Consider the following 60,948-nt stretch of genomic DNA (forward strand, 5'->3'; position numbering starts at 1 on the left):
GAAGGCTGAATAAGCAAAAAGGCAAAAAACGTCAACAAACCAAAAAAAAGGCATAACGAAGTTTGTCGGGTAAGGCTTGTTATTTATCAGAAACTTTACAACAACTGTTCAGGAAACTTGTCGATTAATGTTTTATGTGTTATTTTCTCATCAAAATGTGCAAAATAAGACAAAAAAATACAAATTTGTATAAGGTGGCAAATCGCTGAACCTTTTTCAAATTTAGTTTTTGAATATGTGGGATTTGTTTAGAAATGAAAATCATAAACAAAAATATCAAAACATTAATCCGTTAATAATAAATAGATTATTACATTATTTTGTGAACAAATATCACCTTTCTGATCTGATTTAGCTGATACAACCGAAATTTTCACAGTTGCAAGCTACAAAAGTCATATTGAAAAAACTGCACTTAAAAGTTGCAAAAAAATGTATATGTTTTCAATTGAGAATGTTCAAAACATCTTCACAAACTTTTTTTATGTTTAAACAAAAGTAAATTATTATTATTCATATTTTAACAAACAGAAAAATTAACAAACTGTTTGGACGAAAATATAATATGCTAATTCTTCGTATTCAATTCTCTTGGAGTATGCAATGCGAAGGTTTGTATGGGACAATCGACAGAATTATCGTCGATAATCGATATTTCAATGATTCTATCGACGATAACGAAAGATCACTCATTTTTAAAATCTTTTTTTATTTGATGCTTCAATATCATGTTAAATTTTCAATGCATTCACTTAAAATATATTTTTTGATAATGTAGTAAATTGCAAAGCATAAATACTAAAATTTTCACAAACTCAAAAAGAAAGTACTCAATTTTTTATAATTTGCACCCATGTACCAAACAAATCGAAATTTGCCTGCATTTTCACTGTTTTAGTGTTTTTTGAAGTAAATACTAAAATGTTCACAAAATACCGTAATTTTTTTCAAGTACTCAAATTTTCATGTTTTGCAATATGTGTCAAACGAAGCGACATTTTACCTTTTTTTTCATTCAAAAAACTCTAAAACAGTTAAAATACATGCAAAATTTCGAATCGTTTGATAATCATATTGCGAAACATAATTTTTTTTTGTTTTTTTTTTTTCGAGAAAATACGGTATTTTGTGAAATTTTAGCATTTCATTTGAAAATGTTTGAAACAGTTAAAATGCACGCAAAATTTCTTATCGATTGAAATCCATATTGCGAATTATATTTTTTTTTAGTATTTTCGAGAAAATACTGTCTTTGTGAAAATATGACTATTTCATTCCAAAAAACTATAAATCAATGAAAATGCATGAAAAATTTCGAATCGTTTGATACCCAAATTGCAAATTATAAAAGTTTGAGTATTTTCAAAAAATACGGCATTTTATGCTTTTTTTAGTATTTATACTTTGAAACTTACCATTTTTTCAAAAAAAATGTACTAGAGGAAGCTTGAAAATTCAACATAATTTTGTTGGTTTTAGTCAATTTTAGAAATGTTTTAAATATAATTTTTTTAACTTTTAGCATCGAATTTGAGTTCTTCGACCCAATTTTAGTCAAATTTGAATGGTTGTTTGCGTATTAAATTGATTTTAGTTTTTTTTTAATTTTTTTAAATATTTCTTCACCGCCATTTTGGTCGCCATCTTGAATTTAAGAAATCTGAATAAACTTAGAGTACCGTAATCTGGGGCTAATCGGGACTTCAGTCGGAATAGGGACAGCAGTTTTTAGAGCACTTAAAGCTTTTAAATTTGGAAATGGATGTACACATTTTGTTGGTCTGAGTCTGTTCTAACCGAAACCAACCAGAAAAATCAAAATATTGTGTTCCAACATTGTTAAAACTGCTGTCCCAATTAGCCCCATGTGTCCCGATTGACCCCAGTTTACGGAATTTAAAAAAAATTGTAAGATTTTCTGCTCCAAAAAAATAAATTAAAAAAAACAGCTAAACACTTGAAAATGTCCAAAAAGCGTTGAAATTATTTCATGAAAAAGTGTATAGACCGATTCTTAGCACTTGTTTACCAAGCAGTAATTTTTTCAAGTTAAACTTTGGATGGTTCTGATAATTTTCCATGTTTTCCCACTATTTGAACCACACAAAAAACATATTTCCACACCAAAGTTCCTATTCTAAACATATATGTGAGCAGATGTTGTAAAATGTATAAACGCTGGGAATTTTTAATTTTCCCAACTGTTTTAAATAATAGCTCAAATTAATGGAAGGAATGCAAATATTTAATCAATCTAAACGGTATTTTATAGTAAAATGACTCTTTTATAAGCCCTCTTATTGACAGAAGCAGATTCTGTAGGCATAAAATTATACAGGGCATTTGAAAAGGGGGTATATGGAAGCGTTGTCCCGTCACGAAAAATGAAAATAGTTTAATTTGCAATAGTTCGTGAAATCGGTTTTGCATCATATTTTGGATTCTCTTCGTACTCAAAAACCCTTAAAAATGCTTATTAGAAATCGAAAATTGGCCAAAAGGATCCAGAGTTACGGCTGACGCAAGTTTGCGTTGTCCCGTCACGCCAATTTTTTGGTCAAGGCACGAATTCAAAAAAAGATGCTCATTTCTCGTGTCTAGAAGCAAATCGTGTAACAGGCCAGTTTTTGATCGATCTAGACTAAATCAACCCTCCAGAATCCAAATTTGCCTGTTGATTTTCCTGAGTCTCAAAGGGAAGCGAGATATTCAAGATGGCGTCTAATATGGCGGCAGAATGGAAAAAAAACACCATAAAAAGATTTTTAAGTTAAATCAACTAGTCAAATTTAACTAATCTGGGGTCGCTGAACTCGAATATGAGCCATATAATACTCCAAAGTACTCAGAGAATGTGCAATCCAAGATGGCGGCCAAGATGGCGAACCTAGAATATTGGAAATTTTTATACAGAAATGTAACAGGCAGTCAACAGGTCAAATTTAATTAATTTGGGGATGCTGAACTCGAATATAATCCTTAGAATATTCTAAAGTCCTTAGAACAGTCTGTGCGGCATAATGCCAAATACGGTGACAACTAAATAAATAAGTACTCAGGGAATGCAATTCAATTTTCTAGCTTCGCCATCTTGGATTGCACATTCCCTGAGTACTTTGGAGTATTATATGGCTCATATTCGAGTTCAGCGACCCCAAATTAGTTGAATTTGACCCATTGATTGCCATCTGAAAAAAAATCAAATTTTCTAATTTCGCCATATTGGCCGTCATCTTGGATTGCACATCCCTGAGTATTTTGGAATATTCTAGAGCTCATATTCGAGTTCAGCAACCCTTTGTTAAATTAGACCTGTTCATTGCCGGTTACATTTCTTTATAAAATATCGAATATTCTAGCACCGCCATATTGGCCGCCATTTTGGATTGCACATTCCCTGAATACTTTGGAGTATTCTAGGAGTCATATTCGAGCTCAGCGACCCCAAATTAGTTAAAGTTGACTAGTCAGTAGAGATTTTCACAATTGCTTCATTTCGTGACGGGACAACGCGAGCAAAACCCTCTTTTGCAAAATATCTGCGTTGTCCCGTCACGAAAAGAAGTACCTGTCAAATCAACAAAATTTGACGAAATTGGGTGATCCAGTAAGCAAAATCTTCGTTTTTCATTTTAGAAACAACTGTAAAAAAGGGTTTTTCCAAAAACTTACTAGGAGAGCAGAGTTCTTCACTTTTGTGTATGAAAATCAAAATGATCCAATTGTACGATGTTGTCCCGTCACGCTACATTTGTAACTCTCTTGACTCAAACTTTGTGTTTTTAAATGTTTGCTGGAGTGAATCTTATTGGAAATTTAATGTACTTTCCAAATTTGTATAAATATTGGTACCTTTTCTCACAGATTTTGAAGTTATCAGCAGAAAACATATGCGTACAAACGTTGTCCCGTCACGAAAGAATCGGTCTATAACATTTCTCGAAGGATTCTTTTCTTAACATTGAAATCGCACTGATAGTTTCCGCGAATTTAAAAGTTACGGGGTAATTAGATTTAAGGTAATATACTATTACAATCCACCCACTCCTATCACTATAAAAAAAAAAAACAACGTAATCAGCACTTTTTTCTGATAACGCCAACTCCTGAAACAACAATCGTGCAGCTATCGTTGACTAAGTCCACCCGTCCAGACATCACCAAAGCTTATCATATCAATCGCAAAATGCTTCGAAATTGGCATTATTTGGCAAAAGGCGTCCCCCCATCGATGGTCCTAGCTTTAGTACAGGTTCACTCATTCCAACGATTGGAAGAAGAAAGAAAAAACACGTGCGTGCGATTTCGCTTCATTTTTTCGCGGAGGGGAAAAATCGTTTAAAATCTGCACTGTTGCTGGAAAATTGTGACGATAACCGGTTTGTTAATTAATTAATGATAATTGCGCTTGTCCAATGTGCGTGGGATTCTGGTGGAAATTTGATATATGAATGCTCCGGAAGTGGCCCCCAGCATCAGCAGCAGTGCGCACATCAGAAAAGAGGAAAATAAAATATTGAATTTGAATCAACGCAGTGCTGAAAGTGAAAAAAAAGTGCAACTAATTACACCAAACAGGAGCAGAAGGACAAACGGACCGCCCACGCTTTGATCATTACGGTGGAAATTGAGCAGTGCATGGTTTTTGTTATTGCGGAATTTATTGTTAATTGAATCGGGTTGGGGTGAACTGACAAAAGCACAAACACACACACACCGACGTATAGGATCCTCATCATTATGCTGTGGTTTTTCCATGTGATGTGGCTGGTGCTAGTCATAGTGCTGTTCTTTCTAATTTTGGTAATTATTTTTTCAATATTATATTTTGTGTAGCTATGATTTTATCCAAATTTTTAAAACTGCCTTTCTTGTTTAATAAAAAAAAAAGTTTTAAATTAGATTTTTCAGTTGTTTTATTGGTTTGAGTTTTTCCAACGTGTTTTTGATTTGTGCATTTTGAGACTCCAACTTTGTATAGCAACTGATAAATGACGGTCTATTTTTGATTATGTCTATCAACAGTTATAATCATTGATAAAGCATATACAATAACCATTCAATTGGTGTTTTTTTAACTCTTAGCTTCTTAGAAAGTAGATGACAACAAGGAAGAACGCTAATTTCGTTCGATATGTCTGTTCGGTTTGCTGATATGCAAATAACGTCATGATTCGAATTCCCGGACGCTTCGAAACCCGGACACTTCATCTTGTTTTATCAATTATGTGGATATAAGTTCGCATAATTACTGTCTAAACTGTGTTATTCAATGAATTCTTAACATCAACTTTCATTTCAAAAATGTTTGGACGCTGTGGCCAATGCTAAAACAATTAAATTAAATTAAATCATGTTATTACCAAAACTGTGAAACATTTCTGCTGAAATATTTCATAGGCGTCCGAAGCACCGGGAAGACAAAGCAGAAAGTTTTGGTTCTGATTTTCTTAAATTCTAGCAATTTTTTATACAAAATATCGATTGTTTTGATGTTAACATCTTATTTGAGACCTAAAGAATGACATTCACTAAAATTTCGGCCCAAATTTGTGCGATTCATAAGTAAAATCGAGTGTCCGGAATTCGAATCAAAAGTGTCCGGATTTCGAATCAACTTTTATCAGTGTCCGGGATTCGAAGCACAACAAGTCATTTTGATTTGAAAATTCTGAGGAAAAATGTTTAGAAAAGACATATTTTGCATGCATTCTCTTTAAATTGACTGTTTATACTACATCTTGATGATATTTCTACATTTGCAACTTATTACCTGATTTTTTGCCAGCTATAACAAAAAAGATATGCTACTAAGTGTCCGGATTTCGAATCATGACGTTAATATCATTCATCATTGAAAGGATAGCTAATAAATTGTAAAAATATTGTGAAAAATAATCAAAACCGAAACAAGTTTATCTCTTCAACTTTAAGCACAAAATTCTGGCTACACTCCTGCTTTATGGTTACTATGAACTGGAAATTTTAAGAAACGTCACTTTTTTATAGCTTATAGATCAATTCTTTGAGTGTGGTGTCAGGAGTGTTTAGCATTATTTGGATTCATCTTTCCACAGCCGGCTGTCTAAGATTAACGGGAAATGTCTCATCCCCAGCATCGGATTGCTTGCTTTGAGAATAATATATACTACCTTTCAACAAATACTTTGATTTTGGGTCGCATCTTCTATGGTGAATCTTGACCCTACCCTTTTAACAAATTTGCAGGTTCCTGGCACTTGTCGGGTGTAGGCACAGGGCAAACCAGCTGCCCTAGTAGCAACATGTGCTAACTAACATTCCTGTCCCTTCAAATCGAGATCTACAAACTTGCATGGCGGGCGCCGTCGGTGGTCAATGACTGTTTGCAACTGATCGAGTTTTAGCAATCATGGTGTTTTATTTTTTCAGCGCATTCATACATGCTGTTGATAAGGGAAACATCATTAGATCATCGAAGCCTTTGATCAGTAGTGCTACTACTTCATAACAATATACATCTCTGGCATAAGTTAGGGTAAGGTAGCCATCAATGAGACACTTTTGGTTTTTGACTTTCAACAGTTTTTGTATTTTTTTTTTCATCATCATGTTTTAATGAGCTTTTTGTAGCATTTTCTTTCTTTTAATGTGTTCTAACATTTGCCAAAATTTGAGATCCACCTGACGTCTACAGCCAGAGTTATTCTACTGTCTCATTGTAGATGCACTTGGCAGGAACAATGAGGCAGCTGGAGAACAATGAGACACTCTACAAAAATCAATACTTTTCTAGTAAAACATCATGTTTTTATAGTGTTCCATTGCAGGTGACTTTCTTTGAACATTTTCAGGCAATTTTGTCAACATGAAACTTCAATTAACAAAAGTTATATGAAAAAGTATTTAAATTTCGTAAAATCCATATATTTTACCAAAAAACTTTATATTTTTGGTAAAATGAAGTTCAAACACAATAAATATGCCAAAAATCACACCCAATTCATGTTTTAAAAGATTTCCATAGATTTTAAAAAGTTTAATGAAGAAAAATCATAGTGTCTCATTGTTACCTATGGGCCGAAAAGAGTGGGTAACAATGAGACAGCCGTGGATTCTGGGTATATTCTAAATTTTGGTCAAATCTAATAAAAGGACATTGTAGCCAAACTCATGCCGTGTAAAATGACGAAAGAAATTTGGAGAAACATTAGTTTTTGTGTTAATGGCACCCTATGAGCGAAAATGTTATTTTTAGTCATAATTTACTTTTACACCCCAGAATCAAACATGTATGAATAACTTTGCAAGGGAGCGTCCATATCCAAAGCTGCTTTTATGGCAGATGTGTATCTTGTAAATACACCTTTCCCCCAAATATGAGCCTGATTGGTTGAAACTACGTCTTGTGAGATTTTCTCATTGTTCCCCGTGTCCCATTGATGACTTCTCTACCCTACACCAAAATTTTGGACGTATTTTTGAGATTTTAGGTTGATATATAAGGTTTTTAAATTTCAAAACGAAATAAAATCAATTTTCACCGATAAAATATTCCCTAAATTGCTTTTTTGACTCAAACAGTCTCCCCGAAAACCACAGAAAGGCTTATCTCACTGCGTTGCAAAATTAAGGTGATTAGTTAGGCCTTTCATGAAAAAATACTAGAATAAATTTTTCTCACGACCTCACGCAGAAAAATATTTTGTAGAATCAGCCTGTACGAGGTTTTATTCAACAAAATTTTTGTTGAATATAATCAACGCCGATTTTGCGTTGAAACAAACCTTGATTTTCTCAATTCCACAAAAATCCTTTGTTGTTTTGAAAAAGTTACTTTGACGTTTAGCGTCGATTCAACAAAAATTTTGATTTTCAAATCAACAAAACGTTTTGTTGATTCAAATATGCCTAATTTTTCTGCGTGCTATGACAAGTATCGGAGCTGCATTTAAAAAGCGGATTCAGTGGTTATTTCTTAACTTAACGTTAACATTTTAAGGGTAATGTTAACATTCCATATAGGTCGTCTTCCCTAAGGTGTCATGATAAGGTCCAGTTTGTTACGATACACTACCTTCCCTTTCCCCACAACTGAAAATATTTTTCTATATTTTTTCAGAATGTTTACGTAACATAACTAAAAATGGTGAATATTTAAAAACACAATTCTGTGATGAACTTTTGTAAAAACTTTGGAGTACGGGGAACTCATTTCGATGGAGAAGCATGGTACTTTTAATACGATGCTTTTAATACGATTGTTTTATCGTATCGTAGAATCCTGTTAATGGATAGGGAAAATAAACCCTTTATAATCAAACACCTATCTTCGTCGTATGGAGACTTTGATGCTCGATTAAAGCTTCAAAAATACTATTTAGGCTATAAACTTACCAACAACAGCACCGCCTCGAGCAAGCACGCAAATTTATGCCACTTACCTACTGGCCAAAAGGATCAATTTTTAAAAATGCACTTTTGATCATAATGTATACACTCAAACCCCGATGGTTTGACACCAACTGTTGTCAAACGAACGGGGTCACTTTTTAGTTTGGCACCTCTTTTACACGGAGTTCACACACACTACCAGACGTTTGCTTTAATAGTGTGCGTGAGTAAGGTAAGGTGGGTTTTCCAACTGTCAAAATAGTTAGTTAGCACGAAACCCGGATTTAATATGGCGATTTTCAGAAAAGTGAAAAATTGACCTTTTTACGGGCAAATTTCACCGGATTTTTGCCTTCCTCACCTTACTAAAGAAAGGCTATAAAATCACTCGAAAAATTAACTTCTCAATTAGACCTCCTAGACCCACCTTCATGTATACCTATCGACTCAGAATCAAATTCTGAGAAAATGTCTGTGTGTGTGGTGGGATGATGATCAAAAAATTGTCACTCGATTATCTCGACATTGGCTGAACCGATTTTGTCCGTTTTGGCCTCATTCGATCCGCCTTGGGGTCCCATAAGTCGCTATTAAAAATAATGCAGTTTAGTTAAGTACTTCAAAAGTTATGCTAAAAAAACGATTTTGACTAAAGTTCGAAAGATTGTAAAAAGGGTGATTTTTGTAAGGAAACCCGTCATGTTATACATTTTCAGAAAGGTATTTGAAAGACCTGTCCAACGCGTCCAAGACATTGAAGATCTGACAACCTTATCAAAAGTTATAAGCACTTAAGTGCTATTTATGCACTTTTCGAAGGTCGGATCTCAGATATTTTGATGAAAACGCTGTCCGGATCTCTCATGCAACCTATCTTTGGATAGGTGATCAAAAGACCTTTCCAACGCGTTTAAAATATTGAAAATTTGACTATCGAGCAATTCTCTGAGATTTCGGTCATTCGATTTATTTTTGTATTTTTTAATCCGACTGAAACTTTTTTGGTGCCTTCGGTATGCCCAAAGAAGCCATTTTGCATCATTAGTTTGTCCATTTAATTTTCCATACAAATTTGGCAGCTGTCCATACAAAAATGATATATGAAAATTTAAAAATCTGTATCTTATGAAGGAATTTTTTGATCGAATTGGTGTCTTCGCAAAGTTGTAGGAATGGATAAGGACTACACTGAAGAATGATACACGGTAAAAAAATGGTGATTTTTTATTTAACTTTTTGTCACTAAAACTTGATTTGCATTTTACTTGATTTGCTATTTTTTTATTTTTTTATGTTTTAGGGGACACAAAATGCCAACTTTTCAGAAATTTCCAGGTTGTGCAAAAAATCTCTGACCGAGTTATAAATTTTCGAATCAACACTATTTTTTTTTTTTTTTTTTTTTCAAAAAATCGAAATATTGGTTGCAAAAATTTTTCAGCTTCATTTTTCGATGTAAAATCAAATTTGCAATCAAAAAGTACTTTAGTGAAAGTGCACCGTTTTCAAGTTATAACCCTTTTTAAGTAACTTTTTTAAAAATGATCGCAGTTTTTCATTTTTTTTAAATTAGTGCCCAGGTGTGCTCACCTTTGAAAACAATAATTTTGAAAAGCTTAGTAAATTCTCTATATTTTGCTTTATTGAACTTTGTTGATACGACCCATAGTTGCTGAGATATTGCCATGCAAAGGTTAAAAAGCAGGAAAATTGATGTTTTCTAAGTCTCACCCAAAGATTCCACCGTTTTCTAACGTTGATATCTCAGCAACTTATTGTTCGATTTTCAATGTTAAAATATGAAACCATCGTGAAATTTTCCGAGCTTTCCGAAAAAAAAATATTTTCAATTTTTTAAAATCAAGACTAACATTTCATAAAGACGTAATAAGCGTAGGATAACATGTTTACAAAGTTTCCTTGAAATTTGAGAGAGTCCGGTACAACCGATTCCCTATTTGACATGGAATTGCTCTTACATGTCTACAAATCGGAAAGGGTTGAGAAAAAAATTACTTGAAAAATTCCTGTTTTGGGGTGGGAATGTTCCATTTTCCGAGAAAAAAAAGTTATTCTAAAACATTTTGTAAAATATAAATTTATTGAAATACTTGCGTATTTTTTCGTTCTTTTCAGCGCCGTATATACTACTTTGGCATGCAGGGCACTGAGCACGAGTACGATTCACAACGAACAAGAAACAATAGTAAGAAGTCTAAAAACAAGATTTTAAAACAAACTGACCAATATCCTACAAATCTCTTCCGCTTCCCTCAGGCCAGCAGTACTACATCTTTACGGTTTACGGCTCACAAAACCAGGAACGACAAACGAGTCCCGATCAACCACCACGCTGTACGCGATCTTTTCTAGAGAGGTTCTTCAGTTTTATTAATCCTATTTTTCATCTTTCAGACGAACCACCCCAACCGCCGCCCCTGTACGAGGACGTGATAAAATCACCGGAACTGTACCAAAAGCCTCCGCCGGCATATAATGTTGTGTGATTGAGTGAACATTTTTTATTTCTGTTAAGATGAATTAGGTGAACTAGTAAAACACAATCGATTACGTCTTTTTCTAAGTGAGGTTAATTGAAATTATCCGAATTTCGTCGTACGGTTTGTCCGTTTTGGGATTCGTTTTGCTGTTGCAAATGTTCTGGACCACCTCCATGCCCTTGTGGACGCGCCCAAAGACGGTGTGTTTGTTGTCCAACCAGGGCTAAACATGAGAGAAGAGAAGAAAGAGAAGGTTATAATATTTATATTTTCTCCAAGTTAAACTCAACTCACCGTTGGCAGCACCGTCACGAAGAACTGACTTCCGTTCGTATTCGGACCAGCGTTGGCCATGCTGACCGTGTACGGCCGGTCGTGCTTCAGCGTCGAGCAGAACTCGTCCTTAAACTCGCCGCCCCAAATCGACTGGCCGCCGGTTCCCGTGCCCGTCGGATCACCCGTCTGGATCATAAAGCCCTTGATGACCCGGTGGAAGATGTGCCCGTTGTAGTAACCGTTTTTACTGTGCACGCAAAAGTTCTCCACCGATTTGGGACATTCCTTGCCGAAGAGTCGCATGTGAATGTCGCCCATCGTCGTGTGAATGACGGCGTGGTCGTAGATTTTCTGCGAACCTGCGGGAAAGAAATTAAGTTAGAATCATAACTAACTAACCACAACTGAACAATGCTTCATTCAATTAGTAAAATACCTTCTCCTTTGATTGTGAAAAGCAGTTAATTTAAAAGGTTTCCCATTATTACAAACAACAGCAATCTAAAACCAAACAAAAAGTCGATCGTACCTTGTCCTTCGGTGACGGAGATGATGTCCTCTTTGGAGGGCTTCTCGTTGAACACGTCGCGATCCACGTCCTGCAGGTCCGACGGCAAACGTCTGCTGTAGAGGTAGAATCGTTGCTTTCTGAAATGGTTTTATTAAAGTTTTATTAAATGCTTCCGTAAATAGATCAATTAAACTCACTTGTAAGCGGTGCAAAACAGCGTCGGATCGTTCATAACCGACTGCAGCGTGGGATTGTCCGACGCTTCGTGTTCCAGCGTTATCGCGGCCTTTGAGTTTTTCACGCGACCCTGGAAGAAGGAATTTTAAAGGTTAAAACCTGGATGCTGAATAGCCGTCTTCGCAAAACGGCCTTAATTTTGAACTGTCAAAGTGGAACCAATTTACTGTTCGCCAAAAGTAGAGAATATTGTTATCGATCTTTAAAAATTGTTTTTTTTTTTTGCAGGAATAAAAAATGTGTGGCTTTTAGAACCAGAAATTGAAGTCAAGAAATCTTAAGAAAGTTGACGACGAGATCGTCATTTTTTTATAATTATGAATGGATGATTTTTTTTGTTGTCAATGCGGTTTTATTTATACAGAAGCTGTCTTTATTGTTTGATTCCGATTGAAAACCTACTGGTTTAGTGATAATCTTCTCTGTTTGTTGGTTCAGTTTCGCTAGAATCAGCAATGTTTTTTCGCTGGACCAGGAAGATTCCAAAATCAGCCAGGGAATTTACCTGCGACATCACAGAAACACACTCTCGCCGCAGTTATTTGTCACCCGTAAAAACGAAAAACCTCTTCTAACCGATCGAAACTTAAAAACACGCACAATTTTCCAGCAACAATGTAAAAAACTAGAAAAAATAAAACACATACTACTGTTTATAAAACAGCCCGTTTACCAGTAAGAAAAAAGTCATGTTTGTGCTTGAACAGCCTCCTACTTTGTAGATGTAAACAAAGTGGGATCATTAGAAAATCACGTTACGCATTCTCTCTATTCATCACCCAGGTTGAAACTATTTATCTATATCAGGTCTTTCAAGAAACCATAAAGAGATTTACTGCCGTTCTACGCATACAGTGAGTCAAATGTTTGTCTTGAGTTTTTGAACTTCTGCAAGTTAACGCCCCTGTTAGGAAACTGTTTAAAAAAATGTACTCACCTGAAACAGCGCCACGTGCAGCGGTCTCAAATTGTCATTCTTGCCAATGATTTTCACAAGCTTGTTCGTCTCAATGTTCACCAGCTTGATTCCCAGCATCGTCGGATACACAATAAAGTGCCCACTGTAGTCAAAGCTGATGTTGATCAAACTGAACGAGTCGGACTTTTCCAGGTCCCGCTCGTTGGCCATTCTAAAAATGAGAGAATGCAATTATTGAACGCCCCTTAAACTTCAAACAAACTTCATACCGTCTCCCAAACTCCATGTTCGACAGCGCCTGCGACAGCTGCTGACTTTCGCTGTACCGGGCCAAACTTTCATCGTACACGCGCAGCAACTTCCCGCTGAGCAGACCAAACACGCGCACCTTCCGGTCGGTCGACACGGTGGCAAACTTTTTCCCATCCACGGAAAAGGCCAACGACGTGACGACAGTTTTGTTCTTGGCAAACTCGTACAGGCTCGTGTCCAGCTTGGACTCAAAGTGGACCAGCTTCGAGGGAAATTTAAAGTCGTGGCGCGAACCGAGCCAGTACTCGAGGATGCCACCGCGGTCAATCGACACGGTCAGCTCGTACACTGGATTGTACCTGATCAGGACGACCGGCTTGGAGTGGAGCTTTTCCAGCACGTGCAAAGCTTCGTTGGTTCCCTTGCCGTCGTAGATGTAGATGCTGTTGGAGTCTTGGTCGGCACTGAAAGGAAGGGAAGATTATAAGCATTAGAGTAAGTTTCAAGGAACCTAGATGTGGGGAACCTACACCGCCAAATACGCGATCGCATCGCCCGTGCTGTGGATCCACTCGAGTGCACTCGACGGAACGTACTCCAGCTTCAGCATGTTGATCATGTCGAAGTTAATCACGTCAAACACCTTCACGTTCTTGTCGACCGAGGCCGTGCACAGGTAAGTTCCGGTGTGGTTTGCGGCCAGCGCAACGATCGGAGCCAGATGGCTCCGGAAGTGCTTCACAAACTCGATGCCCTGCTCCATCTTCTTCCAGAACTTGACATGCCCGTCCACGCTAACCGTCACGATAAAATCGGTCCGCGTGACCACCAGATGGGTGATGACGTCCCGATGCATGAAGGACTTTTCGTAACATTCCGTGCTCGGCAGGTTATCCAGGTAGAGCTTCTCGTACTCGAGCACTGCAATAAAAGTTGACAAAATTAAATGGTTAGCTGCAAAACGTAAACATTGAGAGATTCCAACAAACCTTTGCGCTTCTTGGGCGGAGCTGCCGCGGACGGAAGCGGTCCAATCCACTCATCGTCTTCTTCTGGTTCAACGTCTTCGGAAGACCTTTTCGGGGGAGGATTCTCCGCGTCGGACATGGTAAATTTGCTAGGATTTCAAATAACCAATCAAAACAAACAAAATTTAATTTTTCATGTTCTGGCAGCTGTGGCTGGATGTTGGCTACACGCTTACATAAAATCTGCTAGTTGGGTGAAATTAAGCATTTTATTATAAGTTGTAATAAAAAATGATTTTGGGTTATTTTTTTTATGTCTGGTTTTATTGAGAACGATTTTTTTATGTAAACGATTTCAGGCTTAGTTCATTTATTTAAATGATACAGCGATTTTTTTAGTGTTTATATTTTTACCTGATAAAAAATAATAACTTAAGCCATAGTATTACAGCACGGCTAGTACCCCAACAAAAAATTGTACTATAAAAACAAATTGTTTTGAAAAACTTTTAAAATACACATTTCTTTTGAGTTTAACAATTTCAAATAAATATTTGTTTATAAGGCTTTCTAGGCCCAGTGAAAAAAATATAATTTAACCCAAAAATGACGAACTCTTCGTCACAGTGTCCTGATGCAAACAATGATCGAGCTGTAGCTGTCACAGCCCTGCGAAGTATGTTGGTTGACATATCGGGCGGTCAGTAAAAAAAAAACAGCTAGAAGTCGCCTGACAAAAAAATTGCTAGAAAGAGATAGGAAACCTGATGCAAACAAACGTCCAGCTGTCATGTAAACATTCTTTGAATGTGATGGTAAATTTCTGACTAGAAAGCCTAATGAATATTTTTTGAATATACCTCGGAATATACTAAATATGTGTGTTAAATAACAGGTAAATTTAATTGGCAAATAATAAATTATACCTTTAACAGTGCTACCAATATGTATTCTTATATGAACCAAAAAAAAATGTTATATTGTTGAAATTAAAATCCCAAATTCTTGCATTTTTAAATTCTTAAATTCTTGAACTTTTAATTTCTACGTCATATTGAATCATTATAAATACACATTTTTTGAAGTCATATTTTAGGTTAGAAACTCAAATTTAGAGGATTTAGAGAATGAAAATTTTGACTGTTGTTTATTTTTGAGTTTTAAAAATTTTGATTTACAGAATTTTTTAATGTTACTTGTATTTGAAGTTATAATTTCTTTAAGTTTCTATCTAATTATTTTTAACTGTAGCTTTTGAATTTTTTGTTTTCTGAACTCATAAATATTTAAAATCTTTTGTTATTTTATTTTGAATTTTTTTCAACCTTTTTTATTTTGAATATTTTAAATTAAGATTTTTGAACTTTAATTATTTTGAAATATTTCGTTTTTAATTATTTGATCTTTTGAGCTTTGAATTTACGATTTTTGGTTTTTTTTTCTGATATAATTATTTGCATTTTTAAATTTCTCAAATATCCAATTTTTTTTTAAAGTTTTTATATTTTTGATTATGGATTTCTTAATTTCCAGAGTGCTTAATTAATTTTTGAGTTTGTGATCATTTTTTTTATTTGTAAATTTTACTGCGTCACCGTTGTACTTTATGTGACATCCAGTCATTATTTATTTATGTTATCCTGAATAATCTTTCAAACATTCTGCTTTCAAACATGTATTTATGGTCCCTTCGATATAAAACCTTTGTTTGTATTTTTTTATCATATTAATTAAATGTACCTGCCACTCTCATTTGTAAAATTGTTTACCTGATGTAAAAATTTTAAGTTGTTTCTAATGTACGATTTCTACCTAAGCATAATAAATTTCTAGTTACTTAATAAATAATACATCCTTGATTTTTTAAATAAAATGTTGTGCTGCATAAAACAATAATGTCCCAGTTCTAGAGGTAAACTTCTTTCAATTACCTTTTTTGTCAACCATTTTTTTTTAATTATTTTGAAATAAAAAAAAATAATACCCAATTTGAGTAAATCCACTCAACTGTGTACAATGTTGCAGAAAAAGTACTGGAACGCGCTACCCAGGCAAAATTTTTGCCGCTTCTCTCCTTGCAGAACTTCTGCAAAAGAGAGAGATGAAGAGAGCGAGCTGAAAAGTACGGGAACGTGCTGCAAAAAAGTGACTTATGCTGGCTGCAGAATTCTGCAGAAGCTGCAGAAATTCTGCAATTCTGCAAGTACGGGAATAGACCTATTGACGAAAATTTTATTTTTTGCGAAAAATATTTTTTTTGCGGTGCTGTACATTGGAATTTCATAAAAATGCAAAACATTTTTAAACAAGCCCAAACATGCTAAATATGATTATCAATGCAGAAAAATGCATTTTAGATTGTTTTCAGTTGATTAGACTTCTATTTTCATAGGAAATTTTGAAGTTTTTTGGAAAAAAAAAATTTTTGGGGGAGGGGCCACATAAACTTTGAAAAATATTTGCAACGGCCTAAAGTGAAAAAAGTGATCAGAAATTGTTTTAAATCGTGTTTTTTTTATACTTGTACATAATAGGACCCTGTTCTCCAACTCAAACTTGAGTTCGCAACTGCGGCCAACAGGTCCAAACGCGCTGGACACCAACCGCCCTTAACGCCCAGCAAAAGTGGCAGTGTTGCAAGCGCAAAACAAACGTTGCCAGTGTAGTGAATTAGTGTGGAGTCGTGTGTTTTGTTTGGGCATGAAAAGACGTGTGTTATTATTTGTGTCCGAAATAAAAGAAATTCGAAAGAAATCGGGCGAAAGTCACGACAGCCAGTGCCTATTTATTTGCATCGACCAATCTGTTTCCCCTAGACCAGCGATTCTCAACGGGGGTACCAAGCCTACTTGATTTACATGGCAGGGGGTACCGGCCTAGAAGAAGGTTGAGAATCGCTGTCCTAGACAATCTGTTTTCTTTTAGTTTTTGCTTTTTGGGTGTTTTTATAATACTTTTAGCAGGGTAAAAAGACGTCCAGTAGTCTTGAGGTTTGAAACGAGAATGAACATTTATTTCCAATCAACAACTAAGGTAACTATGTTAACTGGTCAACTGGTCGTAGGTTACTATGCTTCCAATACTCCTCCTTAAACTACGACCATTGAAAAAACTTCCCTAACGGACTAAGCGGCGAACCCGATTGTTCCCCTGACTCCTCCTCAATCGGTATCGCCTCCATCTCCTAGCCCTTCGGCGGACTCACGCGCCATCCGACTTCCTTCGAACTCCTCCTGCATCATACGAACGTCCCGAAGAATCCGAGTTTTCGCAGCCTCCAGCGACATCTTCGAGCTCTCCACATCCTGGACCAAGGAATCACAGCTCACCGGCAGTCCCATCAGCAACAACGCCACGAGCATTGGTTCTCCAATCACGTAACCGTTATCCTCTAGACCACGAGCCAGTGCCATGAACTCGTCCACGTAGGATTCCACGTCGGCAAACTCGTCCAGCGCGATAGACAGCAACCTCTTGAACGCCGGAACCGTAAATTCGCTCATTCGTCCTCTTCCTGGTTCACGTACGGCAGCTGCTTGACCTCTCGCATCAGCTCCGCCGTCGAGATTGGGTCCGTTCTCAGCTTCACAGTCAGGTCGCCGCATGACCTCGACACTCAGTGGACCGTCCTCCAAGAAATAATCGTCCTTCACTGTAGCAGGCTGTGGATAAAAATCCGCGACAGAAAGTGTACCGGAACAAACGTCATCGTACTTGCCTTGACAACGGCGCTCCCGGCCGCTGTGCCTCGACTCTTGTTGACAAGTGTCAACGGGTCTATCTTGTTGCGGCGGGAGCGCAAGGCCAGCCTCCCCACGAGCTTCACCATCACCGTCTACCGCAACGGTCCGATCGTTCGTGCCGGACTGCTCATCCTCTGCAACCGGTTCTGCCGTCTTCTCCATCAGTTTCGCCGTGTTGACCAGAAACGCCCTCTCCGGTCGACACACGACCGATTCGTCCATCTTCGGCGACAGCTTCATCTCGGCCAATCGATACAGTCCGCCCTCCTCTCGCCCGGAAGCGACCTGCTTACCGTCTTCATCCAGTATCTTGCACTGCTTTGCCGTGAAGATCACCATGTGGCCCTCTTTACAGATTGTACTCACCGAGAGCAGATTCGAGGCCAGGTCTGGGATCTTCAGCACTCCGCGAATGTCCAAGCTGCCGTCTGGACACTCCAATGCCACGTTTCCTCTTGAGACCGCCGTCATCGAACCGTTGTTCGCCGTTCCAACGACGAACTGCACAGACTCCTCTCCGTTGAAGTTCTGTTCCGAAGTTGCTAGGTGACACGATGCTCCTGAGTCCAAATACCATGCGCCTGCATGGACACCATCCGTCGTGTCCGTGCTGAACCAGGCTATTGGCTTCGATTTTTCGATCCGCTTCTCTGGACACTTGGCCGCAAAATGTCCCGGCTTGTCGCATACAAAGCATCGCTTTTCTGGTCTTGACTGCAGCGGCTCCCTGGTCCGACTCGAACTTGTACCCCTGGTACAAAATGCACTGTCGTATCCGGCGTTGGTCGGCCCCTTCTCGTGCTTCACGTCTTGCAGGATCTTGGCCTTGACTGAATCCGGTGTCAGAGCAGCCCCCGAGGCCTCCAGACCCATGACCATGGGCTCGTAGTAGCTTGGCAGTCCCATGAACAGCAAAGCTACCATCCAGTCATCGTCGACCTTAAAACCGATCGCAGTGAGCTTGTGAGAGGTCGTCATAAGCTCGTTGACGTACTCTTCAACGCTCGCGCAGTCCTCGAGGCGAATCGACGTCAGCTTCCTGAGCAGACCGAACTTCCTCGGCAATCCCTTGTCCTGGAACGAAGCCGCCAGCTTCCTCCAGACTTCCTTCGGGTCTTCCTCGTCCTGGATGAGACCGAAGTTGGTGTTTTCTACACCCAGACAGATCGTAGCCAGCGCCCGTTCCTTCAGGTCTTCCGTCACGATGTCACCTTCCGCTCGTCGCACGGCAGGCCAGCTGCCCTCGCGGATCAGGGTCATCCGCATCGAGAACGCCCACGTCGAGTAGTTCTCCCGACCCTTTAGTTTCTCGATCGCCGGCATGGCCACCGAACTCGTGACCCGAACGTTCCTAACTTGGGCTAGCGGGGCTCCATTCCCGCCGTTGCCGGCTCCTCCGTTTCCGTTTGCCGCTTGTCCGGTTCCATTCGGACCTTGGCCACTGCCGCTTCCACCTGCAGCTACTTCCACCGAACCACCGTTTCCATTTGGTGCAACTTCCGGAAAGCTTCCTCCACTGCGGCGAGTTCTAGGCATCTTCAAAACTTCCGTTTCCGTCCGTTACTTGCAAAAATTTCTTGACTTGGTGCAAAGGCCCATAACCTTTTAGCAGGGTAAAACACGTCCAATGGGTTTGAGGTTTGAAACGAGAATGAACATTTATTTCCAATCAACAACTAAGGTAACTATGTTAACTGGTCAACTGGTCGTAGGTTACTATGCTTCCAATAAATACCCCTGACTCAAGGCAGTTTCAAAAACACCCAAAAAGCAAAAACTGGAAATTTGGTTTATTGGACCTTTTAAAAAAAATCTCCAGATCTGTGTGAATTGAGTTAAAATAGTCATTTAAGGTGAGCGTGTATTATTTGTTTATTTTTTCGAAAAGTTTCTGTTTGTTGAAATTCTCATACAGAAAGGAAACTCGAAAGGTAACAAAATCTGCAATAAAATGAATTGTTACAAACATATCCACAAAGTTCACAAAATAATAAAAAAAATACTTCATCAGAAAAATGCCTCTGACTGGTGGAGGATTTTCAAAACACGTAAACAAGCTGTTCAACAATCCGGAGCTTTCCGATGTTGCGATCTTGTTGGACAACGATGAGGAGGACGACACTTTCGCGGAGACCAAGACGTTCCATGGCCACCGCGTGATTCTGGCCACCGTGTCGAACTACTTCCGCTCAATGCTGTACGGCTCGTTTGTGGAGGCGACCAAGAAGGAGATCCGCCTGCCGGGAGTTCCGTACTCGATTTTCCTCAAAATAATGGAGGTCGTTTATCTGGGCAAAACCGTCCCGTGTGCTAACAGGACGCTGGAAGAGGCCGTGGAGTTTTACTCTCTGGTCCAGATGCTGCTGATCAATACTGAGATGAAATTTTTCTTTGAATCATGGATGCAGGTTCAAATGGAGATGAATGAGTCTTGGAGGAAAGATCTTCTGAAGATTTTCGCCTTGACGTTCGAATGGGACATGTCGCGCCTGCGGAAAAAATGCTCCTCCGGATTCGGAGTAACCGCGAACGAGTACGTTGAAAATAGCTCGTTTGTGGACTTGCCATTGGGAGCTGTCCAAATGATTTTGGACACTTCCAACATTTGCTGCACTCGGGCCGAGCTGAAGCGAGCGATCCAAGCCTGGATCGAACACCACAAAGGAGAAATCTCCACCGATGTTGCTGCTGAGCTGAACAGGAAAGTTTACAGATTCGGGGCGCTTTGCTACGATTTCAAGGTGCTTTCAATTTGCCAGAAAAAGGACACACACAAGCTGGTGGATGTTCTATCGCTTGGAGAGTGTTCGGAACCGACGGAAGCTTTGCTCGTGACTTCACACGAGTATTTGTACAGATCTGAAATGATCATGCTCAAGTGCATCGGCTTGCGAGGAGTCAAGATCTGTTTGAGAGCGAACCCAAAGTTTGGCCCGCAGCACAGACGTATCAAATCGGAGCTTGGGGAGCGTTCTTTTATTACGTAACGCAGTAGGGGGGAGGGGGGGTCGGAGGCCGTGTTACGCTCCATACAAATTTTTTAAAATTTGTATGGAAATTTTGTTACGAGGGGGGGGGGAGGGGGTCTAAAAGTCCGATTTTTCGCGTTACGTAATAAAAGAACGTTCCCTTGAGCTGTGTTTTAAAATCAGTGTCAATTTCAACGACTACCAGCGCAATCTAACGGTTCGCTACGACTTCACCCAGCACGAGCAGCAGACGGTGACGATCTTTTTCCGAGAAATCGTTTGCTGTTCGGAAACCAATGTGATGTTCAACTTTAGCTGGGAAGGTTCTGGTGTGCAACCGTTGCTGCTAAATTATGGTCCTGCGAAATGTAACAAGAATATCGAAACCGACTCCACGTTGGTGACGCACATCATCTACGAGAACCAAGACTACGATACAGATGGCCGATGTCCGGAATGTCCCATTCCGGTTGATGATTACGACTCTTATACTTCGTCGCCCTATTACGGTGGCAACGGCAGTGAAATGGAAACTGACCTGTCCGAGAACGACAGCGCTGAAGATTAAACTTGTGCTTTTGAATTGACAAAAGTGTTCAACTTGGTTACGTAAACTGACTACGCAAAAATCTGAATAAAATGTTGAATTGAAACTGTATCTTTGTTTTGGTCTTGATCGAGGTCTTGTTTGATTTGGTAATGAACGCACACGGGATGAAGGCCTCTTCAACCCCATGTTCCGGATGCGCTTCCAGGATCGGGAACCTGAACGGGGTTCAGGCACTTCACTACCCGGTCGGGAAACGTCGATACCCCTTCCTGAACAATAACGCCAACTCCTCTAAGACTCCCCTGATGAAGGCCGGCAACGTGACCATCCTGTTCTCTACACTGCTGTTGCGCGACGAAACAACCATCCGGAACCATCCAGACTGGGGTCTTCGGAAATGACCGGTGGCGTACCGTGAGAATCGGTACAGCTTGGACTATGATGTTGGCCAACATTGAGCAGAAGCGTTAAATACAATATAAAAAGTGTTTTTTTTTAAGCATGCTGCTTTAAACTTTTAAAAATAAATATAAAAATCAATCTAATTTTTCTGAAATTTTCACTGTAGTATTAAATGTAGTTTATTTTTGCCATAAAAGGTTTTTTTTTCCAATTAAAAGTAAAAAACTTTTACCGATACAATGATTTTGTTCCATAAATGCTTGGTAGCATCAAAAACTTTTCAACTTTTAAATTAAAAAGTTTGAACTTTCTACGAATATTCACCAACGCGAACCTTTAATCCAACGAACGATCTTTTTAAATTTAGAGTATTTTTTCTTTGTGTGATACGAATCTACAAAACATTTTTCTGCGTGTAAGCATTAACACTTTAATAGAACTTATTTTAGTGTAAACTGTAACTGAAAATCGCACTTTGCTGAGTTCGTTTTCGCACTTTTTCATACGATTTTTTAAGTTCGACTGCGATTACACAAAAAAGTGTAATCGCAGTCGAACTGAAAAAATCGTATGAAAAAGTGCGAAAACGAACTCAGCAAAGTGCGATTTTCAGTTACAATATACACGCAAAATCCAGATAACACAGATCTGTGTAAAATTTGACACAGATCGCCTAAAACCTGGAATACACAGAATCTGTGTACAAGCCTTGTACACAGATCTGTGTTCAGCCGTTGTCTGTTAAATCTGTGTAATTTTTCAACCATCAATCTGTGCAAAATTTTACACAGATCTGGGTAATTTTTACCGCACCTGGTTTTTTGCCGTTTTTATAATTAAAACACGATTTTCGATTGATTTTAAAAATAAAACATCATTTATTCTCGTTTATTGACCTAATAAATATACTAACAAAATATTTTTGGCCACATTTGATGCACTTTTGCCCGTTTGTGACTGTTGATTATCGTTATTTTTGGGTTAGAGTTGGCTTCTCCCGATAGCGACGAAAACAACATAACAATGACGACGAGGATGACGTCGTAAAGTGCCACCCAAGCTGGCTTCCGGAACCTGTGGCCACTTTTACTTTTACCAACAAGAATATTCCGGAAACTAAAAAAGGAAAATCAAGGTAAGGTTAGGTATTCAAAGTTTCTAGAAACATTCTTACCAGGTTCCACAAACAATCATTTCATTGGGTACTGGTTAAAGTTTGGAAGATGGCCAAAGTCTGAAATAGTAAACTAATTTTAAATAACGAAATAACTCAATTAGAGAAATAAAACTTACCAACTTCACGAATAACTTGAATGGTGCCTGTTAAAAAATGACAACTGTTTTTACACAGATTTGAAAGAACGGCTTTTCAAAAATCTGTGTATTTTTTTACACAGATCTGTGTAAAAAAATTACTCAGATTATGAAAGCTAGAACTGAACAACAACCTGTGTAATTTTTTTACACAGATCTGTGTTATCTGGATTTTGCGTGTAGGAATATTTAACGAAAATTGACTCAGTTTTAAGTAAGCGTGTATTTAGTATTTTATTTTAAAAGTGGTAAAGCTATTTTTTTCGGCAATTTGAACTAAAATTATCAGGTAAAATATAACTAAGATATAATTTTCATAAGCATATCCTCAACATTACTACAAAATTGATTATATTTCAACAGTAAAATGGCTTTAATTGGTGGAGGATTCACCCCAAACAAGTTGTTCGACAATCCGGAACTTTCCGACGTTGCGATCGTGCTGGACAACGATGAGGGTGGCGCCACATCCACGGAGACCAAGACGTTTCATGGCCACCGCGTGATTCTGGCCACCATGTCAGACTACTTCCGATCGATGCTGTACGGATCGTTCGTGGAAGCGACCAAGAAGGAGATCCGCCTGCCGGGAGTTCCGTACTCTGCCTTTGTTAAAGTTATGCAGTTCGTGTATTATGGCTGGACTCGAATGGAAGGCGGAACTCTGGACGAGGCTGTGGAGCATTACACGCTGGTCCGGATGTTGCTGCTGGATTCAAAGATGAACTCTTCCTTCGAGCAGATGATGCTCAGACAAATCAATACGGTTGAGGCGTGGAAGAAAGACCTTGTGACGATCTTTGCCTTGGCATTCGAATGGGACATGCCCTCGCTGAAGAAGGCATGCATCTCAAAGATCAGCGAAACCGCGAACGAGTTCCTTGAAAACAGCTCGTTTCTTAAACTGCCTCTGGGAGCTGTCCAAATGATGTTGGACACTTCCCCCATCTACTGTACCCGTGCTGAGCTTAGACAAACGATCCAGGCCTGGATTGATCACCATAACGGAGAAATCGCCGCGGGCACTGCAGACGAATTGATTCAAAAAGTTTCTAAACTTAAGAAGTTCTGCTACAACTTCAAGCACTTTTCACTCTACCCGAAGAAAGACCAAGACAAACCTGAGGAACCGGAGCAGCCGCTTGCGGAATGCTCAAAGCCCATGGAAGCTCTCCAAGCGTATTCGTACAAATCTAAAATGAAAATTCTCAAATGCTTCACGTTGAAAGGGATCAAGATTTGCCTGAAAGCGAACCCGCAATTGGGACCGCAGCACGGACGGATCAAATCGGAACTCGAGTTGTGTCTCAACATAAGTTCCACCATAAGCCCTGTTTTCTCCGAATACAAGTATTCCAACTCCAAACAGCGCAACCTAACCGTTCGCTACGACCTGACCCAACAGGAGCAGCAATCAGTGACGATCTTTGTCCCGGAAATAAAATGCTGCAAAGATGCTCAAGTGATTTTCAGCTTTAGTTGGCAAGGTTCCGGGGTGCAACCACTGTTGCACAAATACGGTCCTGCAAGAAGCAACAAAAAGCTCAAGGCGGATTCCTCGTACGTGACTCACATCATCTACCGGAACGAGGACGAGTACGACTCGGATGGCCGCTGCCAGTCGTGCCCCGGATTGTACGAGAGCGACCAATACTCATCGTCGAGCTTTTTCGAAAGCAGTGACGAAGAAATGGAGCCTGATCGGTCTTCCGAGAACGCCAGTAATGAAGATTAGGCATTTGCTTATTCTGTGGACGGGCACAAATGTGTGAATAAAGATTGTTTTAAACATGTTTAATGCTTCTGCTGATCATATTCTTTTTCCTAGAATAAAACCTAAAATTGACATGAAAATCCCGATTTTATCGTTTTGAGCGAGTCCACGAGCAAAGCATACCCATCTCTCATCGACCTCACCAATGTGCCTGAAATTTCCAGGGATTGTTTGTACATATCAAACTAGCATCTGACCAAAATATGAGCACTCTAGGTCAACGGGGAGTGGGGCAAACCGGGACACAAAGTTTGAAGGTTAAAAAACTTCAAAAATATTAAAGGGCTGTAACTTGGGCAAACCATAACTAAATTTCAAAATGCATCTGAAAGGGCTTTAAAAATCCAACAAAATACGGGGAGAAGCAACTGCTCAATTTTCAAACTCAAATAAAAAAGTGTTGATATCAACTCGATTCAACCTGGAGCTTGCAGGCGACATCTGGGACTACCATCTGAGACTGATAACGCTTTAGGTAAAGTTAAACTACTATACATACAATAGACACTTTTTCTTTAAGTGAATTTTTTGGTTGTATATTTTTGCTCTGGGCCCCTAAGATCAAATTTTCCGGTGATAATATTATCATATTCGTGTTCCTGAGACAATTTCACTATAAAAACATGCACAAAAATGTTTATTTCCATCCATTTCAACCCTTAAAAAAATAGACAACCCGTTTGACAGCTCGACGTGGAGGACGTGGTTTTCTCCTGTTATTGTTGCGCGCAAAGTGCATTTTTCACGCAGTAGTCCAGACTTTTCAAATTCCGACCTGGCATCCCAACAATAATAACCACCAACCTCAAGAAGCTGAGATTAAAACAATAGAGCTTTATGACGTTTTGCGTACACACACTAGCGCACCATTTGATTTTGCTGGCCGGACAAAATTTAACCTCACTTTTTTTCGTGTACGTACACGCAATACATACGCACGTAGATTGCTCTATAGACAATAAAGGAAAGTTGTAGACAATAAAGGATAAAGTTCGATACTGAAAGAATAATTGTATGTTGAAGGAAAGAAGAGTACAGAGTGAAGTAAATTAAAAATATAGGCAATAATTTATGAAAAAAAAAAGCTATTTGATAAATGATAAATAATATCATATAAGCTTAGATACCATTAATGACAACTTTAGAAGCCGATTGGGGATGTTAGGGAAAACACAGCAGTTAAAACTGGCAAATAGAGTAGAGGAGTCTTGACAGATAAGTGAAACAGGACTAAAGTAGTTGGAGATAATAAGAAGAGATACTCCGAGTTGCGATGTTCTAGGTACATCCACAACAGTTAGTTCAACATGCTGTGAATCAAAACAATACCTTCTACAATCACAAATTACTTCCCTTTCCCACTTTGGCGCTTTATGATGTAGTCCATGCTCTGCAAAGAAAGGGATGTTAGTAAAATATAAACACTATAAAATACCGATACAGTTACTTTCGGGAACCTGAGTGAAATCAGGGTTTCTAATGTTGTTGCTGTTGTCTCCAGTGTGATAATATCACTCCGAAGTGGTTGTCGTGGTGCAATCGTTCTCCAACCGTAGGTCCAGACACGACATGAAATGGAAACAAACAAAAACAAAACAAAAAGATGCATTAGAGTATATGAAAATAAGAGAAACAAAGGATCATGCAATCAAAATAAAATGGTGGATAGTGAACAGAATCCGAATTAGAAAATCAGTCGAATTAGAAAATCAGAAATAGAAGAAATAGAATCCTTGGCCTGCACACCAGAAAAAGCAGCTTCTTTTAAAAAAAATTTTAAATTATAATTTATTAAAGGGTTAAGCAGGCCAAGGATTAATACCTAAGAGCATGCAATGGCACTGACCTTGTTGCGTGCTCTTCGGTTGACGTCCACGTAAGGAACATCCTGGAAGGAGCGTAACTAACTACATCCGTAGTTCTGTTAGATCATCCGAATTATCTTGATCAGAACAGTATAGCTCTGGTTCCTTGCGAGTGTCCTATTTTCTTACCTCCACGTTGGCTTGGTTTTCATGATGACCTAGCTGGTGGCCTGTGGAAACGAATCGTAAACCTTTGACCACCTCGGGTCAGAGTCGAGACGGCTAAAAGAAAGGGGCGCAACAATGTGGGAAAGGGAAGTAATTTGTGATTGTAGACGGTATTGTTTTGATTCGCAGTATGTTGAGTCAACTGCTGTGGATGTACCTGAAACATCGCACAACGGGGTTTCTCTTCTCTTCATGCTCAGCTACCACCTATCTCCTATTTTTATTTTGCTCTTCTGATTCCCAATTCTTCACTGATTCTTCTATTTAATATCCAACATTTGATTTTAATTTTACTAACTTTTGATTCTCTTATCTCTCAAAGCTTTTCCACTCTTTTCTATCAATTGATACTGCTGTAACAAACTTTGTTTTGTTTTTTTCCATTAAAATATACTTTTCCTTAATGTACTAGTAATATCAAGTCTATTTATCATTCGCCTTATCTTTTTTAATTTTATTGCGAATTTATTTATTTGAATAATTCTTTATCTGTCCTATAAATTATCATTACTATAATCTAAGCTTGTTTTGTATCTCTATTTATTAACTATTGTCTAACTTTATATCTAATACATCTAGCTTCTCATTTTTATTCTTTAAAATACGCTCATCATTCTCTTACTATTGATACTTGATTTTTATAAAATAAATTCTCTTTTGCTGTTTATTGTTTTCAATCTTCACCCTTTTTTTCAAACAAGTGAGGTCATCAAACCCTACGTAATGTACCACCCCAGGCCGAGTTAAAATGCGTAACCGGAAAAGAAGGTGTGCATGCCTGGCACGAACACTCAAAGCGTGTTCTAGCGTGCTGCTCGTACTGACTCAGAGCAAGGGTGAGATGTAGGTGTAAGGGCAGTGCGTGTTCGTCGGGAACCTAGTGCATAAGATCGGTCAAGGCCCGTTCTTACACTGAAAATTGCGAATTGCGAATAATTTATTAAAGGGTTAAAAATGCATGAATGGTTTAAACACTTTTATTCGGATGCTTGCGTAGTCAGTTACATAAATAAAAGTTGAAAAAGTTTCATCTTCAGCACTGTCGTTCTCGGACCACCATCATTGCAGTCGAACTCGTCGAACTAGGATGACGAAGAATACCAGTCGTAAACATACGGAACCGGACACTCTGGACAGCGGTTATTGCAGTCGTAGACTTGGTCCTCGTAGATAATGTGCGTCACGTACGTGGAGTCTGCCTCGATCGTTTTGTTATTTTTAGCAGCAACGTAATTCTGTAAAACGGGTTGCACTCCGGTGCCCTTCCATCGCAACCAGAAACCAACGTTGGTGTCTTTACAGCAAGCCATTTTCGGGAAAAAGATCGTCACCGATTGCTGTTCGTGCTGGGTCAAGTCGTAGCGAACGGTTAGGTTGCGCCGATGGAGGCGGCCGTAGCCTTCAACTATAAACTGCAACTCAAATTCCGATTTGATTCGTCCGTGCTCGGGACCAAACTTCTGGTTTGCTCTTAAGCAGATCTTGGCCCCTCGCAAGCAGATGCACTTGAGGACCTTCGTTTGAGATATGTACGAATACTCATGGGGTTCCGCAAGAAGTGCTTCCATTGATTCCGCGCACCCTCCAAGCGGCTGAACGTCCTCCGGCTTTTGCATGGCCTTCGTTCGAGAAATTGAAAGGATCTTGAAATCATAGCAAAGTCTCCCAAATCTGTAAACTTTCCTGTTCAGCTCAGCAGCAACATCGGCGGAGATTTCTCCTTTGTGGTGTTCGATCCAGGCTTGGATCGCTCGTTTCAGCTCAGCCCGAGTGCAGCAAATGTTGGAAGTGTCCAAAATCATTTGGACAGCTCTCAAAGGCAAGTCCACAAACGTGCTATTTTCGAGGTGCTCGTTCGCTGTTTCGTTGAATTTAGAGCCGCATTCGTCCTTGAGCGAAGGCAAGTCCCATTCAAATGCCAAGGCAAAGATCTTCAAAAGATCCCTTTTCCAAGACGAAATCCATTCCAATCGTTCAATCATCCACTCCCCGAAGTGAAATTTCATCTCAGAATTCATCAGCAGCATCTGGGCCAGCGAGTAAAACTCCTCCGCTTCTTCCAGCGTCCCATTTGCACACGGGACGGTTTTGCCCAGATAAACGACCTCCATTATTTTGAGGAAAATCGAGTACGGAACTCCCGGCAGGCGGATCTCCTTCTTGGTCGCCTCCACAAACGAGCCGTACAGCATCGACCGGAAGTAGTCCGACACGGTGGCCAGAATCACGCGGTGGCCATGGAACGTCTTGGTCTCCGCGGATGTGCCGTCCCCCTCATCGTTGTCCAGCACGATCGCAACGTCGGAAAGTTCCGGATCGTTGAACAGCGTGTTTAAGTATTTTGAAAATCCTTTTCCGACTAGAGCCATGTGTCCTTGAAGTAACAAAATAATTATTGTGGAAATGAAGATTTCGGCATTCCATTCTTACCTGATTTTTCGACGGATTAAGTTAAAGAATTATGAATTTTGTTTATTTTCGATTTTCAAAATATAATTCTACAGCAGTTAAAACCTGTTAAAACCAACAACACGGTGCACTGTAACGGACAACAAATTTAACAAAGTGTAGTTTTTGATAAGCGTGTGTTGTTTATGAATGTTAAAGTTAATTTAATACACGCTCATTTGAAAGTATTCCGATTTAGCACCTAAATGAGACTCAACATTTAAGAAAATAAGGTTTGATGTTAAGCGTACGACGAAAAGCACTGTGAGATGGATTCTGCACGCCAAACGCCAAAATTTGCGCGCCAAAATTAGGTTTTACGCCGTGACGGTGGGCCTCGTGGCGCGGTGGTTAGCGGCTTCGGGCGCTTCGGCGGCCGATCCCTACACGGAGGATAGGCATTACACGAAATCGAGTTCGATTACACGAAATTCAGTTCAGGTACGATTACATACTTTCGTGTACACGGAGGATAGGCATTACACGAAATCGAGTTCGATTACACGAAATTCAGTTCAGGTACGATTACATACTTTCGTGTAAGAGGGGTCGAACTGGATTTCGTGTAAAATCGAAATTGAAATGTTTCACCGGGTGAAAATTGCATATTGCCTAGATTTGGGCGTTTTAGGATTTTCTTTGGAATACTTTGGAGAAATTAAATTTCAATTTAAATAGATTGAACAAGGTATTTATTTATTTAAAATTCTATGAATACAATAAATTAATGAAAAACGACTGATTTCACAATACTGTAATAGTCTTTTCTCGTTGTACACGCCCTTCAGCAGCGGACTGCTTTATGGTCAATTTGTCATTGTAGATACCAACGGTGGAACCAACCATCTCCGGAACGTCGTGAACGTCGGTCTTCACTTCATGTCCAGCAGCTCGTCCAGGTTTCCGCCGCGGTGTGTGAAACTTGTGGAACGCGCGATTTTTCTTCAGTCCGTCGGCATCGGCAGAATAGTCAAGGTTGTACATTTCTGTGCTTTTGGTCACGGACCGCCGGCGGATTTCGTGCAAGGACCTTGTTTTCTTTCGGCGCTTGGGATAGCTATGCTATGAGGCTACGCACCCGACTGCCCTTTAACTTCAAATCGCTCAGTCGGACATTTTTCCCGGTTCGGGGCCTGCGGATTGTCCGAGTAGATCGGGGTTGGGGGGCACTCGACCCGGAATGCTAGCGTGAACTGGAGCATGACAGAAAACGTCTTACGGAGTGGCTGCTGCGCTGTGAATAAAATAAAGTTAAAGATTGATTTCTAAATTTGCTTTATGGGAACATACCTAGCAGGCACGACTAACGGCCTGCAGGACAACTTCCGGTTTGGTTCTGTCACGCTCTTCACGTAATGGTTGCGAATGGTCTCACTGCCACTGTCGATCTCCACAGTGCGAGTGCGGACTATTTCTTGGCTTCGTTCCATTGTGGTTAGGTGTCCTTTAACTGCCGGGGACGTTCAATCCGGGTCGCGTTTGGAAGCATCATTCTCCGGAACTGGAGTTGAGCAGACCGTCCAGGAGTCGACCAGGGGAAGGAGGGGAATGTGAGGGTTGTGGGTGCGCAAGAGATTGCGACAGCACTTCAGCACCATTCATGAAGAGGAGAGACGCTACTGGTCGATATTGGTTGAGCGCGCTCTCCAGACTCAAGGCCACCTCTTGTGCCAGGGCCTCCATCTATGCAGGATTTGGGCCTTCCGTACACGGTTCCGGGAAAGTTGCGCTATGAATAAAATGAAGATGAGAGGTTGATGGCTGAAAATGTTTGATGGAAACTAACCAAGCTCCACGACTTCCGGATCATCTGCGGCTTTCGGAGCCAAGTCTGAAGCGCGAACGGGACGAGCATCTTCCGGAATGGTTCTTCGTCGTATTCGTCGCATTCGCGTTTGTTTCCTCTCTCCATAATTTTAGGTTTTTGGTAGCTGCTCTTGCTGCAGCGGGTGCAACCTGGAAAGCGGGAAACATACATTTTATCAGTTAAATTAAATAATTACTAGTGAGAACGACATACTTACCGTCACGTAACTGTTCGTCTCGTGAGTCCTCGCCGGTTTGGATTGTACACTGTTGGTTCTGGTCAACTCCTTCTAAAGCATCTGAGACCGCCGCAGCCAGCGTGAGGACGCCACCTCACCGCGTACTTGCTGCGGCTGACCGGTGAGAGGGACGATCGCGTTTGGAATCAAGAAACGCTGCTGACGGGAGATGGTGACGGGTGGACTTGTTGCTGGTTCACACCGGTGAAAGAGACGCTTCGTGCTTGTTCCGGCTTCTGCTGGAGTAGAGGGGGGACGGGACCAGCGGGACGACTTGCTTGTGATTTCTCGGATGTACTCCGACGACGAGGATCGGCGAGACTTTTTGTGCTTGCGGGTGGGGACATCCGGTGAGACGGAGCACTTATAGTTACTGTAGTTGTAGCTGCTACTGCTGATGATGTTTTTTCCGCTTTCTTGAGCAGCTTCGCTGGAATTGAGCGATTTCTTCCCCGAGGGTCCAGCCGACGCGCACCTGATTCGTGCCGGACTCAAATCGGCCGGGACTCAAACTGAACCGGGTTGTCTGGTGAAAAAAATAATGGATTGTGTTAGTTGTATGTCTTCTTGCCTTTTCCGATCTTGGCCGACTTCGAAAAATCATTGCCGGTAGATACAATTCCGCTTCCCCCAGACCGGGGAACCAAAAATTTAACCGGAATTGATTACAAAAGTGTTCACCAGCCCGCAGTTCTTCGTTTCCGGCTTGGGGGAATCGAAATCTTTAATTTCCAGCTCTTGGCAGACAGATTTCAAAAAATCATTGCCGGAAGGTACAATTCCGCCTCCCTCAGACCGGAGAATCAACCATTTAATCGAGACTGGCCATAAAAGTGTTAACCAGCCCAGAATTCTCTATGATCCGGTTGGGGGATGCGGAATCATGCATTTCCCGATTTTGGCCGACAGATTCTCAAAAACATTCCGGAAGAACGAATTCTACGGTTCACACGGAAACCGGTCACAAATGGTCCACCGTTTCGGAATTCTTCGTTGTCTGGTTTTAGGGAAGCGGACGGAATCATGCAATTCCGGATTTTAGCCGACACATTGCCAGGAATTGTGCCGGAAGGTTCAAATCTGGTTCCCCCAGACCGGGGAACCAAGAATCTCACAAAAAAAGGTGCAGGTGGTTATGTTACACATGACCAGTATGACAAAGAACTTTGCAAGATGATTGTTGAAATTTTCGATTAGAATGTCCGGTCCAAATTCCCCTCTTATAATAACCGTCCTATCGAACTTAGGGGACGGAAATTGCAAGTGGAGCTGAAATAGAAATCGAAGTGAAATCAATTTACTTTTCTTCACCACTCGAAAGTTACCAAGATGCGGGAATGTTTTTACAAGGCCGTTGCAAGCAATCGGCGGCAGTAAAGGAAATTTGAACAGCAGACATTAAAAATTACCCTTTACAGGGCTCTTAATGATTACAAGATAGTTATTCTAAATTTCCAGAAACAGATTTTCACAGTGGCACAAAAAAATGTGCATCGCAGTAGTCTATTTATTACTTCCTGCCTAATAAGCAATATATTTTAACTGCTTAATTTCAGATAATGGCCAAATGTTACTTTTTATGTCCAGTATCAAAAATCATAAAGTTTGATACCCATATTGCCCCAACTCTTACGGTCCAGCAAATGTCCCCCCATCGGAACATCCGCGGGGCCTCCGGCCACTCCGGATTGTGGCCACTACTGCCGAAATGTCAAATTTCATGTCCAGTATCAAAAACCATAAAGTTTGATACCCATATTGCCCCAACTCTTACGGTCCAGCAAATGTCCCCCCATCGGAACATCCGCGGGGCCTCCGGTCACTCTGGATTGTGACCGCTACTGCCGAAATGTCAAATTTCATGTTCAGTATCAAATACCATAAAGTTTGATACCCATATTGCCCCAACTCTTACGGTCCAGCAAATGTCCCCCCATCGGAACATCCGTGGGGCCTCCGGCCACTCCGGATTGTGGCCACTACTGCCGAAATGTTAAATTTCATGTCCGGTATCAAAAACCATAAAGTTTGATACCCATATTCCCAAAACTCTTACGGATTGGCAAATGTCCCCCCATCGGAACATCCGTGGGGCCTCCGGCCACTCCGGATTGTGGCCACTACTGCCGAAATGTCAAATTTCATATCCAGTATCAAAATCCCTAAAGTTTGATACCCATATTGCCCCAACTCTTACGGTCCGGCAAATGTCCCCCCATCGGAACATCCGCGGGGCCTCCGGCCACTCCAGGTGGTGGCCAGTTCCAATGATCGACTCCCGCGACTGGCATGTCTTAGCTGGTCCTGGCCTCCAAGCCATCTGCTCCCGGACCTCCAGGCAGTCTGCTACTGGGCCACCAGGCCATCTGCTTCTGATGTGTCCTCGTCGACGTCCAGCAATAGAATGAATTTTCGGGACCAACCGAGCCGAGTTTTGTTGGCTCGTCGACGATCCGAAAATTATGAGGTGGAGTGGGGGAGATTTTAGATACATCAATCTCACGTCTCTCGATTGACTGATTGGGAAACGTTCGTTCATCCAACAAGCGTGCACCAAAAAGAGGGGAAATTTGCCGAGAGGGGAATTCGTCACGTAACGTTTTCGCTTCGCGAAAATTTTGGATTGACACCACGTATAGAAACCTTAGGACAAAGTTCTTTGTCAAAATCGGCCGCAAAAGGGGCACCGATACAGAATTCTACGTTCTGCGGTTTGGGGGAAGCGAAATCTTGCGTTCCCCGATTTTGGCCGGCAGATTGCCAAGAATTATTCCGGAAGATACAATTCCGCTTCCCCCAGACCGGGGAACCAAGAATCTAACCGAAACCGGTCACTTAAGTGTTAGGGAAAGTGGAATCTTGCCTTTTTCGGCAACTCGAAGCTAAACTTACCTAAGCACTTTCTTTTGCCACCAGCTCCAAATTTGCACTATAGTTGGTGCACCGCCGCTACAACCTGCTGCTGCTGTTGCTGCTGAGGGGGCATTTGCATTTGCGAAGCGGCACAGGCCGTAATCGATGCCATCAAGTCGGTAAACGAACTTGGGCTGATGGGACCGCCGCCGCCCATGACCGGGCGAATGTGGTTCTGGTGCAGCTGATGGCGTGGATGTTGGGGCTGGTGGTGGGGTGGGAATGAGCCGTAGTTTGGAAGGGCTGGCTGGCTGGGTTGTTACTATTGCTGCTGCTGCTGGACCGGACTCCTCATCGGCGGTGGAATCAACGGTCGGCCCTGGCCCTCAGGTGCTGTGCCATCTGGGGACGAATCTGCTGACGAGTTTTGGAAGAGGCAAGATTGAGTTTAGAAAAAAAAAATCCTTACGAAAATAATCATTTCAAACCAACCTTTTGTGACTCGGCTGCTTGCCGGACGTGATCAGCTTCTGCTCGTAGAACAGCTCCTACGTAAACTTGATGATCGCTTCGTGCGCTCGGTACTTTTCGCACAGCAAGATCTTGCACGAGAAATCGTACGGGTAGTGATCGTACAGGTGCTCCAGCAGCGAAATGTCCAACTTGCGCTCCTTGGCATGGAGTGTAACACCTAATAATAAAAAAAAAGAGATAATTTAAGGTTAGTTTTAAGTTTGAAAATCCCGCCGGAAGATAGATTTGCACTTCTTCCAGAACAGCATTCAACAATTCCTGGAAATTCGTTTTGAGGGCGTGTCCCAAATGTTTTTGTGGCTGGATTCGGTTGATTTCTTGGTTCATCGGTCTGGGGGGAGCGAAATTCTATCTTCCGGCTGGAACATAAACAAATCTGTCGGTTGCGGCTGGAAAGTAGAAGATTTCGGTTCCCCCAGATCGGAAAACCAAGAATTACAGGTCAGTGAATGTTTTTGTGGCCGGATTCGTTTGAATTCTTGGTTATCCGGTCTGGGGGAACCGAAATCTTGCACTTTTCTGCCGCAACCGACAGATTTGTTTAAGTTCCTGCCGGAAGATAGAATTTCGCTTCCCCCAGACCGAAGAACCAGGAAATCAACCGAATCCGGCCACAAAAACATTCACTGGCCCGTAATTCTTGGTTTTCCGGTCGGGGTGAACCGGAATGTTGCCTTTTCCGGCAACTGTTCCCAAATTGGCGCAAAACTTACCATTTCAACTCCTCTGACCACCAGAATCCAAATTGCACTAAGTCCCGATTTGACAGCGGGTGAAACGATTCCGCAGAATCTTCAAAAATTTTCTAAGTCCAAAAGTTACACCTTTTTCAGTTCGGACCCCTGAACTGGTAAAGGTGTAACTTTTACACTTTTTGCAGTTCGCATTTTACACCTTTTTCAGTTCGAGGGTTGAAACTAGTCGGTGGTGTAAAATCGAACTGCAAAAAGTGTAATGCTGATTCTCCGTGTAAGTTGCTATGAAGCGCGGGTTCGATTCCCGCCTTATCCTCCTGGTCTTCTATCAGATGGGGAAGTAAAACGTCGGTCCATTTGCGTAAAAGAGGTTTTGGGTGACTCACCGCACATAACCATCGGACGCCTAGAAACGAGCAGAAACTAGAGACCCTAAATAGGATCTCTACAAAAGACCCGGTCGTTAAAGTGGATTGCTTTGCTTTTTTTGCCTTGACGTCATTTGACAGCTCTCGTGCACTGTTTACATGGTTTTGTCCTGGTCAAGTCCTTGTAAACAGTGCACTCCTTCTAACCTCCAAATAGAGTCGGCGTAAAACCTAATTAAATTAAAAAATTATCTGTATCAGCGTTTTCATATTAGAGGGCTTTTGTTAATTTGATTTGGTTAACCGCGGTGGATTTTCTTGAAATAATTCGAACTGTCAAAAATCCACCAAGTCAGTTTTTGATGAATATTCATCAGGTTCACATTTTTACACATTTTTTATGTAATATTACACATATAAAGAGGTAATATTCAACCTAGCAAATTTTCAACATTCCAAAATTCAACTTTTTTTTCTGTGTAGCGCAGTGTCGGCGTGCAGCACCAACTGAGGAACGATTTACCCCGAAAAAAGGTCCGAAAATTTGAGGTAAATGTAAATGATTCGAAAAGTTTCGATAGTTAAATACAACAACTTCCAGCAATAATGATCAACGGCTACCGCGGATTCGCCGAGTACGCGAAAGATCTTTTCAACGAGCCGGCCCTCGCGGACGTGGTCATCCTGCTGGACAATGATCATCAAGACCAGGAGAACGGTACGGAAAGCACCCGGACGTTCCACGGCCACTTCCAAACCCTGCTCGGGGAGACCGAAAAGCGCGAGATTCACCTGAAGGACGTTCCGTACTCGACGTTCGAGCTCTGCGTGCGGTTCGTGTACTGCGGCTGGGACGATCGGCTGGCAAAGTTAGGAGTTGGGAGAGCGAAATCTGGTGGATTATCAAGTTCGCGATCGAGATGGACGTGGATCAGATGATCAAATTGAGCATCGAGCACTTTTCCTTCATAGCCAGTTGTGGCCTGAAGATGGACGGATTTCTTGAGGCGTCGCTTGCGACGGTTCAAAAGATAATCGCCGTAAAATTTATGAGCTGCTCGAAGGGTGAACTTCACGAAGCGATGACCCGCTGGGTTACAGCCAACAAGAACGGACTTTGCACCAAGAAACTCAAAGCTGCAGCCAGCATACCCGCAGCGAAATCTCCGCAAGAATCGCTCGATACGTCACGCGAATGCTCGTTCTCGTCGGAAATGGTTTTCCACCTATGTCTGAACCTTTTCGGCGTTACTCTGGCGTTCAAGAGTATCGAAAAAGTTAGATCCGAGCTGATCGTCAGCCGAAAGGTTCGCATCGATTGCGACTTTACACTGCCGCCGCAGCAGGTCGGCAACACGCTCATTCGAAACATTTTCTTTCTTCAAGCCGATCAAGGTCTGTCGCAGCAATACTCTGAACGTCACCGTAAAGTGGACCGCTTCCGGCGGCGGAGTGCAGCCAACGGTGTACCTTTTTGGTACTGCCAATAAGGACTACGTTTACGTGCGGTCGTCTCATTGTACGTATTTCACGCTCATCTTTTGTCGCAACTAGATCCCGGCGTGCTTACGCTGCCAGGAGGATTCCGAGTGTTCCGACTCCAGCTGGTAATGTGGTCTTAGTTTAGCTAAGTGATTAAGGGTAAATACTTCTCTGAAGGTAATTTTTACTATGCGAAGTACGATTTGAATTGATCTTGTTAGTTATAATACTTGTTTCTTGGACAATAAAATGTACCGATGAATACATTCTTTAAAATCTGATCGTAAAATAAAAAAATAAAACCTTACCATTTAATAATTATTTTAAATTTTCTTCTTTTTTGTGTAACAAAGCTAATAACATGATTATCCGTCGAACAATGCGGTAATGCGATTTAGGGCCGGTATGCTCTTCAAAAGAAAGGGTGTCAAGAAACAACTTCACGAACGGCAGAACAAAAGAGAGGGAACGTTTTCTTGGGGCTTTTCTTCACCCTCTCTGGCTTGCTTTCGCTACCGCTTCTCTCCATTTGATTTTTTCTTGACCGGTTTCTTCTGAAGTGCATTAAGATTAAGATGAAACGAGGAAGAAATGGTGGTCCAAATCTGGGCTTACTCGGGGCTACCCCTGGAATCAAAGATTGACCCATAACAAGGCTAAATTCCAAATTTGAGCTCATTTTGATCACGGGATCCCCTCCCTCTAATCACTTGAAGTTTGTATGGGAAAAATCGTCAAAATGTATGGAGAAAAGCAACTGTTTCTCTTTTTTACCTGTGAAAATTAAATTTTGAAAAACTTTCCCGAAGACACCTTATTTTAAGGATGTTTTTTCTAAAAAGATATTTTCTTCCGAGAATGACCATTTTTGCGCGGCCAGCTCTCTTTTGTCCCTGGTTGTAGTAAATATTAAAAACGTGGTGAACTAAAAACAACAACACCACGTGGTCTTCTTCGATCTGGGGGCCGAATATGTTATGGCAACCTAGATGGGTGGCGGTTGGTTACCGCGTCGCGACGCCGCGTGCTCAATGTGTGCTAAATTCCGAAACCGGAAACGTAGCAACCGTTGCAAACAGTTTACAACGTTTTTGAGTTGTTTACTTCGCCTGCCCAGCGCTGCCTTGCTCTGAGATCAGAGAAAACGAAATTTGCCGATTGGAGTTTAAACATTAGAAAATGGATTTTTTCTTCCCGGAAATTAACATCAAACAGGAAGTGCAAAAATTGGTAAAAACTTTCTAGTTGTGAACTGATATCTTGCGTTAAAAAGGTGATGTTTTGAATTTCAGATGCGAAATGCCGACTTGGCCTACGAGCAACAGCAGGAGGAAGAGCGGAAAAGGCAAATTATTTAAAATAAATTAAAGTAATCAGACTAAACATGCAAACAATTACAGACTTGAGCAGCAACTGCAAGAAGAATCGGAGCGGGAGGAGAAAGCGATGCTGGAGAAGCTCCAGCAGCAGCAAATGGAGCGTCTCAGGGCGAAGGAAAACGCTCTGATTGCGTTGAAACAGGACAAGGAACGGCAACGGGAGGAGTTTTTGAAGGCTAAAACGATTCAGTTGAAAATGTAAGTTTTTGGAAATAATTTGCTACTTTTCCTTCAAAAACGATGAAAACATTTTTGATTAGTTTTGAATTGGGTTGAAAAAATATCAATAAATTAAGTAATGATATCGCAAAGCAGGGTTGCCCGATTTTCAAACATATTTCAAAGGCTTCTTATAAATTCTATCCTATTCTCTATCTAATGGTAAAAACGATTTCTCATTGAAAAGTTTAAAAATGTTATTGAAGCAATGCAATACAATCCACATTAACGTCCCCGGGTCTTTTGTGGTCTCTGTTGCAAGTTTCTGCTCATTTCTAGGCGTCCGAAGGTTATGTGTGGTGAGTCACTCAAAACCTCTTTTACGCTAATGGACCGACGTTTTACTTCCCCATCCGATAGAAGGCGTGATCAGGCAAATCTCGTCTCGAAAAATGCCACCGTCTGGGATTGAACCCAGGCCGTACTGGGGTGAGAGGCTACCACGCTATCCACTGCGCCACCGGACCCGGAACGATATCTCAAAAAGTGTTGCCAGATCCCTTTTTTTTACTACTTACCCAGTTTTAACTGGTAAAAGGCATAAACTTGACATACATTATTTGATTCTTTTTAGCAATAATTGCGACGAAATCCGAACGTACATTCAGCAGAAGCACCACGAGGAAGCGAAGCGCTGCCAACTGGCCCAAATTGAGGAGAAGATGAAGCTCAAACAGGCCCGCAAGGACGAAGAAAAAATGTGGAAGGAAATTCACCTCCGAAACTACAAGAAAGAGGTTTGAGGATTTCGGAGCTTTAGATTTTGAAATTTAAACATTTGAGTCTTTTGTTACCAGCTGGAACGTGACACGCTGGAACTCCGCGCCCGCAAGATCAGGGAGGAAAAAGCCTTGCTGGACATCAAGGAGCAAATCAAGGAGCGGGCCCTCAAAGCGGAACAGGAACGGATCGAACTGCAGGAGGTGCGCTGCAACTCGTTGCCGTTTCCCGACCATGACGGCAAGCTGATTCAGCTGAAAAAGACCGACCTGGCGGAGAAGCTGCGCCAACAGATGGAAACGACCCGGATGCTGCAGAAGAAGCGCGACGAGCAGGAACGGGAAGTGGTGCGCACGCTTAACGAGGGCATGCAGCGGGAGTTGGAACGCGAGAAGAAGGTGAGGGACGCCGAGCGGGAGACTCTGGCCAAACAAATCAATCAGTATTACCAGTACTCGAAGCACGTGGAGAAGCAGCGACTGGTTGAGGAGGCCAAGATGGATAAGGTATGGGGAAGGGAGGGATGGAACATGGTTCTTTCTTTTTAACACAAATCCTGTCGATTTTAGCTGATTCGAGATGTTCGCCAGCAGTACGACCAAGCGGCGGTTGAAAGTTGCCAGATGGCGCTGCGCAAGCGATGGGGTTTGGCCGATGTAAGATTCCGGATTTAAAATAGTTCATAGCAAACCCCAACAAACTCTCTCTTTGAAGATCGTTTACGACGGTCAGCGCAAGCAAATCGCCGAAGCCGAGGACAGACGGCGGCGCGAACGTGAGCAGGAACTTCAGGAGGGCATTCGGGAGCGTGAAATCTACGAACAGCACCGGAAGGCAAGCTTCGAGGCCGACAATCGGACGCAGCTGGCGGTGAAGCAGTATCGGGACACGCTCAAGGAGCAGATCGTGTCGGCGGGTCTGGAACGGGAGCGCAGCAAACGCCACGACCAGATGCTCACGAACAAGCTTGTGGAGGCCAACGCCCAAGAGTTGGACTTTGTGCAGACGTACGTGAAGGGATCGTTTGATAGTCATTTCAAGCAGCATCCGAACGCGTCGTTGCTGAAGAAGAAATTATGATTTTGTTTCATTGTGTATCTTAAATATATTAATATCGCGGTTAGCGATTGCTATTCAGAGCGTTGCACGAATCAGTCTAATTAGCTTCACCGGAAAGCCGCGTTTAACATAATTTTCCAAAGTTCGCTTCTTTTCTGAATCGTACGCCGCCTTGAAGTCGTTGCAGGTTGTACTCGCAGAACTTGTCGAGGATTCCACACTGGTTGCTTGCTCCACAGAATGCGGGAGAGTACTATGTACGCTGAGTTGAGGATTGCGATGCCTCGATAGTTGGCACAAACAACTCTTTGCCCTTTTTTGTAGACTGGTGTGATGAGCCCGTGTAGCCAGTCGGCCGGATGCGTAGAATGATTTGGTGCAGAATCTCGGTCATCCGCGTACTCCCGTGCGTGCAACGATCGGCCGGAAGCCCAGCCTTATCTACTTCTTCCAATGTGGGCGGGTCCACAGCTTTTTCATCGTCCTTAGCGTGCAACAGCTGCTGAAAGTGCTCCTTCTACCAAGCCACCACCGCAGTCTTGTCTGTCAACAGGTTACCTGCCGTGTACACCCCTTGTACACCCAACACGTGATCGATTTGGGAGCACGATTCGCCATTCGGGTGGCGCCAAGTGTGCTGCCGAACGTTCCGGGATTTACTAACCTAATTAAACCTAGAGATTCTTTTCGAAGTGCCATGGTAAACTTCACAGCAACTTCACAGAAAGTTTAACTCCATGTTGCAGATTTGACAGCTTGATAGATGCATATATATAGCCGATTCAAAGAAAAATGTCCGCACTTTGCTTAGAAATCAAGGGTTGGCTTGAGACATTTTTCTCTCTAATATTATGGCAATAAAAAAACTGCCCAGTTCCCCGATTTGCTTCAATCGTCGTATTTTGTCCAAAATGGCAAGACATCCCTAAGGGCATCTCCACCGCAGAGATCTAATTGCGTGGCAAACCTATCGGTTGGATCCCCAGTTTTAGCTTTGCTCCGTAGCTAATACAGGTTTCCGCACCGCTGGGAGCTAATTTGGCTACTGAATCAAGCCCACCGCGGGGATCTAATTTATTCATTTTCCAATTTTAGCCGTTTTGTTGATCAAAATCAATGAAACTATGTTCTAGTATGATGGAACATGCTTCCAATTGCATTATTGTCTGCCTGTGTGGATCAATCGGACCGCGCACTGGACTCACAATCCAGAGGTTGCCGGTTCGAATCCCGGGGCGGACGCAAAAAATTCTAAGTGTAAATATAGGTATTCGGTGCCCTCTCCCCGTGCCCATACCTTCACACTTAGGAGACCCGGGAGGCGGAGTCTTGTCGCAAAAAGAACGATACACGCCTGTGGATCCGTTGACGAAACCGCAAGGTTTAAGAGGGCCACATTATAAGGTGTTACGTCGATTCCGTTTTTTGTCCTAATTGTTTGCTTACATCAATAAAATATCATTTTCAAATTTTTAAAAGAGTTCATCCGATTTGCTCCTGACATGTTTGCACCCCAACTTTCGCACCGCGGGTAGCAAAGCTAAAGCTAAATTAGCCTTCGAGTCAAGGGGTAAGACAGTGAGAAACTGAGTGACTCATTTTCTCAAAATTACTCAATGTGGCTCAAAGTTACTCAATATCCCTCTTGAACGATTTTGCAACAGGTTACGGAATTTGTGAATATACATATTTTGACAGGCGAGCGTATTTACAAAAAGTTTGAAATAATTTCACGACAAGACACTGTTAAACTTCCCAAAATTGGCCAATGTATTTGCTGCGGAATGGTCTGTTCCGGATTTCAATCCGGATGCTGCCGCAAGGAATCTTTCCCGCGGCACGTAGCAATTCTCGATGTTGTGGCATAGCTGGCATCCCCTGCACGCCTGTGGAAGCTGCTGACCTTGTGCCAGAGTACTTAAGCAGCGCTCAGCCCGCCGGATTTACCGCACTTTTCCGGCCCATTATATCCCAAATGTCTCCAGCAACAGACAGACCCGAGAGGATTCCCTGCTCGCCCTGCTCAACACAACAAGATGGAACCGTCCACCAAGATGTACTAGTTTATGGGATGGCTCATCGAGCGCAAGAGGAAGTGCCTGTTTGAGACAATGGATTGCATCTTGACCTGACCTGACCACTGATGTGATGTCCGTCAAATGCTCCAAGAAGCCCTGCCGGAGGCTGTACCCCAAGACAACGTCAAGAACGTGCCCGTAAAGGAACTACGTCGTGGATATGTCCCGATGACTCAAAGAATCACCGCTCAGGTCATCGTGCTGAAACACCCCGGTCAAATCTCCAACGGATACCCCGTGCTGGATTGCCACACCGCTCACATTGCTAGGGAGTTCAGCGAGATCAAGGAGAACATCTTTCGTCGTTCCGACAAGTCCTCCGAGGATCATCTAAAGTCCATCAAGTCAGGTGATGACGTTCTCGTCTTCCTGGTCTCATCCAAGCCTCCAGCAGTCGATTTCCGGTTATGTCCTGCCGGTACTTGCGAGAAATCAGCTATTGTCAAAAGAGTCAAACAAAACCAATAAATAAAAGTTTTTATTTCTGCTTTTTGTTTAGTTTTTTTTTTAATGCGGTCGGTTTAGATGCCTTTGGTCCGTTCTATGCGCCGAAAAAAAGGCTTGGGTGAACAGTTTTGAAAGGCGCCGATGTCCACCGAGTCCTCCTCGTTCTGGTACCTTCGTTCGAGGATTTTCATAATTTGGACGATCGTTACGGCTATACGGATTTCGAAGAGCTTTTTTTTGTCACGCAGCGGAACGTAATCTCTACCATGTCCACCAGCACCCCACACACCTTCAGATCATCCTCCTCCGGATGACAATCCGGAGACGTCATGAAGCTGCTCGGTGCAAAACACCCAAAACACAATATTACGTTCCGATTCCGGATTTTTCTAAGGATCTGGTCCTGCAAGAGGTAGATTCCATGATATATTTAAAGACAATACAGCCTTGGGTAGAATCGACGCCGTAAATAGCTGCAAGAAATAAAACCGGAACGGGATCATTTTTTCCGCTCCACGTGTTTCTATTTGGGCTTAGTTTTGTGTCTGTCAAAATCAGTCGTCTCTCTCTGGAGCCAAATGTCAGTGTCAAAGTTCGTTACGTCGTTTGGAAGGATTGAAAAACTTTGAGTGGCTCAATGTTACTCAAAATTATTCAAACTTTCTCAATATTACTCTCTATCCTACCCCTTGCTCTGTGATCAATACGTCAAATGCTGTATGAAGTAGGCGAAAACCTGTTTCACCCCAAATCCAACAAATTGTAAAAAAATATTTTAATTCATTCTAATGGCCATTTTTCCAATCAAATTTACCACTCCAATACTTCTAACTAACGTGAAATTTTCCGAGGATTCCGAATATGACAAAATTGAGACCAAAAAGTGCCGTTATGGAGGCCTACAGGGCAAAAACTAACGTTGTAAAATGATTGTTGTAGAAAATTAAAAAAACTATGAGAAAAACTGCGATTGGCCAAAAAGTTAATACCGTAGGCTTATAGTCCATGAAATTACCTATCTTTTGACCTATGGGAGTATCCAGGTTTTTAAGCGAAGATGGCGTTTGAATGGTGAACGTCCGAAATGTCAAAATCATGCAGTGGTACCAATATTCCGAAAAAAGTGTGCCATGGCATGACAGCCACATTTGTTTTCTAATGTTGGTGCTACTGCGCGATTTTAAGATTTCGGATGTTCGCCATTCGAACGCCATCTTCGCTTAAAAACCTGGATGGGTGTTGGAGGCTGTTGCAAAAAGATATTAAGGTTTTAAAAAAATCAATTTTTAACAGTAATTTGCAAAAGATATGAGAAAAAGTCAAGCCGATCCTGGCTTGGCTATGGCTCATTTTGAAGTGCTTCAAAACACCTTTCAAATCTAATTTCAAATGCATCTACGAGAGTTGGAATTGATGAAGTTTTACGGAAATGCGAGCAATTATAAGATTTTTTAGGTTTTTTGGACCTCAAACTTCGAAGCCCGTTTTACCCCACTTCCCTTTGTCGTAGAGGGCTCATATTTGGCATGAGTTCATCTCATGTATAGACAAACAAACGCTGAAAGTTTCATCCAAATCGGAGCACCTCGATACGACCTGTTACCAGACATGCATCGGCACTATGAGCTTTTTTTAACGGAACTCAGCTTGTTATAGATGGCATTTTCGTTTAAAGCAATGTTATGCTTGTTGCTAGGTAAAAATCTCTTGATTTTGGCTTGAATAATGTGTAGAAAACATTGGTTCATTGGAAAACCCGATTTTAGCTATATGTTCATGTAAATGTTCTCTTAAGCTCTCAAGAAGAACTTCTTAAAAGCTCTTTGAGTGCAATTAAGAGTTCTTAACCTATATCTCGGTTGGGTTTCAAAATAATCTCTCAGGGTCTTCGGGAGCCTAAAAGACAAGCGTAATTAGCGTATTTTGATCACTGGCACAACATGCTGGGTATCTTCTACGTGAAATGCCAAACAAGTTCTTCTAAAAGAGGAGTTAGAGCAGATGCATGTCTGCCTGTTACACATTGGTGAAAAACTCGCTCTTAATAATATTGTATTCAATATAATAATATTAAAAATTTAAAATAAATGTACAGACATAGTTTTTTTGTTTTTTTCGAAATGAGTAAAAAACAGAAGTTGTCTTTATAGCTGTCGGCCACTATTTCTAGTACCAACCAGCAACCTCTGGATTGTGAGTCCAGTGCGCTGTCCAATTGATCCACACGGATCGAAATGAAGTAAACCAGAGTGAAAATAAACTTGACATTTATCATACAAATATCTATTATGACTGAAAAACTCAATAGTAAAAAATCTGAAATTTGGAAATTCTAAATAAATAGTATGCAGAATTGAATAATAATTTTAATGTTAAAGTATTTATTTTATTCAGAATTTAAGAATTTAAGAAAAACCCGAAATTCTAACATTCAAAAACACTATTTTTATCAAAAATTGAATTCAAAATCAGGAATTTGAAAATTTAAGAATTTAAGAATTTGTGAATTTAAGAGTTTGTGAATGTAACAATTATTGAATTTAAGAATTAAAGAATTTAATAATTTGAGAATTTGAGAATTTAAGAATTTAAGAATTTAAGAATTTAAGAATTTAAGAATTTAAGAATTTAAGATTTTAAGAATTTAAGATTTTAAGAATTTAAGAATTTAAGAATTTAATTTTTGAACTTGATCACTTTTTTTCATTTAATGCATTTTTTCTGACAAGACAACATCACGCAGAAAAATAAGGCATATTTGAATCAACAAAACGTTTTGTTGATTTAAAAATCAGGATTTTTGTTGACTCAACGCTAAACGTCAAAGCAGCTTTTTCAAAACAACAAAAGAATTTTGTTGAATTGAGAAAATCAAGGTTTGTTTCAACGCAAAATCGGCGTTGATTATATTCAACAAAAATTTTGTTGATTCAAACCTCGTACAGGCTGATTCTACAAAACATTTTTCTGCGTGATTTTTTCGATGGTCCCCTTGGAACAAGCTGTCAAGTAGGAGCTTTTCTGTCAAGAAGGACCACGAGGATAATTTTTCAAAATTGATTTAAAAATCCATTTTAAATTCTTTGTGGTCTTACTCAGAAAAATAAGCTTTATCACTGTAAACAATAACATCAGCAATCTAAGCTTCATTTTAGGACCCAATTGTGCTCGGATTGCTTGTTTTCAAATCCGTATTGGCTTATTTAAAATGTTTTGCTTGAATTTTGCTTTTTACTCAATACAAATGACTTGTCTCTTGCATGTCCGGCAGTAGATCGACAATGCGTTGACCAAAATTAGTCAAACACAGCCCCAATCTAACCTAAACAATAAAACTGCATCACCCCAGATTACCAAAAGTCATTTTTCATGCGTAAACTTGCAGGAGGGAAAATATCTCCAAACTCGAATAATTGAATCGAGAAATCAATCATCACTCCTAATGTAAACATTTACTGACGTGAGCAGGATAAACTCTTTGTTTACAAACTCACATTGGCCCAATTACATTGTTTTGCTTGAAAAAACCATCCGTCACACGATTTGCTCCCGGTAGATCCCGGAGCTAACCTGAGTTTTGTTTAGATTCGGATGAACACGGATGAACTCGAACCTAAATTAGCTCTCGCACAAGTACCGCGGTGGGCTTGACGCTGGTGCCAAATTAGGTTTGCAACGCAATTAGGTCCCTGCGGTGGAGATGCCCTAAGCGTTTGATACGTTTGACAGCTTTGGCTACCAACTCGACATCTAGCCAGTTCACCTGTCACTTTTCCAATCGTGTCGTCGTCAGTTTGTTCGAGTTGTGGAATTTCGTCGTTTCGTCGCGCTGCAGCTGGAGGAGGAAGAATAATCATCGCTACGCGGAAGCCACCCCCGAAAAAGGGAATCTGTGCCAGTAATTAGCGCGGTGATCCGAAGATTTTGCGCGATTCGATTCAAGTTTCGCGGTCCGGAATGAAGTGCCACTGCAGCTAGTGCGTTTCCCCCTTCCCGAAAGAATCCGCTTTTTTGCAAGTGTGGCCGACGAAAAACAATGACTGGCTGGAACCTGCTGCTTGCTGTCGAAGTAGAATGGTTCCACCACAACCAGAAACAACAACGAGAAATCAGCCTTCAGCAGCAACGAAGTAGTGAAAAAGCATCGACAACCCAAATTGACCACCAGTTACGACAAGTGTGACGTCCTCCCAGCCCCAGCTCTCTTTGTGTCTGTTTTCGTTTCTCCTCCCCCGCCCGAGGTGGCCTCGAGACGGCCGCGGAGACAGGTCATCGTCGCAACGAAAGTCCGAAAGAATCGTCTGGAAGGAGGGAGGTGTGTGATTCAGAACTAACTTTGTAGTCCGGAGGTTTTCCAACCCGGGAGCCAAATTGTCCTCCTGGCGTGGTGGCCACACAGACAGCAAACAAGGGAGAGAAAGAAACGCAAAATTATCTAACTAAATACACACGCCAGAAGCAGCAGCAGCAACAGCACCATCGAATACATAATAAGCAATTTTCGTCGTAAGAAACAGCAGCAGCAGCAACAGAAATACAAACACGACGATGAACAGCTCGACGCTGGGGATGGGAGAGGGCAGCGGTGGCGACACCGAGTGGTCCACCCTGCACTGCAGCAAGGATGCACTCACCGACTTTTTCGGATGGTTCTTGCAGGGAATACTGGCCACGTTGGCCTTTACCTGTCTGATTGGTGAGTTGCTACTGCTCGGCGGAGGAGGTTTAGAAGCTAAGCACGTTATTGGTCGATTAATGTTGAAGCTTGTTGAGATAAGATTACAGAAACTAAGTCTGAGAGAGCGGTTTGCGTTTTTTTTGTAAATGTGACTGAGCAATAATATTTTCCAGTTAGCCATGCACCGTTCTAAGGTGCGATGATAATTATATTAACGCTCAATACTTTTCCAGTGCGCCTGTACTGAAAAAGGTGCTGATTTTTTTTCCACATACTGGACGTTACCACTGCTTGTGATGTGATTTTCACATCGTTATTCATCCTGTAAAGTTGGTTTAAATAAACGCAAAAATCCCTTTTTTGGATTTCCATCTGTAATGAAGGCAACGTAGACGTCTACAGAATATGGAGGATTGAAAACCTTCACAGTTGGAGTGGAAGGAAAAGGTGCTAATTTTGAAGATTCCGCTGGTTAGAGCTTTCCAATATTAATTACAAAAACTCTAAATGAATTCTACCATATTTACAATCCATTAAACGCAAACCACGCCAATCTTACTGTATACGCGGTAGGGTGTTCCCTTGGTTGCTCGCTGTTATTTGTGGGGATTGTCTGCATCTCATCTGATGATTCGGCTGACGGGGCACGCTTATTCATTTCTCGTTGCTCCACACGACGACGTGATGGGAGCAAGGGCGTCTATGCGAAGTGTCCCTGTTACAATTTTCCGCTGCGTGGAGATGGGAAAGACAAATCATTTTATTTATGCACCGGCAGTAGGGTGACAAGAAAAATTGAAAATTTAGGATGGCCCCCTGGCGCCATCCTAGATAACCCAAAACAATCCAACATGTCGCAGAATGGCCATCGTGGTTCACTGAATCTATCTGAAGGTATACCGATGGTTAATATAGCCACAGAGAGTCCATTGTGGCTCACTGAAGCTACCTGAAGCTATATCGATGGTGAATACATCGGTTGAACAGATAGTTATTCAATTCGTAACTTCCAGAAGTTCTTAGTGGTCCGTAATATCCCAAGATAATGCAGAGTATCTGCGTTAAAAAATCCTTGCAAAAAGAGATCGCGAATTCAATGCAGAGCATTTTAGAGTGATGATCAATTATCATCAAAAATGATCAACGGTTTCGCCGTAAGGCTGGTTCGGACAACCTTTCGGTGCGCTTCCCTAACACAGACGTTAACTTCTAGTACCTAAATCGAATGATTTACCACCAAAAATATGCTATCTTAACGCGGATGTTAACTTACCCAACCTAATGTTTTTGACAAAAATGAACATAGATATCTTTGACATTTTGATGAAATGTTTTCTTGTTGATTCAAAATCTTTAATTACGTAATCTAGGAAATCCTTCATAATATCTTGTCCGCTTTTAATACAACAACCCAACTATTTGGTATTTTTTTGTGAATAAATGTGGCAAAGTTTTGAATGCGTGTTTCGGAGATTTTTGTATGTCTGCATTTGTGTATGATTCTAAAATTCAAAAATTTAAAAATTAAAAAAATCGAAAATTCAAAAATTCAAAAAGTAAAAAATTCGAAAATTTTAAAATTCAAAAATGCAAAAATACAAAAATGCGTTTAAATAGTTTATTTTTTTCAAATGTTCAAAATATTAAAAATTCGAAAATTCAAAAAGCAAAAAATTAAAAATTTGGAAATTCAAAAATTTGAAAATTCAAAATTCAAAAATTCCAAAATTGCAAAATTTAAAAATTCAAAAATTCAACAATTCAAAATTTTAAAAATTCAAAAATACACAAATACAAAAATTCAACAATACAGAGATTTTTGTATGTCTGCTCTTGTGTATGATTCAGAAATTCAAAAATTAAATATTCAAAAAATTTAAAATTCAAAAATTTTAAAATACAAAAATTTAAATAGCTTAATTTTTTTTCAAATATTTCAAAATTTAAAAACTCAAAAAATTTAAAAATTTAAAATTCAAAAATACAACAATTTAAAAAAAAAACAAAAAGGGCCGGATCTCAGATATTTTAATGAAAACGTTAATTTTCCAATTTTTTCTAAATAATTTTAATTTTTTTTATTTTTAAATTTTATTTTTTTTATTTCTTTAAACCAGTTATTGTTTTTAAATTTTTAAAATGTTTTATTTTTTTTATTTTTTTTTTCCTTTTTTGATTTTTTTTAAATTGTTGTATTTTTGAATTGTTGAATTTTAAAATTTTTGAATATTTGAAAAAAATTAAGCTATTTAAATTTTTGTATTTTAAAGTTTTTGAATTTTAAATTTTTTGAATATTTAATTTTTTGAATTTTCAAATTTTCAAATTTTTGAATTTTTGTATTCTTGAATTTTTGAATTTCTGAATCATACACAAGAGCAGACATACAAAAATCTCTGTATTGTTGAATTTTTGTATTGGTGTATTTTTGAAATTTTGAATTGTTGAATTTTTGAATTTTTAAATTTTGGATTTTTTTAATTTTTAAAATTCTGAATTTTTGAATTTTCAAATTTTTGAATTTCCAAATTTTAAATTTGTTACTTTTTGAATTTTCGAATTTTTAATTTTTTGAACATTTGAAAAAAATAAACTATTTAAACGCATTTTTGTATTTTTGCATTTTTGAATTTTAAAATTTTCGGATTTTTAACTTTTTGAATTTTCGATTTTTTTAATCTTTAAATTTTTGAATTTTAGAATCATACACAAGTGCAGACATACAAAAATCTCCGAAACACGCATTCAAAACTTTGCCACATTTATTCACAAAAAAATACCAAATAGTTGGGTTGTTGTATTAAAAGCGGACAAGATATTATGAAGGATTTCCTAGATTACGTAATTAAAGATTTTGAATCAACAAGAAAACATTTCATCAAAATGTCAAAGATTTTTATATTTATTTTTTTTTAAATTTTAAAATTTTAAAATTCAAAAATTCAAAAATACAACAATTAAAAAAAAACAAAAAAGGCCGGATCTCAGATATTTTAATGAAAACGTTATTTTTTTTTATTTTTTCCAATTTTTTTCTAAATAATTTTCAATTTTTTTAAATTTTTAAATTTTATTTTTTTTATTTCTTTAAACAAGTTATTGTTTTTAAATTTTAAAATGTTTTAATTTTTTATGTTTTTTTTATTTTTTCCTTTTTTTTGATTTTTTTTAATGTTTTTAATTTTTTTTAAATGTTTTAAATTTATTTTTTAATACTTTTTTCAATTTTATTTTTTTTATTTTGTTTTGTTTGTTTGTTTTTTTTTCAAATTTTGTCATTTTTTTATGATTTTTTTAACGTTTTTAATTCAAATTCAAATTTTGATTTTTATTTTTATTTTTTTTTTGAATTTTTTTTTAATTTTTTTTAAATTTTTTTAATTTTTTTATTTTTTTTTTTTATTTTTTTTAATTTTTTTAGGCCGTTGCAAATGTTTTTCAATGTTTATGTCCCTCGGCTCTGACCAAAGTCGAGGGGGAGGCAAAAAAAAAAATAAAATAAAATTACAAGCCTAGGATTCAACATTTGGATGAAAAAAGTGTTTTAAAATGCTTTTTACAGGCGTACAGTTGCTTTCCAATCATTAGTTTTGAAAATATCGAGTTATTGACGAAATGTTTTTTTCCCCAAAAAAATTTTTTTGGTGGGACTATACATTGGTATTTTATGAAAATTTAAAATGTTTTCAAAGGAGTTAAACATGCTAAATATGATTATAAACGCGGGAAAATGTATTTTAACTGGTTTTCAGTTGGTTAAACTTTAATTTTCATAAAAATTTTGAAGTTTTTGGAAAAAAAAATTACCCCTGATTTTTCAGGCCAACTTTGAAGGGCGACATGAATTTCGAAAAATATTTGAAACGGCCTTAATTTTTTTTAATTTTTTTAATTTTTTTTTTTAAAACTTTTGCAATTTTTTTTTAAATTTTCTTTTAATTTTTATTTTTGTTTTAATTTCAAGTTTTTATTGTTTTTTTTATTTTGTCATTTTTTATTTTTTTTATACATAAAAAACAATTTAATTTTTTTTTTCGTGCATCATTCCATTTGCCGCAGTAGCAAACCAGCAGAATAGCGGGTAGCAAAGTGAAATCTCGAAGAACTGAGAGCAAATTTGCTACCGCGACAGGTACCACGGTGGGGTTGACGTCGGGTGTAAATTTGATTTGCTTCGATGTTTGCTACCCGTGCTGGAGATGCACTAAGAGCATACAATGGCACTGACCTTGTTGCGTGCTCTTCTCATCCACATCCAGGTAAGAAACATTCTGAAAGGAGCGCAATTAACTACATCCGTAGTTTTGTTTGCAAGTGTCCTATTTTCTTACCTCCACGTTGGATGGTTTTAGTCATCATGATGACAAGTTGTAACCTAGTTGGTGGCCTGTGGAAACGGCTCGTAATTCTTTGACCACCGCAGGTCAGAGTCGAGACGGCTAAAAGAAAGGGGCGCGACAACGTGGGAAAGGGAAGTAATTAGTGATTGTAGACGGTATTGTTTTGATTCGCAGCATGTTGAGTCAACTGTTGTGGATGTACTTGAACATTGCAGAACTGGGTTTCTCTTCTTTCCATTTCAGATACCACCTATCTTCTATTCTTCTGATTTTCTAACACGGCTTCTGTTTACTCTATTTAACCAATTGATGCTGCTGTAACAAACTGTCTGTTTTCCCTTAATTTGGCAGCGATGTCAATTTTGTTTATCATCATTTCTTATATATTTGAAATATTTTTTATCTGCCTTATAAATTGCCCTTGAGCTTGTTTGTTACCTCTATTTATTAACTTTTGTTTATTTCTTTATCTACTTAATAAATTACTATTTTTCTTTCATTCTTGATTCTTTGAATAGTTACTGTCTCCATTTTCTTCAAACAAGTGAGGTTCGAGTCCTTACTCAATTTATGTGTTGCGGTGAAAAAGCGGACTGTAAACTTCCCGAACTTGGACCGAGATTTCCGGATTCGGAAGAGGAACTCAAATAAAAACCACGCGCGCGAATTAACTAGAAACTAACTTTATTCTAACGGTACTTTTTCTCTTTTTTCTTCTGCGTCCGTTCGTCGCGGCGTCTCGGTTTCGAATGATGATGGCGGCAGCGTGCTCCTGCACACGACGGTGAAAAGGTGGGAATACCCACTGCGATTGCGACGGCGTCGTTCTGCGGGGGGTCGTTCGGGAACTCCGGAACATCCTCCCCGCCTTGAGGCCACTGCCTCAATTCCTCGGGAGTAGGCACAGCTTGTGAATCGGGCGTTGGTACACAGTTGAACCGCGCCGTAGGGTCACCGTGCGTACCGCTCCTGTTGCGTCCGGATGGACCTCCTTCACTCGTGCTAGCTCCCACTGGGTCGGTGGAGCGTTGTCGTTCTTCACGAGGACCAGCTGGTCCACCTCGATGTTGGGTTGGGGTGTGCGCCACTTGTTGCGCGGTTGCAGGCTCGTCAAATACTCATCTCTCCATCTGTTCCAGATATTAGCAGCGCGTCTCTGGAGCGCTTGCCAGTGATCCAGTCGTCCGACAGGCAGGTGTTGCACGTTGGGCTCGGGAACAAGGTTCATCGGCTGCCCAACCAGAAAGTGCCCCGGAGTCAAGGCCTCAACACTGTCCGGGTTGCTGGAGAGAGCGCAGAGTGGCCGCGAGTTAAGGCAAGCCTCGACTTGGCACAGAATTGTTGACAGGTCTTCGAACGTGATGGCTTCGTCTCCGAGTTCGGCCACCAGGTGCTTCTTGGTGCTTTTGACCGCGGCCTCCCAAATACCGCCCATGTGCGGTGCCGAGGGAGGGTTGAAGGTCCATTTGATGCCCAGGTTGGACAAGAATCGCGCTGCTTCCTTGCCGTTGGACTGGATCTGCTCGACGAACTCCTGCAGGACTCGATCAGCGCCAACGAAATTGGTACCGTTATCCGACCAGATTTCGACGGGGTATCCGCGCCGGGATACGAATCGCTTAAGGACACTGATGAAGGTGTTCGTGGACAAATCGCTCGCTACCTCCAGATGTACTGCCTTGGTTGAGAGGCACACAAACACCGCGATGTACCCCTTGGTTACCTTGACTCCACGAACGCAGGCGGCCTTGAGTTTGACAGGTCCGGCGTAGTCAACGCCGACGTGTGAAAATGGTCGTGTCGCCAGCACCCTTGCCGGCGGTAGATTGCCCATCAGCTGATTGGCAGTTTTTCCCTTGAGACGGACGCACCGCGTGCATCCGTGGACCACCTTGCGTACCACCGTCTGGCATCCGACGATCCAGTATTGTTGATAGATGGTAGCAGTCAGCAGCGCCGGTCCGGCGTGGAGATTACGCAGGTGTAACTCACGCACCAGCATTTCGGTTGCCACATGGTTCTGCGGCAGGATCATGGGGTGCTTCACGTCGTACGGCAAGTCCGAGTTCTGCAGTCGACCCCCCAAGCGCATGGTGCCTTGTTCGTCGAGGAAGGGGTGGAGCGGGGAAAGGATGTGTTTGGTTGGCAGCGACTTACCCTTCCGCAACAGCTCCAACTCGGGTGCGTACGCCGTGTGTTGAACGGCTCGAACGAGCTGCGCTCTCGCAGCGCTCAGCTCGGCTGGGGCCAGCTCCCCAGTCTGACGATTGGCCTTGGTAGTCCGGCAGTTGCTTGCGAGACGATTGACACAGGCCAGTGTCCGGATGATCAGGGTGAAACTGGACCGCTTCGCCAGCAGCCCCAGCTCCTCATCGTAGTTTTCTCGGATTGGGATCGCCACTAGGTGCAGCGATTTAACTACTCTGGTTTCCAACAGGTCTTCGTCGTCAACAACTGGAACAGGGCGCAGCTTCCAGAGTGCTTGATCCACCTGCATCCACGGAGCAGATCCGAGCCACAGTGGGTTGCCGAGAAGCTCGGCCGGTGTGAGCCCGCGCGTTGCGAGATCAGCAAGGTTTTCCTTGCCCAGGACGTGGTTCCAGCAGCTGCGTGGCAGGTAATCCAGGATGGCAGCTGTGCGATTCGCCACGTAGGTCTTCCACTTCCGGGGGTGAGTGGACAGCCAGTTGAGCACGATGGTCGAATCCGTCCAGGCCCAGTGCTCGATTGCGAGGTGCGACAAAGCTTCCGTTATGCGCTCCATCAGCAGTGCAAGCAGCCACGCACCGCAAAGTTCCAGTCTTGGCAGCGACACTTGCTTGATTGGTGCGACTCGAGATTTGGCTGCAATTAGAACCACCGAGATGTTGCCGTTGGCGTTCACCGACCTGGCGTAAACGACGGCTGCGTACGCCTGCTCGGAAGCGTCCGAAAATCCGTGCAATTGGATTCGACCACGAAAGGGGGAGAGGTATCGTGGGATCCGCATGTTCTCGAGTAGGTGCAGAGTACTCCGCACTTCCTGCCACTCCGCCTTCACCGCCGGCGGCAGTGAGTCGTCCCAGTTGACGTCGAACAACCAGAGTTGCTGGTACAGGATCTTGATCTTCACCAGCACAGGTGCCAACCAGCCAAACGGGTCGAACAGTTTAGATGAATCCGATATCATCTGGCGTTTGGTGAAGGTGAACGAAGTGTCGGGGAGGTTGACCTTGAATCCGTACACGTCCTCCGTTGGGAACCACTGGATGCCAAGGGCCTTCACTGCTTCTCCTTGCTCGGAGAACTTCATCAGGACTGGAGCGGACTCGTCGGTGCGCTGCTCTTGGAGGAGTTCTTGGTTGTTCGAGGTCCACTTGCGGAGTTCAAACCCCGCCGACGAGAGGATCTCGACCACTTGCTGCTTCAGACACGTCGCTTCGTTCGTGTCGTCGGCTCCGGACAGGAAATCATCTACGTAGAAATCCCGTTTGATTCGTTCTACAGCCTGTGGGTAGACGTCGTCGTAAGCCTTGGCCGCCGCCCGCATTGACTCGATTGCCAGGTACGGTGCGGTCTTCGTTCCGTACGTCACTGTGCAGAGACGGTAGTGCTTGATCGGTTGATCTGGTTCCTCCCGGAAGACGATGCGTTGGTAGTCTCGGTCGTCCGGGTGCACGAGTACCTGGCGGTACATCTTCGCAACGTCTGCACAGAACACCACCTTGTGTGAGCGGAACCGCAAAGCCACCGAGAACAGGTCCGCGTTGTTGTTCGGTCCGGCACGCAATCGGTCGTTCAGCGAAACTCCCGTTGAAGTGGCGCAGGACGCGTCGAAGACAACGCGCAACTTGGTCGTGCTGCTGTCCGCCTTGATCACCGCGTGGTGCGGTAGATAATAGCACTTGCTGCTATCCTTCTCGACTTGATCGGCTGGTACCTCCTCCATGTGGCCGAGCTCCAAATACTCGCGCAGGAACGCTGTGTAGTCCTGCTTGAACTCCGGGTGTTGCTGGAATCGACGTTCCATCGACTTCAGGCGTTTTGTGGCCGCGGCAAGCGAGTCGCCGAGCGCTGGCTTCGAATCGTCAAAAGGCAATCTGACAATGAAGCGTCCATTTCCGTCGCGTTGCAGGGTCGAACTGAAGTGTTCAGTGACCTGCTGTTCAGAAGGAGTAAGCGGTGGTGGCTTGAAGTTCTCCTCCTGCTCCCAGAATTGCCGCAAGGTGCGGTTCAGGTCCATCTCTGCGTGCAGATTGACGATGGTGTGGTTGCTGTGTACGACGGCTTGGTCGTCGTATCGTCCCGCCACGATCCACCCTAGGACCGTGCGTTGGGCCACCGTTTGGCCGCTTTCGTCTTTGACCTGCCCTCCCTCCAAGAGCGCAAGAAAGACATCTGATCCAAGAATGATGTCGATCGGACCCGGTCGGTTGTAGTCCGGGTCGGCCAGCTCCGGAATGTTCTGCAACAGTTTCATGTTGGCCACGTCGAAGCGCTGCGACGGAATGGTCGAAGTCAGCTTTCCAAGAATGTAGGCGTCCGTGGCGATAACCACGACCTCGTCGAACCGGGAAGCAATTTGCAGCGTGACCACGCCGCGGGTTGTTCCGACTTCCTGCTGTCCAAGGCCGCTCACCGCCAGTTTCCCGTTCCTTCTCGGCAGCTCCAGCTTCCGGACACACTCCTCCGTCACAAGAGATGCTTGCGATCCGGAATCGATCAGCACTCTCGCGCGGACGTATCCGCCACTCACTTTTCGCACTTTCACTACTGCTGTCGGCAACAGGGGTAGAACCTGCCGCTTCTTCTCCGGTAGCTCCGCCATCAGCGAAGCGATCACTTCTTCTTTCTTCTCAGGAACCACTTTCACTGAAGCACTGCTTCCACTTTCCTCACTTGCTCGTTCAGAATTGGCCGCACTTGTGCACAGCAGCGTGTGATGTCGTTGTTTACACTCAGGGGTGTGACACGACGACTTCGAGGTGCACGATTTGGCGCAGTGCGCAGGTCGCAAACAGTTAAAGCACAAGCGAGCCTTCTGCACTAGTTCACGCCGTTCTTGCACGCTCAGCCTCCTGAACTCTTCGCACTGATACATGTTATGCTCTTTCGAACATTTCGCGCACTTCTGATTGGTTGCAGTTGTGTGCAACGCTTTCAGCTTCTTGTCACTGATCACTTGTTTCGTCGCTTCCTTCTTTCCGTCGAGCACCACTTTCTTCGAGAATGCTGAACAGGTTTCCAGCACCTCACATCGCTTCTTCAGGAAAGACAGCAACTCGTCGAACTTCGGGTTCTCCTTTTCGATGACCTTCTGCGACCAGCCAGCTCGAGTATCCTTGTCCAGCTTCTCGAGCACCAGGTGAATCAACCACGGATCGCGGGTCTGGAATTCCTCCCCGAGGGTATCCAGCTGCTGCACGATCTCGTCCGAGCTCGTCACAAGCTTGTTCAACGATTCAGGGGTGGCACTTGCGATTGAGGGTTGATCCATGAATTCACGTACCAGCGAGAAGACAGTGAATCGTTTCTTGTCATAGTAATCGGTCAAAGCCTCCCACGCCAGCTTGTAGTTTGCCTCCGAGATAGAGAACCTTGCAACTTGACGCTTGGGCTCGACGTCCAGATACGAGTAGAGATACTGCATCTTTAGAGTGTCCGTCAGGTCATCGCGGTTGTGAATGGTTGACACGTAAAGGTCCTTGAACGTCGTCCACTTCTTGCGATCTCCGGTGAATTTGGGCACACTGATGGCTGGTAGTTGAACGTTCAGTTGGGGTAACCCACTCTGCACCTGACCGCCGTTTGGTGAACAATTCGATGCCTGTCCTGCTCGTTGCGCCGATTGATTCAGCAGCAGCTGTCGCTGCGTTTCCATGAGCAGGTGCATCGCTTGCTTCCAGTCGGACGTTTCGGCCACGGTCCGCTGACTGGCCGTTGACTCGCCGTCGGAATCCACATCCAGGAATTCCTCGTAGGCGTCCTTCGCCTTGTAGTATTTGTGGAAGAACTCTTCCCGGACGTTGTACACAGAGGCAATGGCCGCTGCGTCCTCTTGCAGCTCCTCGATTCCAGTTTGCGTCTCGCGAAAACTCTCGGCAAGCTTGTTGAGCTGGGTCAGGCGGTCCTTAACCTCACTTTGGGACGGTTTCCGCGTTTTGAGGCTCTCCGCGACTGACAGCTCCCCACTCACTTGCGCCATAAAGGCGTTTCTACGGCTTTTCAGTGCTTGCATGTCCATCACTATTCGGCACTGAAGGACCAAATGTTGCGGTGAAAAAGCGGACTGTAAACTTCCCGAACTTGGACCGAGATTTCCGGATTCGGAAGAGGAACTCAAATAAAAACCACGCGCGCGAATTAACTAGAAACTAACTTTATTCTAACGGTACTTTTTCTCTTTTTTCTTCTGCGTCCGTTCGTCGCGGCGTCTCGGTTTCGAATGATGATGGCGGCAGCGTGCTCCTGCACACGACGGTGAAAAGGTGGGAATACCCACTGCGATTGCGACGGCGTCGTTCTGCGGGGGGTCGTTCGGGAACTCCGGAACATTATGGAATGATCAAAGAATTGACACAAATATTACTATTGTACTTTTGCTTATTTTTTATAAAATGCAGCAGGTAAACATGATCCAATAGGGTATAATATCAAAATCGGTTTTCCAGCACAGCATTTTTTTTAGTTCCTTTTGTGGTCCTAAATAACTCCCCAAAGTTTGGGAACGATTGGTTTAGTCCTCACTTTGCGCAAAGCGATTCAATTTTCCATATAAATTTGTATGGAAAAAATATTTTTTTGAATTTTAATATTTTAAAAATCCAAGTTTCACGCAGAACTAAAACCGGATTCATATTCGGATGCTCTGGAAGGTGATCTACAATTTTCCCGAAGAAAGTATGGTGCTAACTTGCTCCTGATAGAAGATACAGCGTCCTCAAAACTCGTCTAAAACGTGATTTTCGAGCAAAAAACACGTTTTAGACGAGTTTTGAACACGCTGTATCTTTTTATAGGAGCAAGTTAGCACCATACTCTCTTGGGGAAAGTTGTAGAGCATTTTTCAGAGTATTGAAATATGAATCCGGTTTAAGTACAGCGTGATGCGTGAAATTTATAAATATCAAAATTAAAAAAAAATGGTTTTCCCCATACAAATTCCCATAGAAAATTGAATCGCTTTGTGCAAAGTGAGGACTAAACCAATCGTTCCCAAACTTTGGGGAGTTGTTTAGGACCCCAAAAGGAACTAAAAAGTTGCTGTGCTCATTAGATTTAGACAATTTAATTTTTTTCCATGTAACCATATTACACCCTAATGATCCAACACTATAGGAAAGATTTCAGGAGAAAACAATACACAGTTGAATAACAGTTTTTTAATTCAAACTAAAAATAAAACACTTTTCGCTTAACTAAAAGTTGATAGGCACACTTTAAATGGTTAGGCGCTTATACTTACATCGAACCCTACGCAATGTACCACCTCCGGCCGAGTTAAAGTGCGTAACCGGAAAAGAAGGTGTGAATGTCCTGGCACGAACACTCAAAGCGTGTTCTAGCGTGTTGCTCGTACTGACTCAGAGCAAGGGTGAGATGTAGGTGTAAGGGCAGTGCGTGTTCGTCGGGAACTGAAAATTGCGAATTGCGAATATTTCAAACAATACCAATTCATTAATTTAAAGATTTATTAATGGGGTTGCGTCGTTCTTACTGAGTCTAGCTTTTTGTTAAACAAACATTCTCCTTCCTTCCTTCCAGGCAAGCGCTTCTGCGAGCCCCTGTACAACCGGCGAAGCTGGGAGACGTGGTGGTACGACACCTCCAAGCAGGGGATCGGTGCCCTCGTGATTCACATGACCAACGTGTACCTGGCGCCGCTGTTCCAGGGCGATCCGTGTACCTGGTACGGCCGACTGAATTATAGCTTGAAATGGGATTTTAATTGCGTTTATCTTTTTTTTTTTTCGTAGGTATATTATCAACTTTCTACTGGATTCCACCATAGGCTTATTCATAATCTACATTGGAATTAAAACCTGTCAGTATTTAGCGCGCAAGAAAAAGTGGGACGCAATCAACTTTGGCGAGTACGGTGAGTGATTCTCGCGACGAGTGCTAACACGGTTCACACCTCTTTAACAAGTTCTTGATTGTTTGATTCTTAGGAGCACCAAAGTCGTGGCTCTACCAGACTTGGATCTACGTCGGGTTGATGGCGATCGTCAAGCTGATCACGACACTGTTCATCCAGCTCGACATCTGGGACAACGTGAAAAACTTTGTCCTGTCCCCGTTTAAGGACCCGCGGATCGAGCTGGCCGTGGTGATGCTGGTGATTCCGTTCTTCGTCAACGTATGAAATTTTCATGGTTTGGAAATTGTGATTTTGAAACAACTTTCGATTTCGTTGCAGATTCTGATCTTTTGGGTCACCGACAACTTCCTGATGCGGCACACGCGCAAGAAACGCAATACCGGTTCCGCCCACAGTCACGGCAGGGAGCATAGTCTGTTGCAAAAAGTAAGGGGTCATTTCCAACAAAAGACTAACGAATTATGAGAGAGAGAACTAAAGAATGTTGTTAATCTCAGCTGTGCCTCTCTAAAGTTTTTTTTTGCCACTTGTATTATTTGACGAACACACAACCGCGATTGTTATTTGTTGTATTCTTAGCGCTTAATGATTGTCTTTGCTTCTTAAAGCCCAGTTTTGTTGAGTTAGCTTAAGTTTCTCCCCTGTGAACAAATCGAGAAAAAAAAACAGACTAGTATTGTAGACAACACTCCATCAACCAC

At 41.6% G+C, this 60,948-nt stretch overlaps 8 protein-coding genes and 1 pseudogene across 9 annotated transcripts in view; 6 read left to right on the forward strand and 3 right to left on the reverse strand.

The window, feature by feature from the left end:
* LOC120414693 (uncharacterized) overlaps positions 1-10,950 on the forward strand; it is a 52,848-nt gene extending 41,898 nt beyond the window's left edge. The window contains exons 1-4 of one of the 2 annotated variants that reach the window (XM_039575983.2): positions 4,140-4,803; positions 10,510-10,579; positions 10,651-10,728; positions 10,789-10,950. In XM_039575983.2, the coding sequence (XP_039431917.1) occupies positions 4,741-4,803; positions 10,510-10,579; positions 10,651-10,728; positions 10,789-10,880 (303 nt within the window). In that variant the 5' untranslated portion in view covers positions 4,140-4,740 and the 3' untranslated portion in view covers positions 10,881-10,950. Of the gene's footprint in view, positions 1-4,139; positions 4,804-10,509; positions 10,580-10,650; positions 10,729-10,788 lie in introns of those variants that run through there. The other variant, XM_052707288.1, reaches the window with a different exon arrangement.
* LOC120414691 (peptidylprolyl isomerase domain and WD repeat-containing protein 1) lies at positions 10,873-14,231 on the reverse strand. Its single transcript, XM_039575981.2, has 8 exons — positions 14,059-14,231; positions 13,600-13,990; positions 13,087-13,533; positions 12,836-13,028; positions 11,859-11,968; positions 11,680-11,798; positions 11,169-11,509; positions 10,873-11,097 (listed from the first exon to the last, which is right to left on the reverse strand). Exons 1-8 carry the CDS (start codon positions 14,174-14,176, stop codon positions 10,954-10,956), a joined length of 1,863 nt encoding a protein of 620 aa, XP_039431915.1. The 5' UTR covers positions 14,177-14,231; the 3' UTR covers positions 10,873-10,953.
* A 5,391-nt stretch (positions 14,232-19,622) lies between these two features.
* Positions 19,623-21,317, forward strand: LOC120414692 (uncharacterized). The gene is made up of 3 exons (XM_052706968.1): positions 19,623-19,711; positions 19,792-20,763; positions 20,933-21,317. Exons 2-3 carry the CDS (start codon positions 19,796-19,798, stop codon positions 21,315-21,317), a joined length of 1,353 nt encoding a protein of 450 aa, XP_052562928.1. The 5' UTR covers positions 19,623-19,711; positions 19,792-19,795.
* Positions 21,318-23,218: 1,901 nt separating this feature from the next.
* Positions 23,219-24,863, forward strand: LOC120414699 (uncharacterized). The gene is made up of 2 exons (XM_039575998.2): positions 23,219-23,304; positions 23,379-24,863. Exon 2 carries the CDS (start codon positions 23,383-23,385, stop codon positions 24,748-24,750), a length of 1,368 nt encoding a protein of 455 aa, XP_039431932.1. The 5' UTR covers positions 23,219-23,304; positions 23,379-23,382; the 3' UTR covers positions 24,751-24,863.
* A 2,922-nt stretch (positions 24,864-27,785) lies between these two features.
* LOC120414708 (kelch repeat and BTB domain-containing protein 8-like) lies at positions 27,786-29,493 on the reverse strand. The gene is made up of 2 exons (XM_039576016.2): positions 29,253-29,493; positions 27,786-29,196 (listed from the first exon to the last, which is right to left on the reverse strand). The coding sequence occupies exon 2, from the start codon at positions 29,189-29,191 to the stop codon at positions 27,905-27,907; it is 1,287 nt and encodes a 428-aa protein (XP_039431950.1). The 5' UTR covers positions 29,192-29,196; positions 29,253-29,493; the 3' UTR covers positions 27,786-27,904.
* Positions 29,494-38,293: 8,800 nt separating this feature from the next.
* Positions 38,294-40,702, forward strand: LOC120414700 (cilia- and flagella-associated protein 53-like). Its single transcript, XM_039575999.2, has 7 exons — positions 38,294-38,477; positions 38,540-38,592; positions 38,648-38,824; positions 39,420-39,582; positions 39,643-40,071; positions 40,135-40,221; positions 40,280-40,702. Exons 1-7 carry the CDS (start codon positions 38,427-38,429, stop codon positions 40,643-40,645), a joined length of 1,326 nt encoding a protein of 441 aa, XP_039431933.1. The 5' UTR covers positions 38,294-38,426; the 3' UTR covers positions 40,646-40,702.
* Positions 40,703-42,660: 1,958 nt separating this feature from the next.
* On the forward strand, positions 42,661-43,170 carry LOC120414713 (elongation factor 1-alpha-like; annotated as a pseudogene).
* Positions 43,171-53,050: 9,880 nt separating this feature from the next.
* Positions 53,051-58,390, reverse strand: LOC120414714 (uncharacterized). The gene has a single exon (XM_039576020.1). It carries the CDS (start codon positions 58,388-58,390, stop codon positions 53,051-53,053), a length of 5,340 nt encoding a protein of 1,779 aa, XP_039431954.1.
* A 1,236-nt stretch (positions 58,391-59,626) lies between these two features.
* On the forward strand, positions 59,627-60,712 carry LOC120414715 (store-operated calcium entry regulator STIMATE-like). Its single transcript, XM_039576021.1, has 5 exons — positions 59,627-59,645; positions 59,911-60,055; positions 60,123-60,244; positions 60,318-60,505; positions 60,566-60,712. The coding sequence occupies exons 1-5, from the start codon at positions 59,627-59,629 to the stop codon at positions 60,710-60,712; spliced, it is 621 nt and encodes a 206-aa protein (XP_039431955.1).
* The last annotated feature ends 236 nt before the right edge of the window (positions 60,713-60,948 follow it).

This window comes from Culex pipiens, chromosome 2 (assembly GCF_016801865.2).
Source record: "Culex pipiens pallens isolate TS chromosome 2, TS_CPP_V2, whole genome shotgun sequence".
NCBI lineage: Eukaryota > Metazoa > Arthropoda > Insecta > Diptera > Culicidae > Culex > Culex pipiens.

Excerpts from the sequence above, each read along its gene's own strand:
- LOC120414714 (XM_039576020.1), bottom strand. The coding sequence starts at position 58,390 with ATGGACATGCAAGCACTGAAAAGCCGTAGAAACGCCTTTATGGCGCAA.
- LOC120414691 (XM_039575981.2), bottom strand. The coding sequence starts at position 14,176 with ATGTCCGACGCGGAGAATCCTCCCCCGAAAAGGTCTTCCGAAGACGTT. Across the intron at positions 11,969-12,835 it reads TGCACGTGGCGCTGTTTCAG|GGTCGCGTGAAAAACTCAAA; the intron begins GTGAGTACATTT and ends TCCTTCTTCCAG. Across the intron at positions 11,799-11,858 it reads CTGTTTTGCACCGCTTACAA|AAAGCAACGATTCTACCTCT; the intron begins GTGAGTTTAATT and ends AAACCATTTCAG.
- LOC120414692 (XM_052706968.1), top strand. The coding sequence starts at position 19,796 with ATGCCTCTGACTGGTGGAGGATTTTCAAAACACGTAAACAAGCTGTTC. Across the intron at positions 20,764-20,932 it reads GGGGAGCGTTCTTTTATTAC|TGTCAATTTCAACGACTACC; the intron begins GTAACGCAGTAG and ends TTTTAAAATCAG.
- LOC120414708 (XM_039576016.2), bottom strand. The coding sequence starts at position 29,191 with ATGGCTCTAGTCGGAAAAGGATTTTCAAAATACTTAAACACGCTGTTC.
- LOC120414699 (XM_039575998.2), top strand. The coding sequence starts at position 23,383 with ATGGCTTTAATTGGTGGAGGATTCACCCCAAACAAGTTGTTCGACAAT.
- LOC120414700 (XM_039575999.2), top strand. The coding sequence starts at position 38,427 with ATGGATTTTTTCTTCCCGGAAATTAACATCAAACAGGAAGTGCAAAAA. Across the intron at positions 38,478-38,539 it reads AACAGGAAGTGCAAAAATTG|ATGCGAAATGCCGACTTGGC; the intron begins GTAAAAACTTTC and ends TTTGAATTTCAG. Across the intron at positions 38,593-38,647 it reads CAGGAGGAAGAGCGGAAAAG|ACTTGAGCAGCAACTGCAAG; the intron begins GCAAATTATTTA and ends AAACAATTACAG.
- LOC120414715 (XM_039576021.1), top strand. Across the intron at positions 60,056-60,122 it reads CAGGGCGATCCGTGTACCTG|GTATATTATCAACTTTCTAC; the intron begins GTACGGCCGACT and ends TTTTTTTCGTAG. Across the intron at positions 60,245-60,317 it reads AATCAACTTTGGCGAGTACG|GAGCACCAAAGTCGTGGCTC; the intron begins GTGAGTGATTCT and ends TTTGATTCTTAG.